Below are 68,446 nucleotides of genomic sequence, written 5' to 3' on the forward strand. Positions count from 1 at the left end.
CCTAAATATGCTCCTATCACTTAGAGAAGACTTGTGTTGAAATTTTTTTTTCTTGTTTTCGAGTTTCCTCTTCAATTTGGGTCCCCTTCAAGAGATCTTTGAGACTTATATTTTCTAACATATGCAAAATCTTTTTTCTATAATTGTTCCAACCAGGGGTAATTTTGACATGATAGCCCTTACTTGTAATACATCCGAAACAATTATTTTGACTTCACGAAGCTTTTTGACCAAAAGTAATAAATCTTGAACTTGGTCCACAATGGATTTGCCATCAATCATAGTGAATTCATACAACTTAAACATGATAAATTTATCGATACCTTTTTTCTCCAATGTATACTTCTCTTCAAGAGCATTCCAAATTTCCCTTCCAGATTGAGTTGTAGAAAATAAATTGTAGAGCCAATCCGACAAAGTATTCATGTTATATCCTCTGCACATCAATTCATCATCTTCACACTTCTTTCTATCAACATTAATTTGTTCAGTATATGCATCATTAGGTTTAGGAATTGGTTGCAAATTTGGATCAAGAACATAGGCAATTTTCAGGGCCGTCAACATCTAGCGTATTTTGTCCTTCCAACGTATGAAATTGGTTTCGTCAAACTTGTTGAGTTTCCAAAAATCATTGTTGTTCATTGCAGACAAAGCCATAGTTTTGAACTTCTTCTCCACTGCGAATATCACTTTAAGATTGTTAGGACAAGGTTGAGAATTTGACAGAAAAATGATTTTAAGGCACGTTAATACGTTTTCCTTAAAGTGATATTAGCCCCCCACTCTAATATAAGTTTGTTAGTGGTTTGCTTGCTAAACCCAAGTGCAGATGTCGCATAGCAGTATAAACTTGAAGTTCGAGTGTCGTATTCCTCAAAGAGCATTGAAAAAGAATGCAGAATTATCGAGACTGAAACAAAGAACAATATCGAATGAGATGTAACTTATAGAAGAAAAGTTCAACAATTAAAAACACTAAAGATACAACTATGCAATTTCACTGTTTTGATTCTTTTTTTATAACTCAACTGAGATACCAACAACAAGTGATCTCAACCCAAAAATGTAGCAATTAAGTTTTCCTCATATAAAACTCTTGAAAAATGATTTTCATTGTAGATATTTAGAACAAAACACCCATTCAATTTCTTATAGAAATAATCCCAAATATAATTTGTACCTACGGCAACAAAATATTAAGAAATTACTCCGTCAAAATTGTACCAATCTACTAATTTATTCAATTCACTAAAAGCATGAAGGTGAAACAAAACTATAGGAAAAATAGGATTAAACTTATGAATCATAACCAACATTCATCAATCCAAAAATAGAATAAATAAGAAATTCCATTGAAAATCCACAATGTAAAATTGACATTGAAACTCTGAAATAGAATCGAAATAATAAAGCTACGTAATCATAATATAGGTTTCCCCGCTAGCCTTAGCTACGGAGATTAGTTGTCCATAAACTAAATAGAAAAAGAGAAGTCGAAAAATTATGAAAGAGTCAGGGGCCCCCTGAAAACAATCAAATGGAGATTATATAAGCTGCTGCCACCACCAACCTCTCTTCATATTCTTCTTGAATAATGGTCATTCATCAACCCATTATTCATATGTTAATGCTAATCCCCATAACCCTCTAAATAATGGTCATTGATAAGCCTTAATGCCATAATGAAATGGTAATGGCTGGCCATTTCTTTTTCTTCTTCTTTGCCTTCTCTTTTCTTCATTTCTTTTCAGTAACTGGCATAGAATTAATCACCAATTTATTGTCCTGTGCCTCACCCTTTAATTGCCTTGCAACATTCTCATAGTCTTGCACATGAACATTAATATAACATCAGTAAAAAAAATTAAAACAAACTAGATATAAAACCTACTTGGCCAGTTATACATGATAAAGCACAAATTTGATAAATTACTAGAGAAAAATATGTGACGGGTATAATTAAAGCACATTAGACATGCACTTTTGAGCAATTATCAGGTCTAAAGCAAATCACTTACAGGATACAACAAAGTTTGGAAGAACTGAAATTCCCTTACAATCTTCTAAAAGGAAAATGTATGATTTAGATGGAGAGAAAGAGAATAAGAAACTGTTGCTTTGAAATGCATATTTGAATATGCAACCAACGTGGGCTATATATAGATTATATGGTAGACATTGAACTTATTTCAAAGTGTGCATATAAAAGGCTTTCAAGCCCTTTGTGTATTCAAGTTGTCATACAACTTGAGTTAATGGGATTGACATTAAAATCTCATTGGGCCTTGCGGCCCAAAACTAACCTGAGGTCTATAACGAACTTATTCGTTTGATTAATTAACATATTAATTAACCTAGCCATAAATAATTAAATCATTTAATTATCCTTACTTATCTCTGTTGTTTCTTCAATTTCTACCTTACATGGTATACGATCCATTAGGTTCCTTTTAGTGAGGCAGTGGGTGATTAGAACTCTTCAAATCAGTTGTGAATTGAAACATACTTTCAATTCTCCATGTAGTGATTATACACCTTTAGGGCTTCCACAAACCATGAGTGACACCTAGCAGTATGTCATGGCTACCCAAGCTAATCAGAAGAGGTGGAGAACCTATTCAGTTTAGGTTTACAATGCGATACGGTCTTTCTCTAATATAATACTCTTGACAACATTGTTTGGTTTGATAATTTATTCATGTCTACTATCCAATATGATTCTTATAACATATATGATTACCTTGAATGTGATTTAGAACAACTTCCTAAATCTCATTCATACTCTGGCCAAAGATTCTTAATCATATCATAGAGTATTCTCCCTCAAATGATTTGAAGGTTAGATATCACTTGTTGCGCATTCACTTGCCTCCATGTCTAAAGGGCTTAACCCCAACCATGCCATGGACACCCTCTAATGGAATGACTTTGACATAGTCAAAGATCAAGGATCTAACCACAAGACAACTATGATGCCTCAATTTAAAGGACTAATTTGCATTATCTCCACTATTAGTTCTCATGTGACATGAGTATGAGAACTCCTCGTTGATCATGTTTAGTGAACTTATTCTCTATTAAGCACCTACATGCTTGTCTTAGTGTCAATCATACTAATGACTTGAGACCAGTCACTCTCCCTAAGAGAAGACATAGCACGTACTGATCTTAATGGACTGTCAATGCCCAATTGGCAATCCTATGATCAGGAACGTTTAGGATATGTATACGAAAGAGAATGGTCTTATGAATCTAAATTTTTTAGATCACATTCTCCCAATTGCATATTCCTTGGACTTATCGTTTAAGCATATAACATTTATATGAGACGGCTAAAAACAATAATCTTTGCCCTTTATATTAAACTAGATTAGTTTAACATGTGAAATGTTCGTAAAGTATCATCATATGATTGGTTTTAGGGCACATTTCCAACAATTGCCCACTTGCACTAGAGTCAATCAGCTTGGTCATCATTGATGATAACTCTTCTGTATTCATTTCCAAAATGGCTGAGTAGTAGGCCTAGACAATGGATATTTATATGATATCCATAGAAGCAACCTTGAGAATAACGATGTCACCATTATACATGATTCTTAATCATGTGGTTCAGTCTCTCATTTGAGTTCAGATCTTGATGAGACCCTGATTCCCTGGTTTGAAGTATCGCCCCATTAGTGTCGTCGTATGGGTACACTAAAGACACTTTCTAGTTGGAACCGAATGGAGGTTCATAAATGAACTTTCCCATCCAAACAACATTGTTGTAAGCTTCTATATAGCAATATATTTTGCATGATGGAACACACTAAAGTCAATACTTATAATGTTTCCACCCAAATATCTCTTTAGTCATAATGAAGAGATATCTAATTATCTCTTCATTCAAAATGAAGAGACATCCAATGATGGATACGATATTAGATTCATAATCTAATACATTTACGCTTTAATTGTGTTAATCTAATTCTTCCTCATTCTTGAGGAATCTATCCTTTAGTATTTCTTAAATACTTAAGGACTTACTTGACAGTTGCCATAGTTCTGATCTTGGGCTTGCACTGATATCGTCTTGTACCGATCTTGGTACAACTCATATCAACATTTTTCATACAATATGAAATACGTAAATGACCTTTCTACGTATGCATAAAGGATTCTATTTACACTTTATGCCTCTTTGGGAGTCAAAACGGTAGATTCCCTTTTAGAAGAGCAACTCCTAGTTTGACTGGAATTATCCTTTTCTTTTGAAGTTTATCATTCGAGAAACTTCCCACATCTATCTTCTATCATTAGGGATTGAGATAATCCAATTATATCTTGAAATCTATCATTATAGATTTCCATCCTATGTATATAGACTATGTTTCCCATACACATTCTATCGTTTATATAATGTTTAAAGTCATAACTTTAACGAAGAAGAATTCCTTTCATTTCCAAAATTAATATATCATATATATGTTCAAATTTAGGAATATGATTAACTCCCACTAATCTTTTGTAAACCTAGTAAAACAAAAGATCCAATTACATCTTTATGAGAAATCAAACGATTCAATCTTTCTCTCATAAGATGCTTATGGCTTCCACTAGCTTGCTAAGATTCATGAAGGATGGATCTCTACAACTTACACGTCTTGTGATTCCTAGTCTTAGACATATATTACCAAGACTATCTTGATAACGGTTTCAGAAACCCCTATTATGTCCAGACATTGAATCACCGTTTAGTTGTAGTTAGGAATGTTCGAATTAACAAAAACCAAGACTATGTCAAAGATGGTTTCTTCCAAGTCAACCAATCTCATTGATTGTAGTCACCTTAAGCTACCAATTAGCTAGGAAGTTTTCATTATATCGGGTCAAATGGTACTATACCATTTCCTTGAGTATATATCGTATATACACTCAATGTAGTCATAAGGATTTTCATTCTTATTTCTTTCAAATTAAGAGGTATAACTCTATGACTTGGTCATAAAGTTCAAACCATTCAACTAAGATGGTTTATAGATCCTTCTCGACTATCTTGGAGCTATTGGTGTAGGAACTAGGTTGTTTATATTTATTGATTATTATCTTCTTTCTCAAAAAAAAAAAAAAAAATTAAAAATTAAAAAAAATTAAAAAAAAAGAAAGGCCCATTGTTCAAGTTCTATCTCTCGTTCATTTGCTCTATCTTAGGCAAATCTTATTGTAGGATTACAATGAACTACCCAACAAATAACATTTGTTAGTTGGTTAGAAGTGATATCCAAAGGTTAATTTAAGGATATCCCACAAGATTTTTCTCAAACAAATATTGCTTATTAGCACAAAACATCAAATCTTAACACAATTAAGACTTGTCTTTCTTTCCAACTACATCATATGGAATCATGAAAATTTTGGAAGATCTTCTAGTTGACAATCATATTGTCTTAGAAGTATATATCCTATATATGGGTAATTGATAACATCCAAAAGAATAAAGATTTGAAAATTTCACCTTTACACAGTTTTAACAAGAAGGCATTGGATCCGGATCTAACGATCCAAAGCATCCATCTATGACCAACTTGTAATTTATGTTTTTAGAGGTGTCACAACTCAGTTGGGATTAGTCACTACCTTGCAACCTTTTGGGTTTTAAGCATCGTTATATTCTAAATAGTTAACACTACCACATCATCTCTATTATAGAGACAAATAATCAGATTACAATAATCCAATCATTCATTAGTAAAGAACAATGTTTTGTCAAACAAAACATTCATCCATCTCTTATAGTGACGGAATTAAGTTCCTTATTCAAATTGGAATGTAAAGACAATCTTTGTTTTTCCAATTTCTTTGGTAGTTCATATGAGGAAATAAGTACTATCTGCTTTCGTAGAGATCTATATTTTATTCACGTTCCAAATGTGAAATACCTTTTCTTCTCTCATTAATCTTCTACTTCTTATTAGCCACACTTTTACAATGATTGTAAAACATAGTTACTAATACGGAATCAAGCATTCAAGTAGAAGAACCAACTATTTTCAATTATTCAAGAGCAATTTACAACACCTTCGAAAGCTGTGTTCTTGACACTTGCAAGACATTTCTTGCAAATACCCCTTCCAATGTCCATCGTTTCATAAAGAAAGTTTGTTCCCTTGGAGTTATTTCATCTTCTTCATTTGACTTCTCCATTGACTTCAATAGTCTTGGTCCCTCAACTGCCACTATCTTTCTTGAAACTAATTTCAATTGTGTTATACACATCAAATGATTTGGAGAGTGATAGGAGCATATTTAGGCGACAATAATTGCTTGTTTGCTTACATTTATGTTGTTAGTTCTTAGTTATTTTAGTATTTTAAAGCCATTTTCGTGTGTTTGTAGGTCTATAGGCCTTATGAAGCAATAAGGTGCATTTTGGAGCAGAATTGGGCTTGGAATGTATAGCATATGATTGGAGAAAAAGGAATGGACGAAATTGAAGATTTAAAGATGTTAGGATTCCTAATCAAAGAAGGTTTCCTACTTGAAGAAGGAAAGTTAAGCCAAGGTTTCATATTTTGGTTTGACCTTTCCTAATCTTAAAAGTCCCTAAGTTCAAGCAACATTGAAGGTTTCCTATGCATTCTAGGACATAACCAAAGGTTCCTTGCACCATTCTAGCCCTTGCCGTACCTACTTTCCCTTTCCTTATTCCTTGCCGCACAAAGTAGCCTAAATCCTTGCCTAATTTCAGCCTTAAAACACATTCCTATTCTATTCTAAGTCCTTGCCATGCAAGGGGATTGTTTCTTCCCTATTTTGTGTCCCAATATCACATTTCCTTTTAATCCTAGTCAATGCCGCACCCTACATTCTTTTTCTCTCCTATTTTCTGGCTTTAATCTTTCCTTCCCTTTTCTTGCTGCATGTCACATTCCTATTACCTTTAATTTCTGATCTTACTTACTTATTTTGATGAGATTCTGACCCTTAATTCTCTTAGACAAAATAGCTAAGTATCATTGATCTTCCCTAAGACTTTGGCTGCACCCATACACACATATATTCACTCACATACATAACCAGCCATCATTCATCTTTCAAGACATCATCTCGCAGCCCTCATCACCTTCCATACACCATTCCACACTCTTTCCTTCATCATATCTTCCTACCATACATCTATCCTTTACCTTAAAACCCTACAACCCACTTTTCACACCCTAAAACCTTTGTGCCGCAGCATAGCAAGGAAGAGGGAGAGGAGAAGAAGCCTTGGACGTTTGTGCATTCAAATTGGATTGTTGGAACGTTTGTAGGTGTAATCTGTCTTTTGTTTTCATTAATTTAAGTTTTCTTTGTTTTGCTATGACCATGAGAGGCTAAACCCGTTTTAGCTAGGGGAGGCTTTGAAACCATGATTATATTTGTGATATGAATTGATTAATTCTAGTTGTGATTTCATAAATTGTGAATGCAATTTACTTAACCGTTTGATTAAGAACTTATTCTTGTATGTTGATTAAGGAGGCCTACTTAGTTTGCATGCTTGAATTTGATGCTAGAATATAAAGGAGTTTCACATAATCATTACAAACTTATATTCAAAAGTAGTAAAGGTTGCTTGTCACAACCATGTTAAGTTAAATTCGTAGCATGAGTATCATGATATCATAGTTACGAATGCTTTGTCAATGCTTATGATTTTCACGAAACTTAATAATCTTTGCTTGTATCTCTATTATGCAGTTCATGTAAGGGACTTGGGAAGAATAATTTGGTTGCCGATGCGTTGTCCATCCAATTCAATGATTTAAGGAAAATCTGAGGGTTAATCAGTGATGTCACGGTTAATCTGGGGTGTTGAGATTCATAGTTTATTGAAAAAGCAACTGGAAATCAATTTGTGTTCAAATGTATCATGTGTGGAAAAGAATCCTCTAGCTAGCTTCTCACCCATAGTTTTCCCCAAATTCGTCCAAACTTTGTTTAAGTCTTTAAGTTACTTGTTTTTACTTTAAATTCGTCAAAAACCCAATCTCCTTTACTTTGTTGTGTCAAATTAGTTAGAATTTGTCTTATTGTGTGTTTTTAAGTGTTTTGAGTCAAAACTAATTCAATTTTCGTCCAAAGTTAGTCCTAAAGTCTAGTTTGAGTCTATTTGATTGTTTTGTGTTGTTTTGAGTCTTTTTAGTTTGTTTTGAATCATATAAGTTTAGTTAAGAGTCTTTGAGTTTATATAAGTGTTTTTAAGCCTAGTTTTGTATTCTTGAGTCAGTTTTTATTAGATTAGCAATCCCTCCTAATCCCCGGCCTAGAACGATCCCTACTTACATCTTTACTACAATTGTCAATAAGAGGGTTTAATTTGAGTGCTATTCTTTATCACATCAAATTTTTGGCGCCATTGCCGGGGATTAGCAACTTTGCTAATCCCCCATTGTTTCTTTTTGTTTCTTTTTCGTATGTTTTGTTTTAGTTGCTGACCTTGTTTTCTTTTCTTGTTTGTAGGTACTAGTTTATGACTCGTAGCTCTAAACCTGTTCGTGCAAACATCTTGGACTTTGACAACGATTTTGAGCGAACTTCGAGGAGGAGGAAGGAGCCAGAACTTAACCCACCAAGTTCTAGCTTAGAATTTGATTTTGAGGAGGAAGAAGAACCCACGGCAAGAGAGGAAGAAGAAGCACAAGTCATGGAAGCGGACAATCGAACAATCAAGGAGCTTTCCGCCTCGGGAAACGCCACACCTCTATGCATTCAATATCCTAAGGCAGCTTCAGAGAAGACCGATGAGTTTGAATTGAAGTCTAGTTTGCTGCACCACATTCCAAAGTTCCATGGGTTGTCTATTGAGGATCTAAACAAGCATTTAAAAGAGTTCGAGATGGTGTGTTCAAGCATGACTCCAATTAATATTGATAGCAATATTTTGAAGATGAAGGCCTTTCCGTTCTCTCTTTTGGAAAAGGCTAAAGATTGGTTATACGAATTAGCACCTGGGACCGTCACTTCTTGGGAGAGCATGAAGAGAGCGTTTCTAGAGAAATTCTTCCCCACTCAAGAGTCATTCTTTTGAGGAAGAAGATTAATGGAATCCAACAAAGCCAAGGAAAGTCTTTTCCAGTGTATTACGAGCATTTCAAGGCCCTTGTCACATCATGTCCTCAACACCAAAGGAAGGAGGAGCTTCTACTTCAATATTTCTATGAAGGTCTTCTTTCAATTGAAAGGCAAATGCTCGATGCTTCAGCGGAGCATATTCATGCGACTTAATTAGCTTGTTCTCATGCATTTATGTTGTGTTTACTTAGTTATTTTAGTGTTTAAGGCCACTTTTGTGTATTTTCAGATTATAAGGCCAAAGTGTGCAAGAAGATGCAAATTGGAGCCTTTTGGAGCAAAAGAGGAATGAATGAGTTGAAGACTTGAAGAAACGATGAATTCCTACTCAAACAAGGTTTCCTACTTGAATTAGGAAAGTTAACCCTAGGTTTCCCGTTTTGGTAACCTTTCCTAAACTTAAACGTCCGTATTTTCTAGCCACTTTGAAGGCTTTGTAAACACTTTAGGACACAAAACCAAGGCTCTAGCCCAATTACACAACCTTGCCGTGCCTTAACCCTAATTCCCTTCCCTTGCCGTGCAAGGGGGGGCACTTTTGTCCAATGTTGTGCAATTAAACCCTATTTCCCTCTCCTAACCTAACCCTAGCCGCACCCTTTAATTATTCCTTCTTTAATTTCTGATTTTATTTCCTAAATTCTAGCAGCCTTTAGATGAATTGTAGTTAATAAAAATAAATTAGGTTTTAAATTTCAGAAAACCCTACATTTTACAACTTAGCCGCAAGTTCCCATTAATCATTCACCTTAAAAGACAAAAAATTGAATCTTGCCGCAGCCACCATAGCCCATTATTCTAATCAGCCATTCACCTTAATAATCCCATTATTCTTATCAGCCGCACCTTATTCACTATTATTTATATATTATTTTTCATTCAGCCATTTTTACTTAGGATCATCCACCCTAGTTATCAATCTAAGCCGTGACTTCCCATTCATTCTTATTCTATCATTCACCCTAATATAAGCCGCAGCCACTATATTATTAGATTCTCCATTCTCCATTTGATATCAGGCAGCCACCTAAAAACCTAATTAATTCCCATTAGTGCCGCAGCCACCATCACCCAAAAACCACCCATTTCAGCCACTTTCCAACCTGTCCGCAGCCTTCCCACCATTGCAGCCACCATCCCACTCCATTCCACACCTCCATACACCATCCACCAACCTTGCCGCACCACCTTTCTTCCCTAAATCCATCCTAAACCCAAGGAGAAGAGGAAAGAGGAGCTTGGACACGCAGAAATTCAAGTGGATTCGTTGTGCGTTTTAGGTGTAATCCATCCTTTGTTCGTTATGTTTAAATTCAATTGTATTTCTCTTTTTGTGAACATGAGAGGCTAAACCCCTATTTAGCTAGGGGGTGATTCGAAACCATGTTTATGCTTGCAATATGATTTGATTACTTTTGGTTGGAATTTCATGAATGGTGAATTCAATTTGTTTAACTGCTTGATTGATAACTTATTTGTGTATGTTTATTGAGAGTGCACGCTTAATTTTCATGCGTGAATATGACGCTAGAATATAAGTGAATTTCACCTAATAGTTATGAACTTATATTCACAAGTAGTGAAGGTTGCTTATAAACAATTGCGTTAAACGAATTCTTGGCACTAGTTTCATGCTCATCATAGTAACGAATGCCTCGTCGACACTTATAGTTTTCATGATGCTTAATGATCTTTGATTGTCTCTTTATTGTGCTTTTCACGTAAAGGACTTTTGGAGAATGTTTTGAATTGCGTTGCGCTAACCCATCCAATTCATTAACTTAAGGAAAACTTGACGGTTAATTTAAGCGGACCTAATTAACCCGGGGTGTTGAGTTTCATAATTAATCGAAAGACCAATTGAAAATCAAATTGTATGCAAGTGTGACATGTGTGGAGAAGAACCTTCTAGCTAGCATTCATCCATATTTTCATCACATTCATATTTATATTCTGCCTTTTAATTACAATCTTTGCATTTAGTTAATTTCATCAAAACCTCAATCCCCCTTTACTTTAGTGTCTAATTTAGTTAGAAAGTGTCTTAGTTTGTGTTTATAAGTGTTTTGCATTCTTTGAGTCTAGTTTAGTGTTTTTAACGTTTGTTTTACGTTTTTGAGTCAGTTTCCAAGTGATTTAGTAATCCCTCCTAATCCCCGGTCTAGAACGATCCCTACTTGCATCTTTACTACAATTGTCAAAAGAGGGTTTTAATTTGTGTGCTTAATTAGTTCGCATCATGCATTGGTTGACAAAACTCCTATGGTAGCAAAGACACTAATTGAAAACCGCGTTTTGAATGCACAACAATACGAAGGAATTGGGCAAAGAGACCCCCCACGGCAGCAAATAAATGAGGTAAGTTCCACATCCGGCATTTAATCTCAATTAGCTAATCTCACTTCTATTGTGTCTCAGATGGCCGAAGGAATGAGGATGCAAGAACCAAGTGTATGTGGCATGTGTTCTATTCAAGGACACTCTTCTAAAAGTGCCCTCAATTGATTGAGAATGAAGGATGGGAAAGTGCAAATGCTATTGGATTTCCAAGCCAAAATCAACCATGGAATGATCCATATTCCAACACATACAATCCGAGTTGGAGAGATCACCCAAATTTCAAGTGGAAGGAGCCTCAACAACCCCAACAACAAGGAGGCTTTAGGCAGCAACCCCCGGGCTTCTATACAAAGCCATTCGCACCAAATCAACCCAAACACAACCTGCCCAAACCAATTCAAGTACGTCTTTGCATAATGATACGCTTATTAAGTTACTTACCAATTTATCTCAGGGGCAAGAAAGTCAAAACAAAGCAATGCAAAATCAAGACAAAAGGGTGGACTACTTGGAAAAGCAAATTGGGCAGATAATGGAGTTCGTAGGACAATTTAGAGACCAAGGCAAATTACCTAGCTCAACCATTGTCAACCCAAAGGGAGGATTCGAATATGTAAAAGCTATCACCTTAAGAAGTAGAAAAGAAGTTGGAGTTGACCTAAAACCATCCAAATCAAGTAAAAAAAAAGGATGGGAAGCTGCAATTGGAGGAAGAGGGACAAGGCCAAGCCACGGCAAGGGTAGAAACACCCTTGCCGCAACCATTTAGAGACCTCAATTCATCCAATTTAACCAATTCATCCAATATAGGTAAGTTGGGTTCAAATTCCATTAATTCTAACCCTATTCCACCCAATGTTCCTTTCCCTCGCAGATTTATGCAAGCAAAGAAAGAGGAGAATGACAAAGACATTCTTGAGACATTTAGGAAGGTACAAGTCAACATTCCACTCCTTGATGCAATCAAACAAGTTCCCAAGTATGCCAAATTCTTGAAGGAGCTTTGCACAACAAGGAAGAAGGTTTCGAATAAAGAAGTGGTGAGGGTAAGTGAAAATGTTTCCGCTATTTTACAAAGGAAATTACCTCCAAAATGCAAAGATCCAGGTAGTTCCACAATCCCTTGTATTATTGGCCAAACCAAGATTGAACATGCTATGTTAGACTTAGGAGCTTCAATTAACGTCATGCCATACTCTATTTATGCATCCATGAACCTGGGAGAGTTAAAAAATGATGGTGTGATTATTCAATTGGCCGATCGTTCTAATGCATATCTAAAGGGAGTTTTGGAAGATGTTTTGGTGTAGGTTAATAACTTGATCTTCCCGACTGATTTCTATGTGATTGAAATGGAAGAGACGACCCATTCCACATCTTTGCCGATCCTTCTTGGAAGACCATTCATGAAAACAGCCCGCACCAAGATCGATGTGTTCAAAGGGACTTTGACGATGGAATTTGATGGGGAAGTTATTGATTTTAAATTTCTGAAACTATAAGATATCCCAATGATGATCATTCATGTTTTTCTATTGATATTATTGATTCCTTGGCGCAGGCACATCTTGAACAATTACATGAGGATGCACTTGAAACGGTCATTACAAGTGGATTAGGATTGAAAAACCAAGTGGCAGCACCAATTCAACCCCACGACACCAATCTGGAATTCCATGCCGTGTACCCTTGTAATGATGTAATTGAAGTGGTGGCAGCCCTAGAGTCATTGCCACGGCACAATGGTAAGTCCCTACCCCCAATTTCAATTCCCGTTTCAACTAATAATTGCTTCCTTCCATAGTACAGCCACATTCCCTTGAGCTTAAACCATTACCAAACCACTTGAAGTATGTTTTCTTAGGCGAACAAGAGACCTTGCCCGTCATTGTGTCTTCCTCACTCATCGCACAAGAAAAAGAAAAGTTGGTGAGGGTGCTAAAGGAGTACAAAACAACCATAGGTTGGGCCTTGGCCGATATCAAGGGCATAAGCCGCCCTACTACATGCATACATCGTATACTCTTAGAGGAAGGGGCTAAACCATCTCGAGAAGCTCAATGCTGACTCAACCCTTCAATGATGGAAGTCGTGAAGAAGGAGATTATCAAACTCCTTGATTGTGGCGTGATCTATCCCATCTCTGATAGTTGTTGGGTTTCACCGATCCAAGTTGTTCCAAAGAAGTCCGGAGTCATAGTGGTGAAGAATGAAGAAAATGAGCTTGTTTAAAGAGCGTGCGGTTATTGTTCACTATATAGTTTACAATCAACTTAGTGAACCATTTGGATAGGGACTCAAAAAGTGAAGTCCTTGACTAGTTTCCGTCTCTTGAAGTGTTTCAATACTTCAACACTCAATGATTCAAAATCATCATAAGTCCATGTTGATGGACTATTTTTGTCAATCAACCATTATGTTCTAAACATAATTACAAACTTTCAAGAGTTGTTCAAGGCAACTCTCATTTCTTCATACAACAATTTGTAAATGAAGAATCATGGTACATAAAGTGTCCATGCCCTTGTGCTTACTTCTCAAGTTCCTTGTTCATTTAACAAAGCAACAAGCACTAGTGTTTGCGTTAACTAAAGGTTGTTCAAAGCAACTCTTATTTCTTCATACAACAATTTGTAATGGAAGAATTATCACACTAAAAGTGTTGTCCTCTTTATGATAAACTTATCTAACGTGTTCTTCCAACGATACATTATCAATAGGAAGATTGTGAGGATGAGACTACTTAGGTACATATACAATCCATTCAAGACAATCTATGGGATTGTGGTACCAAGTCCAGAAACTAAAGCCTTCGACTTTTCTTTGTCAAGTTTTGGATAACGTTTGCAAATATATCGGTAAATAAATACATAACGAGTATAAATTGATTGAGTTTAAGCTATTTGATCTGGGTCTTTAAATCAAATAGCACCACCCACTATTTTTGGCAAATTCCATATCCCTCATCCGAATTCAAGAGTTTTGGAGAAAACTCTTAGTCTATGGGAGGCTCACTACTACCAAGCCCACCTCATAAATATATGATGTTGGCTAGCATTAATAATAATGAGAGAGTACACTTACTCATTTACATCTCATGTAAGTACCCATCTAGTTTGCCTCTAGAGAATGATGCCTTAGAATTATATCATGTTGGCGTCACTACACTTAGTTAAGTCATTCCCACCATGCCAGTTCGTGTAAGGGTTCAAGCATAGCCTCAGAATTATATCATGTTGGCTAAACTCATTCCCTACCTCACTTCATCATGTATGTATATAGAACTCCTCCTGAGTGTAAGCACATACTTTGTACTCCCCCATTATAGGGTGAAGTCGGTGTATGAGTCACAAACGATTAGAGCCTACCATGGTGGAAAGCCACAAAAGAGTGTTCAAAGCACTCTCACGCTTGTCAACTTAATAACAGTTTGGTTGGGGTTTTTAGGTCTCATCACATATAAGCATGCATTTAATCTTATTAAAACAATTTGGTCCTATTACAACTATTGGTCCATGTGATTGATTTAGTAGTATATGATACTCCCACTATGCTTGTAAAATAGTTTTTAAAGCAAGAGTATATGGTACTACTAACATAAGCTTTGCATTCATTGATGGACTATATAGTTGCCTTAGGGCCTTAGGATAACTATGAACCTTTGATTCGATCCAACACGAGCCTAGTGTTGGATCTTGGTCTAGGGATGGTGATTGATTTTAGTTATGCGTTTAATCACATTAAGGCGTGTTTTCCTATTGGGCATTGGACCCTACTACTCCAATTTCATGCATATCAAATAAAACAAGAAAGGAATACTTCAAAGTAAAGAAGAGCTTATGCTCTTTTACAACACTTGAACAAATCAAAATACTTTAAAGTAAAGAAGAGCTTATGCTCTTTTACAACATTTGATCATATCAAATTACAACCAAAATCTAATCTACACATTCCCATGGTTCAAAAAAATTTGAGAGATGGCCTTTCACATAGCTCAATTATCGTAGGCTTAGGTTCATAATCACCCTTTAATTAATTAACACTTTAACTAATTAAACTTCAATGCAACATTGTCATTTGGTTTTTGTATCCATAGAATTGATTTAGATGGAGCTAAATCAAAATGAAAATCCAATTCTCATTTAATGATATAAAACTATTTGTTCTCTACTAACTTGGCCAAAATGCAATAACCTCAACTATTGGGCTTCATTGCAAATCAGAAACTTTTGAGGTCACTTTGTAAAAACACAAAAGTCCACTACTTCATGTAATTACAACTAGAACCCAAAAATTTCAACAGATGCAAAAACTTCATTAAAGGAGCAAAATAATTTGTCCTTTAGTGATTTTGGGCCTTTACATAAAAATGTAAACTTTCGGCTCAAAGTACAAATACACAAAAGTATCAAAACTTTATGTAATTGCATAAAAGGCCCAATAGTACCTTACTTGTAGGGTGGCCGGTTTTGGTGAGAGTAGTAAAGAGTGATGGGTTGGTTTTTGATGAAAATACAAAGTCAATAATGTTGAAAAATATAGGTATGGTGTTGAAATAAAAATAGGTATGGGTGTGTAAGAAAAGTACCAATCATGTACAAAATTTCAAACACACTTTCAACTTTTCAATCACTTTTTCAAAAAACAAATGTCTTGTTGATAGAAAAGTCACACCAACCATTACAAAACAAGATTTTATGTAAACAACCAAAAAATTTGAATCATAATTCCCAACCTTTTTGTTCTTGCCAATAACATAACAAGAACAATGAAGAACATCCATGAAAACCCATAAGAGTTCCATGACATTTTTCACACAAAGACACCCCAAAAACTCTCAAAGTTAAGGGAAATAACATATTACCATACTAGGGTATTTAGGGGTTCCAAAAGTCACTTTAAAACACTTTTAACAAGTCAAACAGGAACCTAAAAATCCACCCTTTGGATTTGGCCGAATTTCCCCATAAACATGGCACCAAATTTTAGTCTAAAATTCATGCTCATATGAACTACATCTACAACATTTGAGATGGCAAATTTTCTAACAAAATTTACAATCAAAGAAGCAAGAACAAAGCTTGTAACAATTACAACATTTAAATCAAAGACTATGAACTACAAAACCGAAAAGGATTCACCAACTACTAGACCTAGGCTCTGATACCACTTGAAGGGTATATTTGTGAAAACTAATTCATTTGAGCAACATCTATGCATGCAATTAACAATTAAAAGGCGGAATCATGCTTGTATGCACTCAAAAACAAAACTTTACCCATGAAATTCAAGGCCTAGTGAGTGTGGTGAACCAAGACTCAACTCAAGGACAAAGTGAGTTGAGAAATATTATACCTTTTTTTATTCCTCTTTGCATAAGCAAAGGCTAATCACCCAAGAGATAGGGCCTTCATTCCTTACTTCTTAGCTCCATGGATTTCTTGGATGAGGATGGTAGAATGGATTCTGCAAGTTCCCAAAATAGAGAACATTTAAGTCTCCACACCAAGGAGAGCATTGATGAAGAGATGAGTGACCTAGAGGAAGTAAAATTGCTAGCTAATTTCCTCTAGGGTGGCCGGCCTCTTAGAGAGAAAAGAGAGCTTTTTGTGTTCTCATCTTTTCTCCAAAAGAAACCCTAAATGAATTTTGGCTATAAAGTTCTTTAGATAGTCCCTTCACTTAAGTGACAAAAGAACCAAAACCCTTCATTCTCCAATGTGGCCGGCCTTAAGGGTTTATTCGGCTTTTAAGCCCTTTGTGTATTCAAGTTGTCATACAACTTGCGTTAATGGGCTTGACATTCAAATCCCATTGGGCCTTGCGGCCCAAAACTAACCCGAGGTCTACAACGAACTTATTTTTTTGATTAATTAACATATTAATTAATCCTAGCCATAAATAATTAAATCATTTAATTATCCTTACTCATCTCTGTTATTCTTCAATCTCTACCTTACACGGTGTACGATCCATTAGGTTCCTTTTAGCAAGGCAGTGGGTGATTAGAACTCTTCAAATCGATTGTGAATTGAAACACACTTTCAATTCTCCATTTAGTGATTATACACCTTTAGGGCTTCCACAATCCATGAGTGACACTTAGCAGTATGTCATGGCTACCCAAGCTAATCAGAAACCTATTTAGTTTAGGATTACAATGCAATACGGTCTTTCTCTAATACAATACTTTTGACCACATTGTTTGGTTTGATAGTTTATTCATGTCTACTATCCAATGTGATTCTTTTAACTTATATGATTACCCTGAATGTTATTTAGAACGACTTCCTAAATCTCATTCATATTCTAGCCAGAGATTCTTAATCATATTATAGAGTATTCTCCCTCAAACGGTTTGAAGGTTAAAGATCCTTTGTTGTGCCTTCACTTGCCTCCATGGCTAAGTGGCTTAACCCCAACTATGATGTGGACACCCTTTAACGGAGTGACTTTGACACAGTCAAAGATCAAGGACCTAACCACAAGATAACTATGATGCCTCAAGTCAAATGACTACTTTGCATTATCCCAACTATGAGTTCTCATGTGACATGAGTATAAGAACTCCTCGTTGATCGTGTGCAGTGGACTCATTCTCTATTAAGCACCTACATGCTTGTCTTGATGTCAATCACACCAATGACTCGAGACCAGTCACTCTTCCTAAGAAAAGACATAGCACGTACTGATCTTAATGGACTGTCAATACCCAATTGACAATACTATGATCAGGAACGTTTAGAATATGTATACAAAAGAGAATGGTCTCATCAATCTAACTTCTTTAGATCACATTCTCCCAATTGCATATTCCATGGACTTATCGTTTAAGCATATAACATTTATATGAGACGGCTTAAAACAATAATCTTTGCCTTTTATATTGAACTAGATTAGTTTAACATGTGAAGTGTCCATAAAGTATCATCGTATGATTGGTTTTAGGGCACATTTCCAACAATATATATATATATATATATATATATATATATATATATAATGAAATACACCAACATGTTTGGTTGGTTTTGCCGTTGTGTTGGCTATGCTGTTTATGGAAGCTTGTTAGGTCAGAAGCGTGATAGAGTCACCAGGATTAGTAATGCTCTAATGCCATCACAAAATATGAAACTGTATACTTCATTGATATGAATATTGAAAGACAAGAGAATAATTTATACAGAACCTACAACCTCTTTCAAGTAAACAAAAGCTACAATCAAGTTAATTATATTTACATCTACAATTCCCCTAGCCCAAGATTTGACCAATCACAAGATGCTAAAATTGCTCACAATCAAGTCGTGGGATTTTCTTTCCTTTTAACATTATCTGCTGAGGCAACTTTGAGGATGTTGACTTTCCCCTCAACAACATATTTTCTAATAATATTGAGTCAAATTGTACAGAAAATATAATTTGAATCTTGGATGCCAATTACAATGAGGCAAAGGGGTTTATATAGGTAGTCATGGAACAGAACCCCTTAGTTCAGAAGATATACATGCATTACGACTAGGCAAGTACTTATTGAATACTAACATGAACTAAATTAATTAACGTGAATGAGCTAACCCTACATGAATTGAAACATTTGAGCTTCAATAGAGCTTGGTCATGAACGAAAGCATGTAATGTTGTTCCTAAATACTGTACACGTCAATCATAGCTTCGAATAATTCAACCTTGATTATGACTCGTGAGTTAGAAACTCTAAGTACCAAGAAAAGAAATTGTTTGGGATAATATTTAAACATTGGGCTTTGTGATAAGGAGACTCAAGGATGCAAAAGCAAATAGGAACTTGCCTGAAGCCCAGTCAACAACCCTGAAGCAAAGTGAAGTTATTTCAGCCGCAGTGTAGGCCATGTACCTATGATTGAAGTGATGGGTGACATAGACCAATTCACCACCAGCCAAAAGCACCTTTTTCAAGGGCAAGAAAAGTAAATAAAGCAATGACTCACTACCCTCCGAGTAATCTCAGTTAAAGGCAAGGCAAGAAGGGTCGAGCCAAATTGCCTATAAAAGGAGAAAGAGACACCAGAGACAAAGACACTCAAAAAACCAATCAAAAGACATACGAACTCTGCTCTCAAGCCAGTTCATACCCAGAAAGCTGAAACTTGTCTAGATTTAGTCCTTTTAGCTATAATTCCCTTAGAAAAGCTATCTTTTTGTCTAGTGTAAAAGCATTGCTACCTTCCCTTAGTGTTGTAGTATCGATTCCCTCATGCAAAATCTATTTACTTTTCATCTCTTTCAACATACAATCTTTTGTAAACCCAAAGAAAAGTGGTTACAAGAAGTTCAACCTTGCCCGACAAGGTGAAATCTTGCCCGAGTCTCTTTGTTTGTACTTTCATTTAGTATATATGTCACTTAATGTACTTTCCAGCATGTATTCAAGTTATTTTAAGTTGTTTTCTACGTAAAAGTCCCATTTACATTCAAATCTGTTAAGTTAATAAACCCGGTTTCATTAAAAGCAAAATTATGATCGATGAAGTGGTTGAAAAGGGCTTGAACTCCCTTTGTTTTGGACATACAAGATTATGAACTAAAAGTCCTTGTTTACAAGGCAAGAAAAGAACTTAATACAGACTTAACCATCTATGACAATCTTCTGATAAAAAAGAAGTTAGAGAAACTTAGGGTGCAAGTAATCAACTTAACTCACACTCATTCGACAGTCTGTTATACTAAGATAACAGTGGCATGCTCAAATCCTTGTTAGTATTGATTGTGAGCCTCAAGGCCTAAACCAAATGCCCTATAAAGGTACCTTTCAAACTAACTACAAACTCTTCTTGTAGTGCACTAAGCAGCAAGAACTCGCCCCACAACCAACAAAGTGCCACCTCATTGAGGAGTTATGCGAGGGGAAATCTTGCCTGAACGAAAGTATTTGTTTTTGTACATAAACCTATAATAGGGGAAATCTTGCCCGAACAGAAGTATTTGTTTTTGTAAATCTTGCCCATTCAGAATAACGTATCAGAAACCCTACCCCGAGTACATTGATGAGCAGAATCCTTTTCCCCTTAACCTCAAGATGCCTGTGTTCCCAACCTTCAATGAGGAGGACTATAATGTGTCTCCCAGAGACCACATTTTCATGTTCTCCAACTATTGTGTAGCATTTGAAGACAATCCTAACTACAAGTTGAGGTTGTTTGGGTGTTCGTTGATTGGCTTAGCATCTCAGTAGTACTCTATTTTACCCTGTAACTTCATTGCCAATTGGGGGCAAATGGAGATGGCTTTCCACGAGCAGTTCTATAGGGTGGAACCTAAGATGACTATCAATGATTTAGTAGAAGTGAAACAGTACGGACATGAGTCTGTAGAAGACTTTATGATGAGGTTTAGGAGGACAATGATAAGGTGTCAGTTCTCGATCAACCATGCTCAACTCATAGTCATTGCCCAGAAGGATCTAAGGCTACCTTTGAGAAAAAATTTTATTATGTGCAATTTAATGAGCTTCAGGAGTTAGTAAATGCAGCTACCAAGTATGAGAAGTTGTTGATCGAGGAACAGCAAATGAAGCACTCGTCTAAAGTGCCTCAATTCTATAAGAACAAAGCCCCAATACACCAGTTAGAGTTTGAAGTCTTAGAGCCGGGAGAGAATGAAAGCAATATGGGAGAAGGTATTGAGTTATGTGCAGTTGAGATGACCACTCCTTTCAAACCTTTGATAGTGAAGGGATTGGTCCAACCTATCAAATACAGAAGATTATAATGAACGATGGAGGCTTTGTGCCTATGAAGCCCCCAAAATACCAGACTTATTCATTCGATTTGACCAAGGCTGTTGATATCTATGAAAAATTAGTGAAGGCTAAAGTGATTGTGCTCAACAGCACCAAAAATATGCCTAAACCAGAAAAGTTAATAAGGAAAAAGTACTGCAAGCTTCACTACACCTTTAATCACTATATAACTAAATGTATGCAGTTTAGAGATTGGGTCTAAGACCTCATAGTGAAAGGGAAGTTGTTGCTAGAAAAAACTCAGCCTAATATGATGATTGATATATATCCATTCCCAGAAACCCCGATCAACATGATCAGCCTTAACTGGGTTAAGAAAGGAAAAGTAAAGGCTACCTGGGAAGTGAAAGGATAAAGAAGGCAAGCTATTAAGCCCACGGAAGGACTTAGAAAGTTACTCGACAGACCCCAAGCAGTTGTGGCTAGAGGTGTGGTGTTGTACAATAAGTGCCAGCATCGGGCACAAGAGTATTCTTTGGGCAACTAATAGCTAGCCAAAAGAAGAGAAGTAGAAGAGCTAGAGACCCGTAAGAGTATTCTTTGGGAAACTAAGAAAAAAAACCTCCAATAAGGTGTTCTAAAGGTTAGAATGAGACTTAGAGCCCAAGGGCTTGTCTGAAGTATTCAGAAATTATGAAGCCTCTATAGAGATGGAAGATAAAGAAGCAAATATGCCAAGATGAATGGCTGTAAAACCTTCCCAACTGAGTTATAATGGCAGTATGAGGCAAGGGTGGATAGAAATAACAATGAACCTGATTCCCCCCGTCACTAAGAAAGATTTAGCCCGACTCGGTAAAAAATGGTATATAGTTGGGAATGATGGAAGACCTGTTAAAGAGATGGAGGCATCCATGATAAGGAGAGTTCAGAGGCGACACAAAACTCACATGAACTCACTAAAAATCCCTGACAAATCATAAGCCTTTAAAAATGTCAAGTTTAAGAAGGTTCCCCAAGAGGGAAGGAAACAACTTCAATAGAGGAGTAAGAAAGAAATAGAGAGAAATCATAGTAAAGCTAAGGGTGAAGGATATCATGTGCCTCAGAATCCCCATCCAGGGAAATACATAATCCTAAGAAGAGCTCAAGAGAGTGTAGTGATGATGCCTACACCAAGCTGGAATCCAAAACCTATTAGTTTTGGGACCATTTCACCCGAAAGGGGAATACCTTCACCTTTGTTGGTAGATACTCTGTGTGAAATCCCAAGGGAGTTACATGACTTTGCTGTAGCCAAAGAAGAAGAGGTGCCCAAATTGATGTTGACAAATTATGCACAAGTATGGATAGATCAATTTTTATGTCAGATAGGAGGAAAGAAAGAAGAAGAACTACCTAGACCCAGCAACTTCCACGTAAACATGGCTTATGCGTTATCAACCATGTTCTGTGCCGAACCGAATCAACCAGCCATAATAGAGGGTGATTATTTAGCACCAGAACCAATGATGGCACTTGCTAGTGTTGAGGAAGCTAGGAAAGAAAGATCAAGCATGGCAGACTTGCCCAAACTTGCACAAAATGAGCCTAAGAAGGTGTATTCTGACCAAATGGTGTTAAGTAGATCGAGCCTAGCCATGGTAAACCATCTCAAGCCTCTATACATAATAGCTCATCTGGAAGAAGTACCCTTCAAAAGGGTGTTAATAGATGGTGGAGCAGCGGTCAATGTGCTTCCACTTAAACAAATGAAGAGGCTGTGTAGAAGTGAGGAAGATCTTATTCCCACTGATCTAACAATTTCTATTTTTTCTGGAGCCATCACCAGAACACATGGGATATTGCCATTGAAAGTAGATTTGGGGTTCAAGCAAATCATGCTGGCATTCTTTATGGTGGATAATAGCTCTATTTATGGAGCATCGCTAGGCAGGGATTGGATTCATCAAAGTCTGTCAGTGCCCTCCACTTTACATCAACAAGTTGTGGTCCACCATGAGTCTAGAGCCGAGGAACTAGGATTTTGGGAGATAGTAGAGGCCGAGTCACGACCATTTCTCCCCACAACCAATGTTGTTGAAGCAAGTTTTTACAATCCTAGTGTTGGGATCTTGCAATGTTTAGGAACTGATAAGAACGACTGTTCGACTAAGGTGACGACCCAAAAACTTCTAAAACAAAGATTGTCTATCACTAAGGAAGAATGGGACATGCCTCACATTGTCCCCGCCCACCAACACCAATAATGTCAGAACAGATGAGGAATAACCAAGTGATTGCAGTCAGGTCCTTAATCAAGAGACTGCTGGTGTATGGGAGAGATTGAAAAGAAGTGTGAGAGATTAGTCAGGGAGAAGACAGAGAGGGAGAAAGAGGCTTCAAGCAATAAGAACAGAGATGAAGAAGAGTTTTTGGGAGAGGAAATAAAGGCATCCATTCACATGTCCGACAAGCTAGCACCAGAAGTAGGAAACCATTAATTTAGGGACTAACAAGGCCAATACAACTCAATGGCTTGTTGGAAATTACAGATCAAGCAAAGATAGTAGCCTTTTTGCATGAATTTAAAGACTGCTTTGGCATTATACAGAAATGCCTGGATTAAACCCTAGTTTAGTATAGCACAAAATGCCTATAAAGGAAGGGTACAAACCTGTGAAGTAAGAACCAAGGAAACTGTTGAAGGAGACAGAAAAAATGGTCAAAGAAGAGATCGAGAGGCTGGTGAAGGCAAGATTTATTAGGCCTGCCAAGTATGTTGAATGGTTGGCCAACATTGTGCCTGTATTAAAAGATGTAACTAATGTCATCTAATGTTGTGTTGACTATAGAAACATGAATAAAGCCACTCCTAAAGATGAATACCCCATGCCTATGGCTGATCTGAAGAACAACACTTAAAAGACCTCAGACAAGCCTTAGTAAGAATGAGAACCCATAAGTTGAAAATGCATCTGAAGAAATGTGCTTTTGGAGTCAGATCGGGCAACTTTTTTGGATTCCTTGGTCATCAAAGAAGTGTGGAGATAGACAAAAAACAAAGCTGGGGCTATAATAAAGTCACATTCCACCACCAACAAAGTGCAATTGCAAAAGTTATTGGGGAAAATCAACTTTTTGAGGATATTTATTGTTAATCTGGTAGGCAAAATCCAACCATTGACTCTTTTACTACGACTGAAGAATCAAGAAGAGTTTAAATTGGGCCTACAACACCAAGAGGCTTTTGACAAAGTGAAATCTTGCCTAGCTTCTCCACCAGTACTTATGCCCCCTCAGAAGAGGAAACCTTTGAAGGAGGAAATGAGCAAGCAATATACTACCTCAGTAGAATCCTTATTGAGGTAGAAAAAAGATATACCCCAATTGAGAAGCTATGTTTAGCTTTATACTTCACTACCTGCAAGTTAAGGCATTACTTGTTGCCTTGCCACATTCATATCATTGCCAAGACTGATGTGATCAAATACATGCTGTCTAAACCAATGCTAACTGGAAGAATTGGGAAGTGGATTCTAGCGCTATCAGAGTTCAACTTCCAGTATATACCCCAAAGGACAATAAAGGGGTAAGCAATTGTAGATTTCTTGATCGAGCACCAAGAATCACATGATGAATTGGTCAACATCCCAGGAACTCTGGAAGTGGCCCGTCTTTTGATCTTACCAAGCAAAGATCACTCGGGTAAGGAAAAGTGGATCCAGCAAGAAGTAAGAAGAATAACTAGCCTATGGATCACTCTTTGGAGGTTGTATTTTGATGGATCTTGTACTCAACATGATGCTGGAGCTGGGATTGTCATTACTGATGCAAAAAGAGTTCAACATTGTTATTCACTCCTTTTGGATTATCAAGATATTACCAACAACAGGGTAGAGTACGAGGCATTGATCATTGGCTTGTAAATCCTGATAGAGTTAGGGGCAACTAAAGTTGAGGTGTTTGGTGATTCAGAGTTGGTGATTAGTCAAGTGAATGGAGACTACAAGTGCAGACACATCAAAATGGAAGGTTATTATTTAGTAGCTACTCAGTTGTTAAGTTATTAGGGTACGAAAGTATCAATCACTCATGTTCCCAGAGAAGTAAATTTAATTGCCAATGAAATGGCACAATTGGCTTCTGGAGCACAGATTCAAGAAAAAAAAGTTCAAAGTGAATGTGAAGGTACAAAGAAGAAATCTCTCTTCTATCCTTGAGAGATGGTTCAACTTATATATAATGACCAAGGAACCTAAGCTGAAAGACTAGAGAACACCCATCACTCGGTACTTGAAAAACATTTCTTCTCCCACAAGTAAGAAGATTAGGCAGCAAACAACTAAGTTTATCATGTGAGACAAAACTTTACTGAGAAAGACTTCAGATAGACTCATGTTGAAATGCTTAGGCTTGGAAGAGTCAATGAGGGTAATGGTTGAAGAGCATGAAGGCATATGTGGAGCACATCAAGCTGGAACCAAGATGAGGTGGTTGCTGAGAAGGTATAACTAATTTTGACTCGACATGGAAAAAGATTGTAAAACTTATGCCAGAGGTTTTGAAGAATGTCAAAGGCATAGACATCTCCAACACATACCTTTAGTACCCTTGAATCCAAAAGTGAAGCCTTAGCCTTTCAGAGGATGGGTAATGAACTTTATCGGGCAAATTTACCCAGCTTCTAGCAAGAGCACACCTTTATAATTATGGCAACAGACTACTTTACCAAATGGGTAGAAGCTTTAGCTGTGAAGACTATCAGTTCAGTTGCTGTGAAGAAATTTATTGAAACCAAGCGTGCCCGAGACGATTGTTACAGACTGAGGGTCATCTTTTATTTTGAAAAAAGTAGAGGAATTTGCAAACAAGTTCAAGAGAATGATGATCCAGTCTAGTCCTTATTATCCCTAATCAAATGGTTAAGCAGAAGCTAGCAATAAGATCTTGGTAAACATTATTAAAAGAATGGTGGTAGATAGCCCAGAAAGATGGGACGAGAAGTTGGGAGATACTCTTTGGGCTTATAGAACTTCAAAGAGAGTAGGAACTGGGACCACCCCTTATGCCTTAACGTTTGGGCAAGATGTTGTGCTTCGTATGGAAATCAATGTAAGTTATGTGAGACTTCAGAACTAGTTTGGTCTGGATAATGAGGAATATATCTAGGCCATGTGGAAAGGGATTGAAAATCTGGATGTAACTTGAATTAAAGCTCTAAACAAGATCAAAAAGGGGAAGAGAGCTGTTGCTCTAGCTTAGAACAAGAAAGCAAAGTTGACAACCTTCAAAGAATGAGATTTGGTATGGAAGACAGTTCTATCTTTGGGAGCTTAAGTTAGAGGTTTTGGGAAATATAGAGATTGTTACATAGATGAAGTTTGAAAAGTGGCAGAAGTGTTGAAGCCTTTTTGTTTAAAACATGTAAAAGAAAATGGACAAGTCAAAGTGGAGCAAATGAGATTTTTTATTCATAATGGGAAAGGGTTACAAAAATTCTAGCCTAACAAGTTCACGTCCCTAGTTAATGCAGTTATCCTAGAGTGATAGGTCAGCATGATGGTAAAAATCCGGCCAGGTTCTTCAAGGGCAATGTTGCTATTGGCTAGTTGGGCCTCAAAGTCCTCCACTTCTTGGTTGACCCTCTTTACCTTTTCGATCTTCTAGTAAAGCTTGCCTGAAAGGGTCATCTACTCGGCCTTCAAAGAAGAGAGGTGCTTCTCCAGTTTTTGGATCTCAAAGGCAACCACCATAATGCGATCTTCCATAACTGAGCCCTCATCCACTAGCTGTTGCAGAGAAGTTGAAGTCCGAATGTGTTTCTCCCTATAACATTTCACCCGATTGGCTTGCCTTTCTGTCCGAATGTGCTGATCCCTTAGAGCCATCAATTATCAAAGAATGAGATAAAAGACTTGTGTGGAACCTTTGACATTTGCTGAGCTTGATACAACTCAGTAAGTGTTTTCTCTGCTTCTTGGAGAGCCTTGAGGCTGAATGAGGCAATGAAGTCCCTCTGCATCCATTCCCTGAAGACTTGGCACAAATCTTGGAGATATTGGGGTTTAGAAAGGCACTTTGGAGACCTCAACTTGATCCTAATTTGCCCAAACTCTCTAACTAGTTTTTGCAAAGATGCCGTGGCTAGAATAGAAGTAAAAGAATGGGGCATCACTTCAGCACCCTCAAAGGCAACAGCGGTAGAGGCAGCCTCAGTCCAAATAGAGAGGACAGACCCAGAAGTGGAGATGGTCGCAACAGTCTTCTTAGGCCTGGGGATGGAAATCCATATGACCTTAAAGGATTTGAGGGGCCTAGGAAGAACCACTTTATGCACTACGAACCGAGAAGACTTGCTTGAGCCCTCACCAGAAGTCTGTTTTGAACAAAGAAATAAGTGCTTATACTTAAACCAAAGTAAGTACAGAAGTGGGAATACTTGTGTACCTGAGCTGGACCTTGAGCTTCTAGGGGAGGAATATTTTTTGTCACAACTGTCTTGGGAGAGGCAAGTGAGCTGGCCCGAGAAGCAAGTTAAAGAGCATTCGGGCTAGTCACTTCTGAGTCCACGGGTATCTCAAGGACCATAGGCTCCCCAAAAGCTAGTAGTGGCTGGTTTGTGGCCTCAAGTACTTGAGAAAGAAGGAAACTTACTGAAGTGCTGTCATCCTCCACAAAGTGCAGCAACTCCCAGTTGTTGGATTAAACTGAGAAATGGGTTTGCCTAAAAAATAGTAAAGGTGGTTATTAGCTTTGAAACTGGGGAAATCACAAACTTAACCTAGATTGAGGTAGAAGTATACATGTAAGGGCTTAGCCCTAAAAGGGGAAAGATGCACTGATTGGGCTGGAGGAGATTAAGGCTCGGGCTGGGAAATCCCTTCAACTTTGGTATCCTATTTCAAGCACACAAACAGCAATAGAGAATTAGTTAAAATGATTAAGGGAAGAAAAGTTCAAAATTGACTTAATGCTCAAGGTTAGGAGAATTTATACCTTCAACTCCTCAAAAATCTTGGCAAGGACTTTCTTATCCTCTTGCTAGACTTCTGCGCCCAACTGTCCTTCTTTGGGAGTGGGGGTAGGTTTCTTAGAGACTGAAGGCCCTAATTACAAAGAAAGAAGTATGTTAGCTCAAAACTCAGAAAGGTGAAATTTGAAAACAAGAGAATTGAGACTAAGTTACTTATTGGCAGTTTTCTGCTTCTTCCTACCTGCATCAACTAGAATAGCAGAGGAAGGTTTAGAGGCCTGAAAGGTCTATGACGTGGTCCTCTTCTTGGTGTGAGTTGCCCTCGGGCTAGGCAAAGTAAGCTGAGCTTGGGGTCTTTCCTCAAGCTCAGAATCTGAAGACTTCGTAATGGTAGCCATTGCCCAACAAGGAGCCCTTGTCTCCACTTCAACCCTAGCCTCAGCCTTTGAATCCCCCAAGAGCTCGGAGATGTCTCCAGCATCTCTAGCAGCTTGGTTGGACCTTACTATTTGCCTTGCTGCCTTAGCAGTGACCTCTTGGAGAACCAGAGCATCTACAACTTCTTCTTCTTATAGCCCGACATCCACTTCTTCAGTGTTGCTTTGGGCTACAAGACCAAAATAAGACTTAGCGAATGACAGATTATGGAAGCATCACAAAGAGAAGCAAAACATAAGTAATAGGGTATACCTATAAGAAGAAGCGGTTCTTTTGGTTGATCATCTCTTTCCAGTTCTTAAACTCTTCATTCTTGGGAAGAGAGTTGAAGAAAACCTGCCCAAACACTACTACAATATTAGCTTTAAGTGGCGGATGATGGTGGCGGATATTAGAAAAATCCTATCGAATAAATTATATCTGACACATCATTTAATTAGTGGCGGATATTAGAAAAATCATGTCGGTTATATCTGACATAAAGTCCTGTCGGATATTTAGTGGCGGATATCAAAAAAATCCTATCGGTTATGACCGACAATATTTTTCAATCCTTTTTCTAATATTTTTTTTAACAGATTCTGGCAGTTTTTAAGTTAATAGTGGCGGTTATAATCGACAGAAATTGACTATTTTATTAGTTTACTTTCTGGCGGTTATTATTTTAATATTCTAGCAGTTATAACCGACAAAAATGAAAATTTTATTATTTTAAAATGTTATATTGATTAAAAATAAATAAATAAACACATATTTTAAATATTTTTTTTCCACTCTTGACCCTAAAGTCTAGTGAACCCAATTCCCACGAGCCATAAATTTTCTGAGAAAATAATAACAACAGACTACAATGTGAAGCTCTATCATTTTTGTAATAAGGATTATGCTCCCTCATAGGCAAGCAACATGATACAAAGAAATTCAAACAATTTTTCTCATTACGTCACAAAAGCACATAGTCTGGCACATAAACACACATAAACATCTGGTGTACTCTAACATGTCTAATTTTATTATTTTAAAATGTTATATTGATTTAAAATAAATAAATAAACACATGTTTTAAATTTTTTTTGTTCACTGACGGCCCAGTCAGATATAACCGACACGAACAAAGCAAAATTTTGGACGGCCACCAAAATAATCTCTGAATGCTTTTTTTTTAGCGATTTTTTACACATGCTATCTCGGAGTATATACAAACATATTTGACGATTGGATCGTTGAAACTAGTTTCATAGAATGCATATCCTATCAAATTGATAGATTTAACAAATACTCAAGAGTTAATGTTATACTTCCATAAAGTATAAAATAAGATTTATCCACTAGTGTAGATATTTTAAATTGAAGATTGAATTCATTCATTGCATTCTTATAGGATCGAGGAGTGTAGCTACAAAAAATCATCAAAATTAGAGCTAAAATAACCATTAAATTGTGATTTTTCGTTTATAACCATCGAAAACTTTTGTTCCGTTACATAATCTCTGAATGTTTGTTTTTTGCGATTTTTTACGTATGCGATCTTGGAGTGCGTACAAACAAGTTTGATGGTTGAATCGTTGAAAAACGCTTCGTAGAATGCGTGTCGCATCAAAATGGTAGATTAAACCAACACTTAGAGTTAATGTTATACTTCCCCATCAAGTATAAAATAAGATTTTGTGGTATCCACTAGTGTAAATATTTTAAATTGAAGATCGAATTTGGTCAATGCATTCTCATAGGGTCGAGGAGTGTAGGTATAAAAAATCATCAAAATCGAAGCTAAAATAACCGTTGAAAACTTTTGTTCTGTTACATAATCTCTGAATGTTTGTTTTTTACGACTGTTTACATATGAAATCTCAGAGTGTGTACAAATAAGTTTGACGGTTGGATCATTGAAAAAAGTTTCGTAGAATGCATATCGTGTCAAAACGGTAGATTAAACAAACACATAGAGTTAATATTATACTTTCATTAAGTATAAAATAAGATTTTGTGGTATCCGCTAGTGTAAATATTTTAAATTGAAGATCGAATCCGTTCATTGCATTTTTATAGGGTCGAGGAGTGTAGCTGTAAAAAAATCATCAAAACCGGAGCTAAAATAACCTTTAAATTGTAATTTTTTGTTTATAACCATTGAAAACTTTTGTTCCGTTACCTAATCTCTGAACGTTAATTTTTTTTGCGATTTTTTACGTGTGCAATCTTGTAGTATCTACAAACAAGTTTGACAGTTAAATCATTGAAACTAGTTTCGTAGAATGCACATCTCCGTTAAATTTGCCTAAATTTTGAAGTGGGAAAAGTAATTTGTGCTAAATTTTTATTTATGTTTTTCAAGTATTGATTAGACAATATTTAGTCTATGTGATGACATTTTCATTGTACAATTATCTTTTTGTTTCTTTATTGCATATTTTACATGGGTTATTATCTATTAAACCAAACTAGTATTTATTTATTTATTAAACCAAATAATTATTATTTTATTTTTTTGAAATCGTAACAAAATTTTTTGGGGGGGGGGGCGGGGAATTTAAAATTTTGGGAGCAAAATTTTGGGAGGGAATTTTGGGGGCATTTTTGCGGCCATTTTTTTTTTTGTTTTTGTCGGTTATAACCGACAGTAATGAAAATTTTCCAAAATAAAACTCCTCCATCTCTTCCTTGTGCCGGTGCCTTCTCCCTTCTGCATTCCTCCCCCATTTTCTCTTCTCCTCATTTCCTTCTCCTTCTCTTCTCTCCTCATTTACTTCCAGTTCAACACCCACACCCACAAAAATAGGACAAATCACTTCCTTGCCTATGCCCCATCTACCTCTTTCTCCTTAAATTGAGAGAGAAAGACTTTGGTCCCCTTTGTTTCTGCTTCTTCGTTTGAGAGTTGGCTCTGGTGGGATATTTGCTCCTCAATTGCCCATTTGCTTTGCATATGAGAAAGTGTTTTTCACAGTTTTGAAATTTGCAGCAATGAAATACATTAGAACAAACAGCCTGAAAAGGCTATTCTCCCTCAAATAGAGGAGCCTAGAGGAAGCCACTAGCCCGAATGGCTCCAAAGACGTAGAAAACAATGAAATCCTAAAGAATGTTGAATCAAAAAAGCTTTCTCCAAGACCCACTTGAAAATGCTTCTCCAACGAAGAGATTTCTGATACCACAAATGCTTTTAGCTTAGGTAGGTTTTTGTTTGTTTTCCTTCAAAAACTGTTTGATCTTTTCGGGGTTTTTTTGGGGGATTAAAATTTATATAGTATTCATATTTTGTGATATGGGTTTTGGCAAAAAATCTGGTTGGGAAATGAGGGTATGCAGAAGTTTATAGAGGAGTTCTGAAAAATGGTAAGGAAATTGAGGTGAAGAGGCTCACAAAAGCTGTGACTAATGAGAGGAAAAATAAGGAGTTCTTGAATGAGATTGGGACCATTAGCCATGTTGAGTCATTCAAATTCTCAACTCCATTCTTCTACAGAAGTTTCCTTTCACTGTTACTCAACATAGCTTAAGTGCACCACAGCTCAAGTGCACGTTCAGTCGTTCAAATTCTCAACTCCAATCTTTTGCAGCTCAACCTTGAGAGACTTCAAGTACAATCCCTCTCAGCGCCCTCACCATCTTCTTCATTTTCTGGCATTTCCTTTCACTGTTGCAGATGCTGCTACAACCAATGCCAAATGACTTTTCAAGTGAAGAACGCAACCTCTTTTTATTTTTTATTATTAATATATTTTCTGTCGGTTTTATCTGACAAGAATGCTTTTATTTATTCATTATTAATAAATTTTCTGTCAGTTATATCCGACACAAGTCTTATTTATTAATTATTAATATATTCTCTGTCGGTTATATTTGAAACAATGTATGTCGGTTTTAGAGTGTTTTCTGTCGGAAAATTCATTTCCTGACGCTAGCAATTTTGTTGCTTATTATATCCGCCACTGCATGCATTTTCTGTCGGATTTTGCTTAAAATCTGACAGTAATATACATTTCTTGTCGGTTATCATAGCGACACTAATAAATGGTTTCATAGTAGTGGAAGAGACAATCGTGGGCCTTTCTGATGTCCCCATCACACTTCTTCGACCATTTGGCCTCCTACCAAGTGGCAAAGGAATTCAAAGCCACGGGCTTGTGTGCAATTCTGCTCATTACTTCCAAGCTGCACCGAGCTACTCGAAATGTCACGTCGACGGGAGAATGGAGGTGATAGGAGGTTCCATAATGCATAGAGTCAAAGTAAGGCACTGGGATCACCTACCTAAATCCTAGTTGCTTACCACAAAAATTGGGGTGGTAGACTTCTAGCATATGCTCATAGCCCATGCGGTCACTACTCACTCCCCAAGCCAGGTCTCTCTATTGGATACAGCTTATGAATTTCTCCTTACAATGGCCGATAGCATCCTCTCCAAAGGCATCTTGGAAAATCTGGTCCGAGAACCGTTGGTACCTCATGAGCAAAGAGGTACCCGACTCTAAGTCTGCCCGAGTTCGACAGACTCTGAAGAAATAAAGGCAAACAAGGGTGAAGTGGTTCATGACAAAAGCCTCTACCAGGATGCGGGCTAGAGCCACTTCTTCATAGAACTCCAAGTTAGGCACCCAAAATTCAAGGAAGTACCACTAAAGCCAGAGTTGAACCATCCAGGTAGGCCCATTGAAGTTGGTCTTGAAAAGCTCACCCTTGGTCATCTCGTAGAAAAGATGGTAGAGGTGTGCTAGAAGGAAAGGCCTCGTGGCTACATCATCGAAGAAATGTAGGGCCTCCACCAAAGGGACCCATTCTAGCTTCACTCCCTTCGACTTGTTTGGAAACACATGTTTGTTCAACCAATAAAGGAGGAAGTACATGTGTTCCTGAGCCCTATCTGCACTGGAAGAGGGCGGGCTAAATGTTTTCTTTGCAAATGGGATGAAGCTTGCGAAGGACGTCCTATAACTCTTGAAGGTGGAGGAGTTATATCTAGACGAGTAATGGACTCAGAAGCCTCTGAACCTTCAGCAATTGGGCAAGAAGGCGAGGACCAATCATGTGTGATGTCCACACATCTGCCAGAGGGCCTTAAGCCGAAAACTTGAGCCATATCAATGACCGTGGGAAACATAAGACCCATTCTAAAGTCGAATGTGTTGGTCCCATTATTCCAGAAAAGGAGAGTTGTGGTCAAAAGCTTGGGCTTGGCTATAACTGTAACCTTGAAGAGCATGATGAGCTCGTAGATTTCATTGGCCACCCATTACGACCAGGCCTCATCCTTCATTAGTGGAAAACCTTTTCTAAAATTGGACCATTTCGAGGCTGAGATGTTAGCCTTGGTGGAGTAAGGGCTAGGGCAGTCTAAGTAGGCCCCAGTGAGTGTACCCCTCATTTTTCGAAAAAAATCGACAGGTTCAGATCAGCCTGAGGACAATGAAAGCCGTTGAGACGGTGGTGCATAGTAATAATCCCCTCACCAAACTCACATGCAGGGTGAAGTTTAGGTGCCATGATTGATTTTTGGAAGAGAAGTGAAGAACATTGAAGGTAGAAAGCAAGAAAGAGTTGCGACGGCAAGAGGGTTCAAGAATTCTGGAAATTCTGGAAATTCAGAGGATAAAGATGGCTGGAAGTGCTGGCCGAGGAAATTTAAATGGAGGTTATATAACAGGCAGTTATTTAACGTTGGAGATCATGGGTTAGTGCAAAGGTTTATTCGAAAATGGATGTTTAGGTGGTGCAAGTCCTGAGTTAAAGCATGCAGTTAGTGTTTAATCACCATTAATGTCTCGGTTGGCAAACTTAACAATGATTAAAAAGGGCACTGTTTGGGTTAATATTTAAACATTGGGCTTTGTGATAAGGAGGCCCAAGGATACTAAAGCAAATGGGAACTTGCTCGAAGCCCAGTCGATAAGCCTAAAGCTAAGTGAAGCTGCTTCAGCCGCATCATAGGCTATGTACCTATGATTGAAGTGATGGGTAACAGAGACCAACTCACCACCAGCCAAAAGCACATTTTCAATGGCAAGAAAAGTAAATAAAGCAATAACTCACTGCCCTCTAAGTAATCTAAGTTAAAGGCAAGGCAAGAAGGGTCGGCCCAAATTGCCTATAATAGGACAAAGAGACACCAGAGACAAGGACACTCAACCAACCAATCAAAAGACATACAAACTCTGGTCTCAAGCTAGTTCGTACCCAAAAAGTTGATACTTGTCCAGTTTAAGTCCTTTTAGCTATAATTCCCTTAGAAAATCCATCTTTTTGTCTAGTGTAAAAGCTCTGCTACCTTCCCTTAGTGTTGTAGTATCGATTCCCTCATGTAAAACCTATTTACTTTCCATCCATTTCAACATACAATCTTCTGTAAACCTAAAGAGAAGTGGTTGCACAAAGTTCAACCTTGCTCGACAAGGTGATATCTTGCCCGAGTCTCTTTGTTTGTACTTTCATTTAGTAGATCTGTTGCTTAATGTACTTTGCAACATGTATTCAAATTATTTTAAACTGTTTTCTACTTAAGAGTCCCATTTGCATTCGAATCTGGTTAAGTTAATAAACCTGGTTTCATTAAAAGCAAATTATGATCAAGAAACTAGTTGAAAGGGGCTTGAACTCCCTTTGTTTTGGACATACAAGATTGTGAACTAAAAGTCCTTGTTTACAAGGTAAGAAAAGAGAACTTAATACAAACTTAACCCATCTGTGAAAATCCTTTGATAAACAAGAAGTTGGAGAAACTTGGGGCGCAAGTAATCAACTTAACTCACACTTATTCGACAGTCTGTTATACTAAGATAATAGTGGCATGCTCAAATCCTTGTTAGTATTGATTTTGAGCCTCAAGGCCTAAACCAAAGGCCCTACAAAGGCACCTTTCAAACTAACTACAAACTCTTCTTGCAGTGCACCAAGCAGCAAGAACTCACCCAACAACCAACAAAGTGCCACCTCCTCGGGGAGCTGTGCGAGGGGAAATCTTGCCCAAATAGAGGTATTTGTTTTTGTAAATAAACCTATAGTAGTTCGGCACACATTGAGAAATCTATATTTTTTCCTAGTACCTGGTTCAAAGATTTGGGGAAATTCTGTTCCAAAGATCCACAATTTGTATGATTGAACATGTAACGTTCTTGAAAGAAGAAAAATGTGTCAATTTTTGAATGGGTTTAAAGAAGAAACAATTTCTTACGTGTAAAATGTAAAGAACCAAATATTTTGTAAATGTTGTAAGGAATCTTAACTTTTGCGCAAGCGGTTGAAATTCCCAACTCATTTTGCCCTTAGGGTTGCCCGCGTGTCAATTTTTTTTCAAGAACAATACTTAATCCCAACTGATTAATTTAACCTAAATGTTCTATTTCGTCTAGTGGAATAAAAAAGAGCCAAACATTTTGCCATGTCACCAAAACAACACGAAAAGTGAGTTCTCTAAAACATTAATCATGGATAAGAAATGATTTTTTTTCGTCATGAGAAATGACATTTCTAGCTGTTACACTTGAAAAAAAATGCGACTAGAGTGATGAGAACGTCCTTTTACAAATTTTATGTTTTTAAAAACAAGTAGGAGCGCTTACCTCCACCAAAAATATTTATCACTATTAAGGAAAAATAAGAAGTTAATTCACTTAGAAAAAAAACTAAGAAGCATTTTCTTTGTGCCCATGGTACTCATAATAATTACAGGAGGGCAAATCACACCAGAGGTTGAAGTACCACCCACTGCAACTGTTCTTCAAGCGAAGGAGAGGATCGAGGAGTGTTTGAATATCGAAGTTCATAGGCAGAGCCTTTGGGCTGATAACATAGAGCTGCAGAATCATGAGACTGTTGAAAATCACGTTGGCGAACGATATGGTATGCTGAGGCTCAGTGTCACACCCTCTGGTCTGCCAAAATGCAATATTTTGCTCAAGTTTTCAAACCAAAGTATCGGCTATGTACGAATAAATGAAACATGTACTGTGGACGATTTGAGAAGCAAAATCGGTAGGCGCTGGGGGGTTGTGACGAGTGATCGCATTACTCTTTTCCATCGTTCTACAGAAATGCTTAGCGACCGTCCTCTTTCTGCATACTATATAACCGATGATTCTGAAGTTGCGGTTAAGATTGAGACTGAAGCTCGTTAGTTGGTTGTTATGACGATAGTTTAAAAAGGAAGTTTGATCATGTATTATCTTGTTTTCGTGATTACACCATCGAGTCTACCCGCCGAGTCTTATTAATTAAGAGTATAATTAAGCTTTTGTTTCCTGATTTTTACGTTTGGGTTATGAATCATCAACTAATAAACTCTACCTAAATAATGGATGATCATCTAATGGTAGAATATATTCAGTGTTGTCAATTGTAATGGACTTATATGCAACCAAAAAAAAAATGGAGACTTTATATGAATGACTTTTATTGACACTCCTCACTTAATTCTAGTGTTATGTGATGTACTCAACTTAACTCGAGTCCTTCATGTTTTGGGATTAGAGTCTTTCATGGTGAAGTGAAAAAAAAAAGTTTAGGATTCATTTGATAATCATTTCAGTTTTTAGTTTTTTTTTTTTTTTTTTTTAATTGAAAACTAAATCTTAAAGACACAAGCCCATTCGGTAACTACTTTTACTTTTCACTTTGGATACTTAAGAAATGAGGAAAGTACATGGGAGAAAGATGGTAAAGAAAATTGGTCAAAGAGGAAGAAATAAGGATGAATGAATAATAACAAAATCTTAAAAATAATTAGACGCAACATGAATTAGTATTACAGTCTACCACATCTCTTAGCATTCAAAGTGAGAGATTTTATATTTAACTCTCAAAAATAACAAATTGGATACTAATTTATATTCATGTTCAGTGTAAATATATTGTAGTAATTTTTTTCTTTGCTTTTTGAATTTTAATTTATACCTATCTAGAAAAAATATTATTAATTTCTACCCGCTAAAATTGACTTCCCTTCTTTCCAAAACCTGAAGACTTAAAACCTCGTCTCTTGTCCCTGTTTGCTTTGACAAACAATGTCTTCTCGTAAAGCCTTCAAAACGTTGAAGAAAGTCTTCCCCGCAGAGCCCACGTTCATATCGAACCAAGAAACCGCCGAGAAGATTGTCAAAACCCTAATCAAATCAGGCATTCAACCCCTCAAATCAACCTCATCATCTCTGCTCTCCAGTCTCAATCCCCACATAACAAACCTTGTCCTCTCAAACCCACTAGTCCTACCACATTCTTGCGTAAAATTATTCAACTTTCTCCAGAAAAATCCATCCCACAAACCCAATCTTAAATCCCACGTTACCCTCCTTTGCAGGCTTTATCAAGCTAGAAAATTTGCCCAGATGAAGATTGTACTGAATGTTATTGTCACGAATGATAATCTTCGATGCCCGGTTTCCGAAATTGCGTCTCTGATTGAGGAGGGGCCTAATGGGATGAAATTTGCTGGGACATTGTGCGATATGCTGTTCCGGGTTTATGCAGAAAACAAAATGGTTGAGGAGGCTATTGGGGTTTTTGATTATGTGGGCAGGAATGGGATTGAGATTAGAGAAAGGTCGTGCATTGTGCTTTTGCTTGCATTGAGGAAATGTGGTCGAGTGGATTCATGTTGGAGGTTCTTCAATCGAATGGTCAAAAACGGTGTTCGAATTACGGTTCTTACATATAACACAATTTTGAAAGCATACGTTGGAAGGAAGGATTTTGAGGGCGTTAGTGAGGTTCTGAGGTTGATGGAGAAGGATGGTGTGGGTTATAATGTGGTGACATCCACGCTTTTGATAGATTTGTTTGGTAGTTCTGAGAGGATTGAGGATGCTCAAAAGGTATTTGAGGAAATGCCTGAGAGAGGGATAGAACCAGATTTGTATGTTTATACCTCGATTATTAATTGCTATTGTAAAGCGGGAAACATGGAGAGAGCGTTGTTTCTGCTCGGTGAATGTAATCAAAGGGGGTTTGTACCAAATGAGCATACTTACGGGGCATTGATTAATGGTGCGTGCAAGGCAGGGCAGATGGAGATGGCGGACATCTTGGTGAATGAGATGCAGAGTAAAGGCATTGACGTAAACCAAGTGGTGTTTCATACACTAATGGACGGGTACTGCAAAAAGGGGATGATGGATGAAGCTCTGAAGCTGCGGGATGTCATGGAAAAGAAAGGGTTTCAATTTGATGTGTTTACGTACAGCACTATAGCTAGCGGATTGTATAAATTGAATAGAAATGAGGAGGCAAAGGCTTTGTTGTTCACAGTGGAAGAAAGAGGCGTGACTCCAAATGCTGTGTGTTTCACTATTCTGATAGACATATTCTGCAAGGAAGGAAACTTAGAAGAAGCAAAACGAGTATTCAATGATATGAAAAGGAAGGGAGAGAGACCTAACACTGTCACATACAATGCTCTAATTGACGGGTATAGCAAGAACGGTAACATGAACAAAGCTCGTAAGCTAAAGAAGGAGATGGAAGACAAAGGCTTGATGCCTAATACACGTACGTTGAATACACTCATACATGGCGAATGTGTTGACGGCAAGGTGGATGAGGCACTGAAATTATTTCGTGAAATGCCTCGGAGGAATTTAACTCGCAATGTTGTCACATATACAACTATGATTTCAGGTTTGTCGAAGAATGGGAGAACACACGAAGCTCTTAAATTGTATGATGAGATGGAAAAAGCAGGTCTTACACCTGATAAAAGACTATATCGACTATACCGTTCGCTTGTGGACTTAGTTGGCGTGCCGAAAGAGAAGAATTAAGCTGAAGAACACCGTCTTCAATTGTACAAGAACAAAGAGAAATCGAGAGTAGGGTAGTGACAAGTATTTAAAGGAAGTAGAGAAATTGTAGATAAATATTAGAAGCACAGCTGATTATACTGTAAGCTGAGAGGAATACGGATAGAGATTTTTTGTGTTGCAGAATCAAGCCCATGTAACCCTCATTCGCAGGCTTTACAATGCTAGAAGATTTGCCCAAATAAAGATTGTACTGAATGGTATCCTCACGAACGATGATCTTCGATGCCCGGTTTCCGAAATTGTGTCTCTGATTGAGGATCAGCCTGATGGGGTGAAATTTGTAGGGACATTGTGTGATTTGATGTTCCGAGTTATGCGGATAACAAGATGTTCGAGGAGGCAATTGGGGTTTTTGTGTATGTGGGCAAGAATGGGTTGGAGATTGAAGAAAGGTCATGCTTTGCGCTCTTGCTTGCGTTGAAGAAACGCGGTCGGGTGGATTTGTGCTTGAGGTTTTTCGATCAAATGGTTGAAAAGGGTGCTCGAATAACGGTTTATTCGTTGACGCTTGTGTTGAATGAGCTTTGTAAGATGGGAGAGGTTGAAAGGGCCAAGGCTTTGATGGGGGAAATGGCTGATCGAGGGACTAAGCCTAATGTTTTTACTTTTAACACGCTTTTGAAACCGTACATTGAGAGGAAGGGTTTCGAGGGTGTCAATGAGGTTTTGAGGTTGATGGAGAAGGATGGTGTGGGTTATAATGTGGCAGCATGCACACTTTGGATTGATTGGTTCGGTAGTTCTGAGAAGATCGAGGATGCCGAGAAGATGTTCGAGGAAATGCGTGAGAGGGGGATAGAACCGGATTTGAATGTTTATACCTCAATTATTAACTGGAATTGTAAAGTGGGAAATATGAAGAGGGCGCTGTTTCTGTTCGATGAATGTACTCAAAGGGGATATGTACCGAATGTTCACACTTACAGGGCATTGATTAACAGAGCGTGCAAGGCAGGGCAGTTGGAGATGGCTGACATTTTGGTGAGTGAGATGCAAGGTAAAGGCATTGACGTAAGCCAAGTTGTGTTTAATACGCTGATGGATGGGTACTGCAGAAGAGGGATTATGGGTGAAGCTCTGAAGCTGCAGGATGTCATGGAAAATAAAGGGTTTCAGCTTGATGTGTTTAGTTACAGCATTATAGCTAGTGGGTTGTGTAAATTGAACAGGAATGAGGAGGCGAAGAGTTTGTTGTTCACAATGGCGGAAAGAGGCGTGGCTCCGAACATAGTGTGTTTCACTATTCTGATTGACATTTTCTGCAAGAAACTTCGTTGAAGCAAAGCGGGTATTTCAAGACATGGAAAGGAAGGGAGAGAGGCCTAACACTGTAACATACAATGCTCTAATTGATGGGTATATTAAAAAAGGCAAGATGAAGGAAGCTCATAAGCTAATGAAGGAAGCTCATAAGCTATAGAAGGAGATGGAAGACGAGGGGTTCATGCCAGATAAATATACATATTCATCGCTTATAAACAGCGAATGCATTGATGGCAAGGTGGATAAGGCACTGAGATTGTTTAACGAAATGTCTGGGAGGGATATAACCCATAATGTTGTGACATATACAGCAATGATTTCAGGTTTGTCTAAGGATGGGAGAACAGACGAAGCTTTCAAATTGTATGATGAGATGAAAAATGCAGGCCTCACGCCTGACAGCAGGGTATATCGTTCGCTTGTAGGCAGCCTTCATATAGTCAAGTATTAGCTCTACGACTAAAAGTACGTTATCTTCTTCATTAGAAAATGGAAATGGATCAATTACTGGAATTTGAAAGAAGGGTTTTGAGTCACTAAACCACTTTATATAAGCTGGTTTCTGTCTGTTTGGATGGATAATTAATATTGGGCTCAATTCAATTAAGGCGGTGTGCAAAAAGCTCCTTTGTTTTGGGCTGGTGAAGGCAACAACTCAGGGTGGATTTAAATATTTGTTAGGGTCATATTTATTATTTGGCAACTAATAGGCATCAAGCCTATAATGGAAGTGATAAGGAGCAAAGGGCAACTAACCTTCAGTGAAAAAGTACTTTTCCATGGGAGGGGTAGGTAAATAATGAAAAACAAATAGTGACTCACCCCGTTCCAAAAGCAATCATCGAGAGAGAAGTGCGCTAGAAAGACAAAACTTGGACACTTGGGCTAAGAAGTCTATAAAACCAACAAGGAAAGTAAGTAGAAGACTCTCAACACACCCAATACTCTGAACTTAACAGCAAAAAACTAAATAGCTCTGTTTTTGTCTACCCTCTTTCTAGTTATAATTCGACCATAGAAAAGCTTTCTTTTGTTAGTTTTAGAAGTTCTGCTACATATTCCCTTTTGTAGACCTTTGTTGTTATTCTATTCAAATAGGAGTGCCTGTTTTTGTAAAAACACAAGAACAAGTGGTCTGGGAGGAGACAAACCTTGCCCGCCAAGGTTGTAACCTTGGCTGAATCTCCTTTATTTGCATTTGTGTAAAGTAGATCTAACTTTTATGCATCTTATTTAGTCCCAATGTTTCCATTGCTTACCTTAAGGTTTTTCTGTATGTTTAATCCTGTCAAACTAATTACCCTTATTTCCTTGTTGGCAATCCAAGTTGGCCACTAAGGAAAACACTTAAATGAACATGAACTTTCCTATACCTGGATGTATGATATTCAACAAAAGTCCTTGCTTACAAGGCAAGAAAAAGAACTTGATACAGACTTAACCCATCTGTAAACAATCCGATCGAACTAAGAAGTCTAAGTGACATGTGGTGCAAGTAATCAATATATCTAATAATTAAAAGGACAATCTGTTAAACAAAGTTAATAGTGACACGCTCAAATCTCTATTAGTCTTGATTGTGAACCTGAAGACCTAACAAAGGCCTCGCAAAGGCGCCTTTCAGACTAATTTCAAACTTATGTTGCGGTAAACCAAAGCAGCAAATGTCGCCCTACAGGCAAGACAAGGGGACTTGTGTGAGGGACCAGCTAGCCCGAACACTGTCGAAATGTTGAAAAAAAAACAGCCACCCCTCAACTAGGAGTGCTAGCTTTTGAATAAAAGATAAATATACAAGAAGTTGCAGTAAAGAGTTTCACCTCTTCTCCAGAAAAAAGCAAAGAAGGCCAATATTACGACTTTGAAGCGTTGAAACCTAGCCTGCTCGCACAAGTTTTTGACCCTCGAAGCTAAGTTCATTTCGGACGTTCTCCATATTCCAAGCCACAGCTTGCTGTACATTCACCTCCAAAAGCTTGGAGCCGACTGCTGAACTCCAGATTTTGTTAAAAGATACCAGAAATCTGAGCTGACGGAGTAGATACCATAGCCAGGTGCTGCATTTCTAAACAAGCAAAGGACCATAAGCCCCGAGGCCTTGGGTACCAAAGGACTGCTTGAGCTTCAAGAACGCTCGGCTCTCCAGCTGCCTCACCTGCTCCTGGCACAATCCAAACACGTTGCCAAGCTCTGATAATGATCTCTGCTTGCCATCTTCAATGCCGTATCTTAGCCTGATTATCTGCCCCCTCTCTTAAGTTGAGGATGCTTAGAAGGTGGCGTACATGTTGCCTCATAAGCTGCCTTTCTACACTCACATGTGGGATCTCAGTCCCAGTGCCGGCAGTAATCTCCTGCAATTATACAAAAAAAGACGTCTGGTTCTTTAACTGTTGGAGGATCTATGCTCAATATAGCCCAACAAATTGCAGCATATTCAAAACTTCACTTGCCTACAGCAATATCATTGAGACAAATGCGAGAAGCAAATCGAGAAAACGAGAATCTTTACCTGGAAAGTGGTGTCTTGGTCTGCCCAGACAGGTTGTTGCATTGAAAGCGGCATTCTTGTAGAAAATAGCAACTTCTGCAACTTTTCAACAGTAATTCCAACCCGTCTCGCAAGTTCTTTGTTTGGGTTGTGATTTCCTTCCTGAATACATGATTTCGTTGCCTCTAGTACTTTGCCGAGGAGGGTGTACACATTTTCCTGTGAATAATTTCTGGCTCACTGTCATACTCAATACAGTCCTTTTTGCTTTGCACACAGTGTGACATTGTTAACTTTTCGGTACTCAGACATGGGCTAATCGGTAGTATATTAACAAGGTAATTCCATGATTTTCATGGAGATAATCTAATTTTTTAGAACAGCATACAAGTAGTTGACGCAAAAGATGATACTTTGAAGAACCTCATGGAAAATTATGAATTAGAGACATGGTAATATTTTCATTACCGGCAAGCGGATAGTCCTGGAATGTTGAAATATCGCCTTCCTAACCGTTTGCCTTATCCACCAATACGCATAAGTAGCAAACCGGCAACCAGCTTGAGGTTTAAACTTTTCGACACTCTTCATTAGTCCCATACTTCCCTCCTACAAAAGCATCGCAGAAAAATAAAAATACGACGACAACCATTAGGTAGAGAATAGGTATAATATTTTTCGTATTAGAAATTGCTGACAGCGGCAACAAAAATACGATGACAGCCATTAGGATGATCACAAACGATACCAACTTGTAAAATAGTCGATCTGTACAGAATACAGATGCACTAAAACATGTTCCAATGAAGTTACCCGCATTAAGTCCTGAAGGCCAAGACCTCGTCCTTGATACTGTTTAGCAATGTGAACAACCATACGTAAGTTAGCATAAATAAGCTTTTCACGGCTGCTAGTACCGGAGCGAAGCTGTGATTTCAACATATGACAACTAATTCCAATAGCTTCAGCCCATTCAACCGAAGTTGGTCCGCGACCAAACTGTGATTGAAGTCTACTCTTCACTTCTTCTAACTTGAACAAATCCTGTTACACAAATTGACACATCAATGCCAATAAGACCCCTCAAAACCAGTAATGCTGAAATTAGCACTTAGCAGACAAAGATGAGTTAGATGAACTTACATCCTTCATTTATCTTTTTCCGCACGTCTGAACTTGTAGGACTGTTAGTCTCATGAATTAGAACTTTTGATTTGGAGAACCTCTTCTTCTTCAGTCGCTTGAGCCGCCTTTCTAGAAATCAGGTTGACCTTACAGTTTTCTCGTCCTCAATTAGCCCGTTGTCCAAACTACAAAACTTTTGGCTTCAGTCGCAAAGCAATTTGATAACAGTAATAAAAATCAAACAAGTAAACAGAACTGACCCCATAGAAAGAGAGTCATCAAAATCATCTCCCATGGATTTGGAGTCTTCAGCAAGTGAGACAGCTTCTTTTGAGGCTGACAATGCAGCACGAGAAGCTCAGCTCTTTGCTCTGTGAGACTATTTCACACCTCAAAATTATTTTATTGATTTTTCCGCTGGTGGATCAGGTTGGGGTTTAGATTAAAGGGCTTGACCCAGAATGTTTGACGGACCTTAGCCCAAAGCTGGCTCATTATTCTTTATCTGGCCCGATAATGTTATTCATCATTGCGTCCTCATATCGAATATTTTTGTTGGGTTCAAATTTGTTCAGAATGATTCTTCAGGAATCTATGAATCGATCATGTTCCTTAAACATCTCAAGAGGTCAAGGGCATGTGAGGGGTGCGACGAGATACAAGAAGCCTCTCAAGAAGAGTGGAAGGAATAAAACTAGGAAACCAAAAGGCAACTCTAATCCTTTTGGTGTTATTGGGGCAGCTAGGCGACATACCTCTACCTAGCAAAAGGTCTTTGATTAGTTGGATATAGCTTCCCAAGATATTGAGGAATCATATTCGGCTGCTTCCCTTGCTTGCCGGCTCTGCAAATTCGTGTTTCCCAAAGATGACACTAGTCTCATCCGCCCTGGGGTGTTTAAAGTTGGTAGCAAAATGGCCATGGGTGACCTTATTAGTGTGAATGGTCGCTGGTTGGCGATCTGTGGTAGGATCTTGTTCTTGAGTCCGTGTCTAAAGTCGCTGACAATAAGCCCTCATGTGAACTCTTCCATGTGAAAGAACCCTGCTCGTCATTTTGAGACGTCCTCTCACGTGCTGCAACAACATATGCTTCGGATTCCCCAGCGAGGCTAGGCTGATGGCAGCCTTACGCCTCTAACGCTCCCCATGCTCCTTTAGCAGCACCAACTTAGAAGTGGCGTGTTGTATGGCCATCGCCTTTGCTTTGCTTCGAGTTGTGAAGCCGACAAATTCTCCACATGCAACGGAGGTGTTGACGCTCCTTCCCTTGGTTGCCAAAGCAGCTTGTCTCTTCTTTGAAGCCATTAATTTTTTTGTGTTTGGATTTTGAACGGAGAAAGTGAGAGGTACAGTTACTCCCACTGAGCATGCCAAATTTGTAAAAGAAAAATTCATGTGACAAATCAAATAAGAACGCATGTACAAAGTAATATTTTTGTATTATAGTAGAATTAGGGTTACAATCTCTGTTACAAATTTGATCCTCTGATTCGATCTCTGGGCTTTTAAAGTGTGTGTAGTAGTGTTGATCCAAGGGTCACGATGACTTAATCTTGGATGAATGGATGCTTCAAGGTTTTTGGCTCTTGGAAATGAAGGAACTAGCACGTGTAGTAAGGGTGCTTGGTGGTTCTTCACGGGAGTGAGGAAGAATACAAAGAGCTTTTTGAGTCTTTTGAGTGTTTGAGGGTGTTTGGGGCTTAAGAGTTTGAGTGTCTACATGTGTGGATGAATTTTTTATTTTTTTATTTATTGGAGTCTCGTATTTATAAGCTCTCGAAGTCTTGTCTACGGCTAGATTTGGCCTTGATTGTGAACTTGATTGATTGACGAAAAAAATCAAGACTTGATTTATGGCTTGACTCCATCAATTAATATTTGAATTTTGATTTAAGCAAATAAATCAATCTTCTCAAATCATTTGTTTTAAACTTGAATTAATTAATTTGTCAATTAAATTAAAATCAAATAATTGTTTAATTATTGTCCCTCTTGATGACTTGTCTGATTTGTGAGACACATGGCGCATGCCATGTTAACCTTAACACATCTTAGGAGATGTGGAAAACACCATTTTACCATTAACGAGACCGATGTGGGGAACAATATCCAAGGGGGTATCTTGTTGGAGTTTTGAGCTCCTTTAGTCCCATATCGAGGAACTCAAGGGAACTTGAGGTCCTTATATTAAGTTAGTCACCTTTATTAGTGATTAGGTGTTGGACCATTTGGAATGAGGATTGAGGTTTGGGACACTAATTGTGTGGTTTAGGCTTGATGATTATACCATAATATTAATATAAATTAACATTAATTAATCAACACAAGGGCCTTGGGGCACTGGGGGCTTAAGAAGTTAAAATTAATCAGATTTATTAATTTTAATTTCGAATTAAGTTTTTAATTAAATTAATTAAAAACGTTTTGATGAATAGACACAATTGTTAGCAAAGAGTTGTGTAGTTTTAGATACTTCCAAAAGGAATTTGAAGAGGTATGAAAGAGATTATACCATAATATTAATATAAATTAACATTAATTAATCAACACAAGGGCCTTGGGGCACTGGGGGCTTAAGAAGTTAAAATTAATCAGATTTATTAATTTTAATTTCGAATTAAGTTTTTAATTAAATTAATTAAAAACGTTTTGATGAATAGACACAATTGTTAGCAAAGAGTTGTGTAGTTTTAGATACTTCCAAAAGGAATTTGAAGAGGTATGAAAGAGCCTATATAACTGAAGTCTCAGTTCCATCGTATCTCATTTTTTCTTTTTCCCATCTCTCCTATACAAAACCTTACAAAGAGTAAACACACAAAGCAATTCGCCAGAATTCTATAATCTAGTGTGGATTGTAGAATTAGATAGTTGTATTCTAGTCGAGCAGATGTCGTAGAACCACAAGCACAAAAGTGGGACGGAAATACTGTTCGAAAGACATAGAGCTTTTGCGCTAGCCTCTATCTGTGATTTGATCAAGTTAGTATCAATTTAAATTCCTGTTTTTATTTCTGTTATTTCATTCTGTATTGCAAGTATATTTTGTTTATTTTTTGAATTGTTCTCCAACAATCTTCGAACAGTATGGAACAGTCAGGAACTAAACCTCATTCTGAAAAGCCTGAGAAATTGAAGGGTAGAGACTTCAAAAGATGGCTAATGTTATGCTGTTTTATTTGACAACTCTGAATCTAGCTAATGTTATGCATGAGACTGTGCCTAATGCAGAAAGAGTTGATATTCATGCGGAAACTTTGAGGGCTATAGATGCCTAGAATCATAATGACCTCCTCCGCAAAAATTATATTCTCAATGCATTAGATGATTCGTTGTATGATGTCTATGTGGTATGCAAGACAGGCTTTTGCTAGTCCTCGAGCAATGTTAGTTACTAACCACAAGGATAGGTATGCATTAGATGATTCGTTGTATGATGTCTATGTGGTATGCAAGACAGGCGTTATGTTAGTTATTAACCACAAGGACAGGTATTAAAACGAGCAGGAACTCGGGCAGAGGTAATCTGGCCACGGCAGCTCTGGACACTCGACTACTTATGGAGGAGGGTCCATGGTCGGAGTTGGATCCTCCGATCCTATTGTCATCTTCAATCTCAAGAAAATTGTGTTCACCAACCGTTCTGTTCGATTAAATCATTTCAATGACAAAACGAAACATATTGAAACGAAAAGCAGAAAAACAAAAGTTCATATTCTTCTGATGTTGCTAATACTACTGCATCATTACTCACGGAAATGTATAAATACTTCAATATGACTAAGAAACTATGATACCCATGATTAAGTGTCGCCGTCTGCCAAAGAACAAGAAGCAAAGAGTCGATATATCTTCTAAACTTGTGTTTCTAACTACTAATCTGCACCAGAAGCAAACTCTGCATTCAATCTTATATTTCACCAACAGCAAAGAAGCACATAGATTGAGTACCCACGAAAAAATGACCTAAACAATGGCGGAGTTGTCCATTTTAGTTGAAAAACTCACCGGCTGCATAGTTTGTCATATCGACGCAGATACTGGCCAGAACTTTTTCCATTTCAGTTGGAACTTGGAACCCACCGGCTGCAAATTTGTCATATTCGTGCAAATACACGCGCTTATACAACACCTTGCATGAAACTGGAAACCATGAAGGTAAGAACTAAACACATACATTTGTTGCAATTCATTAAAGATTGTCGCATTAATCTTACGTTCAAAAACAGGGAAACTAAGTGGTGAAACAGTATAAAAACGGTTTGATTATGAATAAGCAGTCTCAGTATACAAAATATCGTAAACCTGACATTGGCAATAGACTGAATTCCAATAAATCCCACTTCTGCTACGGTAAGAAAAACATTCAGAAAATAATCCATACAAAGAAAAGTTATTCATCAACCAGTTTCACGGGTACAACATAAAACAGATCAACGGTACAAGATAAATGACTGAAGCTTATCAAAACCTTATTTCCCGCCACAATGTCCAACAAAAATCCTGAACTTAACCATCTTCTAGATACTCAAGTAACTCCTCTCCATCTCTCTATATGTCTATAGACAGCATCGCATTTTTCCGCAATATAATCCTGCTTTCCATTTCATGATACCTGCCAATTATGCACGATTATTGCATATGCCGTGACGCGTACATTTTACTTGTGTTCATTTAAAGCATAGAATATTTTCCTTGACACCGACATTCATTTCGAGTATCCTTTATTCTTTTCCTTTTCCAGAGATAATTTATTTCAGGTATTTAACATATCTTTGTACACTCCAAATCTAACGGACCAACCAAGTTGCTGGTGAAGAAAACAATAAGCAAAAAGCTCACAAAGATTCAACAAAACCATTTTAAATTTGTTTTCCGAAATGTATAAATTCATTATTGTATTGTAACTGGTTTGCTCCAAAAATATTGTACTAGCATGCGACAACAAAAATCACACAAGCAAGCAACCATAATTATAGTAATTTTGGAAAAGGAAAAAAAAATGGGCAAAGAAACTAACTTACTCTTACGATGAGATAATTCAGCCTGGATGGACATTGTAAGAGCAAAAATATAAGTATGTGAGGTCCTGAACCAAGGACTACAGGATTTAAACAGCAGCAGCATCAACAATATGAGGGAGACATGTGCTGAATGCCATAAATGCCATCCAAACATTCCTAATGTTTATTCCCAAATATCCGCCATTTTTTCTTTTTTCTGTTCTCATATGAGGTTGTGCCTGAAATAAAACCAAAACTGTAAGTCATGCATTACTTTTACAGAGATATGTAAAACCCAAGGCATGCATGCAGGCACTACTGTCAGACAACCAAAGAGCCTTTTTGGAAAATCAGATAAAGAGCTATTACCGCGTTGTGTTTTAATTTCTCACTCCCCATCGCACAGTTGTTATTATACACACAGATCCCAAAAGAAAAAGAGACTAAGTATTATCATTCAAAAACTGTTGGGTAATGATGCAACATTATTGCTCGAACTGGTTGCATTCAGCTGAACGAGTGATCCCAATGCCAGGTTTTGTTTTACTCCATAACACTTTGTACTCTACATATGAGCATAAGAGAGAAAAAGTTACCTCCTTGAGGATAAATTGAGTTGTAATGCACCTCTGCCCAGAAACTCAAATAAATAACTGCACAAGACATAATAGCATCTGTAAAGCTTAATGGAGGACGACAAACTAATATTTAGGATATCACAACTAATAGCTTAACCATTAAGCAAAGTTCTATGAAATCTATTTTTAATTAGTACAATGATGAGACTAACATTGAACCAGGAGATTGTAATAGAAGAAAATCATAATTAGGTGATAAATTTGTTCATCATAAGAGAAGTGAAATGAAAGAAAAGGACAGCAACATATAGAATATGGAAACTGTAGTCAAATTTCAGCATACAGATAATTAAATACTTAAAACAATCGATTGTCTCTGCCCACAACAAAAACCAAGAGCTTAACAAGCTTACCTTGTTTTGAAGTTTGAATATTAGGAAGAATCTCTATGCAACAGTTATCCTTAAAAGAAGTCAGGACAAAAATTTTCACTCCGTACTGCAACAAATTATTCACACAAGTATCAGCTACTATATAAATTACTGTCCAAATGTTGGAAAAATCCAGATGTGCATGCTTCAATGTAAAAGATCTTTCATACCAAATCAGCAGCTGCCTGTAATGAGACATGGTCACCCCACTCACCATCCCTGGTTTCATTCAGATTGATAAGTATTAATTAAGGCCAAAATTAATTGACAGGAAAACAAGAAAAACTATGAGTTTTAGTCATACTTGGACATCTTCTCCGAATAGTCTTCATATGCCATAGGAACATATCCCTCGTAAATCTCCGGATGAGACTTAAGCTGATGGTAGTAAACCATCAGAAGGATAAACCAGAATCCATGGAAGATAGTTGATAATACACAAAACTTCATGGTGATAAAGTTCAGTATAACACATAGGTATTTCCAGGAGAGCAAACCTGATTTACAACTTGCTTTCTCACATACTCGTGGCTGTCAGGTGATTGATACAATTGGTCTGATAAAGCATGGAACTGGAAAAATAAAGCAAAGCATGAGATTAACTTGTCTAATTTGAAAAATTCTACCATCAATATCCAGTCATAAATAGAAAACTGATACATCAATATCTAGTCATCAACAACAGAAACAAGACATAGCTACAAAAGGACTAACCTGGCAGTTGCCATCTCCTGCTACCTTATGTTCAACGAAGCCATATAATTGAAGCCTAAATGAAAAAGGCAAGAAATACTTTTACAAACCCAAATCCAATATCAGACCCCAAGTCAAAAAACACGTAAAGATGGATTCTGCTAGCTAGGCAAATTATTGAATTACAGACTGATGTTACTTCACTCCTAGAAAGGAAATGGGCAGGTCGTACCTGTCAACTAGCCTTTGATGGTCTGAAGTCGCTTCATCAATTGAAGGAATTTCTCCATTGATTCTAGGAATGTGCTAGACCATATAAAGGGAACAAAGTTAATGCCTGACAATGCAAATCATGTCATGTGTAGCAATCCAAATACAAATACACTAGTCACAAATTTGTAAACTGTGGATTTTAAATTATTTTTAGAGGGGGGAGGGTGGGAATTCACATGAATAATCAAAATCCTGTTGACATGTCTATTTGAGTTTCCAATCTACATTCCTAGTCTCAACATCAGATTATTACCTAATGTGTATTATACAATGTGCTAATAAATTTTCAAAAGTCAATTATGACAACTCCTTCACACTGTTTAATAACAAAAACATGACAAAACATTTGAGGTTGCAACATGGTGAAAACACTAAACAATGTGAGAAACCAACTTTGAACAACATAAACTTACAGGAACAGGATTCCAGCCCCAGCCTACTTCCCCATCAAGAGAACATTCAACAGTTAGCTCCAAATGATCATCAGGGCTATAACATAAGCTAGAAGGCACCACAATAGCAGCTTCTTCCTGCCTGTAATCATGGTCTGCATGGTGCACAAAAAATGCCTATCAAGATAATTAAATGATATAGGTTAATTTAACTTCTATAAAAAGAAGGTGCAAACAGCAATTTTTCAGATGCCTGAGCAAAAATCTCTTGTAGATTGACCATGCCACACATCTGCATGAAACGAAGCTTGTGGCTGTGCTTCTTCTGCATGCGAGTATTCATAGGCTTCTGTTACAGATAGTTGCGCATATTCTTCTTGAAGAGTATGTGCAATGATTTCATCATTTTCTACATTGTTTGACTCTGTATCATAATGACTCCTGATATACTCATCATGGTAGATATCATTAGCATCTTGTTGTATCATGTCACTGCCGTAGTAGTATGAAGAATTATAAACTGGATCCCCATCAAGAAGACGAAGACCCCACTGAACAATATCTGAATCATACTCACTGGAAGCCATCTCCTTAAAAATGCATATGTGGAATTAGAATGCTCAAGATGCTTCCAAGATCAATGATGGAATCCCTCAGAAGTTCAGGGAATAGTAATACCTGCGAAAAAGCAACTAATAAAGTTTAAAAAAACCTTCAAAGCTTTGACATGCTTTAACCCCGACTATAATTTGCACAAGAATGTTCAGCTGCCAAAACTAAACTGAATCCCAGCATGAAAAAATAGGGAAAAAACAGATATTTGTAAGTCTAGAATGACCGCCCGCAGACTTTAATTATCCTAATAACATTATGAAGTGACAAACCTGTTAACCAAACAACGTGTGCTTACGCATTCCCAGTATGTCTAAATAAAATATCACGAAGACGATAACGACCTTAAACCAGCCCGCCTTCTTTTGCAATTTTAAACTAGATCATTGCTAATAAACAAGTAACTCCTATAAAAAAAATTGAAGGATCAACAATAACGTGGAGAGCTAAATATTCTTAACAGTTAAACCTTTTACCTCACATGCCTAGTGAAAAAATCCAAGAAATTAAGTAACCTTAACCCAAAAAAGTTAATCTTCACTATAACAAATCAAAATTTCATATGACCTTTACTATATATACCAAAGATAATGAATCAGTTCGAACTCACATCCCCCTTAGATTAAAGTAGTTTAGAATATCGTCTTGTCAAAAGAAAAACAACACAACTGCTACATGCATATCCATGATCAAACCCATAAACTACCAACAATCAAACAGAACCCCGAAAAGCTTAAGATTTTGCAATAACATCTCAATCAGCAGTAAAATCTCAACAATAATACAAACAAAAAACAAACCCAAATTTCTTCAGCAATCAATAGAACAAACCAACAAAGTAAACAGATTTAAAACCGTAGAAATCAAGAGATTAAGAACTCACCCAATCAGCTTCTCCTCAGAGCCAATAGAAAAACAAAAGCTTTGAAAGCTATAGTTTTCGCAAGAGGAAAACTTAGGGTGAAAGTTAGAGAGAGAGAGAGAGAGAGAGAGAGTTGGGAGCAAAACACTGTGTGTGTTGTAATACGACGATACGAATTGCGTTGGATGACGACCGAAGCACTGAAAAAATTGACCAGAAAATGCAACAAATTGGGGTCCACTTTCACCCCCATTATATACGATTTGCCTGGGACCTTAAAGGTCGAGCAAGTTATACATCGTACGGACCCAATGGACGGTTGAGATTTATTTGTCATTCCTTGAACGGCTTCTTATTCAATATTTCAATTAATTAATTAATTGACTAGTTTATGATTTTATATTTTTATTCCTTCTAGTAGTTTTATTTTTTAATTTTCTAATAAAATGCAATATTATTATTTTAAGCTTCATTATATAAAGGATTGAATATGAACAATTGAAGAAGAAATCATAATTATCAAGTCAATCCACCATTGCAATCTTATTTCATAATTTATATTTGTAGCTTAACAATTTTTCCAAATAGTATAATTTCATTCAATTTTATTAACCTAATAAGCAAATGAGAGGTATGTGCGTCAGTGTGTGTACATTGAGTTTTAGATGTGTAAATGACTTTCACTTGGTGCTAATCCTGTCAAAAAAATTTGGTAACGTTAGCTGAAGGTACTGAAATTGTAACAATTGGTAAACTATAAAGGTTGATTATATATCGATCCTTAAATTTATCGGTTTTTAAATATATTCGAAGCATAGTATACACGAGAATTAAAAATTATGAAAAAAGTTTACCTAATAAAAAAATATGTGTCATTGTTTAAAAAATCTCTGCCTAGCGTTACTTACGCTCCGATTAGTTCCTACACGTTTGAAAATTAAAAAGTGCGCCTAGACCCGCTTAAGCATCCGTGTAGCCCTCTTGAAACCATCTAGACCACCTAGGTTGCAACTCTCACTTAGATAAAAAATTGATAACTTTCATTTTTGCGTTTTAATTTTTCAATAAAATGTAAGAAATTTGTTGATACTTGGATGAACACTAGTTGTTCCCCATATTTTCAGTATGTCCTAAACTTTATAATTTTTACATCATTTTATTTTGCAATTTATGCATCACAATATAATTATGTGGGTTTTTTTTTAAAGTATAAATATGCACTTATTTTTACAATATATGATAAATTTACTTAAATACGCATGGGCCCCCGCCTAGACGTTAGTCTGCAACTCACAGCCTGATTAGCGTTTAACGTCTTGTAGAACCTTTATACACCTTATATACTCTCACAAAATTATAACTGGGCCAACTTTTGGCATGGATTTGAAGGAATCCCTTCCCAAGAGGGATCCCCATTTAAAATATATATGGGATCCCCTCTTGACCGTTAGATTTGGCTTTAATGAAATTCTATGGTTGAGATTCTATGGCCTATGATTTAATCTCAACCACAGAATTTCATTAAAGTCAAATCTAACGATCAAGAGGATATTCCCATTTTTTTTAAATGGGGATCCCTCTTGGAAAGGGGCCCGTGGATTTGAAAGAGATTGATAGGAACGAAGATCTAACGGTGTAGGTAGGTTCTGATGAGAATATGAGAAATGGAAGGTTGAGATTGGTTTGAACTGAGGTTTCGGGAATCGAACGGTTGTTAATGAAGAGATTTGGTACCTTTGTTTTTTTTTTTTTTTTTTTTAAACAGATTTGGTACCTATGGCTAATGTCGTCTGAAAGCTAAAAAAAGTCCAATGCGAGGCCAGTGGGACGTGTCACTCACTTGTAAATCCTACTATTTTATAATGGATAACATTTGGATACTCAATAGAGAGTATCTAAGGTCATCTTCAATCGAATGAGGGCCAGATGGCTCTCTTTAGCTCTATAGCTCTCCAAGAAATTAATATTTCAATGAACAATATCATGCCATATTTCTTAACATCTCCAACCAAGGGGCTAAAGGGTCATAGGCCAAACATAGCCTTGTGACAAAAAATCATCTTCAACTGAGAGGCCAAAGGGTCATAGTTCAAACATAATTTATTATTTTAATTGAATTAAGATGGTTACTTAAATTCAACTTCCTCTATAATTTTTCGATATGTAATCTCAATAATTTTTCGAATAGGATTTCGAATGACACGTGTCGATATGTGAGTAACTTTGCAGATTTCTTGTCGATATGGAATCTCAATAATTTTACGTCTTGGATTTCGAGTGCCACATGTTGATATGTGTCCAACTTTGCAGATTTCTTGTCAATATGGAATTTCAATAATTTTACGTCTCGGATTTCTAGTGACACGTGTAGATATGTGAGTAACTCTTCAGATTTCATGTTGATATGTAATCTCAATAATTTTTCGAATAGGATTTCGAGTGCCATATGTCGAGATGTAATTGGTTGTGGGAATTTTAGATAGGATTTTTATCTGTGTAGCACTTCTTATCTTCAACTTCCAATGTCCATAAATAGGGTGGATATTGGGCTATAATTCACACACATTCTGCTTTGCCCTCTCCAATATCTCTTTCAATTCATGTTTGTAATGAATTCCAACTTTGGATCCTCTTTGGACTCCAACTGGGGATCCTCATCCAATTCCGAATTGGAAGAAAAATGGGCGCATATGAGACGAGAAGATGAGGAGTCCGATGAAAAAAAATGAAGCATGGCGCAACATATCATATATGGCAACCATGGATGGGGTCATGGCGTGTGAGCCAACTGAAGAACAACCTCAATGGGGTGGCTGTGTTGCTGGTCACTTTTACAATCCATGAAATAAAGAGATGGCGCATGAGAATCTGATGAACAACTACATCAACCCCAACTCAGTGTACACAGAAGAGGATTTCAGACGTCGCTTCTGAATGAGGCGTCATGTCTTTAAGCGTTTACTTCATGATGTCCAACATGTCAATCCATACTTTCGACAGAAGCTGGACAGAGCAGCCTGCCCTGGTTTCTCAGCTCATCAGAATGTTACTATTACACTCCGAATGCTGGCCTATGCCTTTCCAGCTGATGCGATGGATGATACATATGGTATGTCTGAGTCTATATGCCTTCATAATCTTGTTGAATTCTATCACACAATTGTTTAGCTTTACAAAGAGGAGTACCTCCGTGAACCAAATCAAGCAAATCTAGATCGGCTCATTCTCAAAGCTGAAGATTGTGGCTTTCCGAGCATGAAAGGGTCATTAGATTGCTTTCTTTGGAGTCCCAAGATTCCAAAATGACATTACAGTTGTTAGGTGTTCACCCTTCTTCAATAACCTGACGGAGGGTCAATCACCACAACTTGACTACTACATCAACAACCGTCAGTATAATATGAAGTATTACTTGGCAAATGGCATTTACCTAAAGTGGGCGACACTTGTCCAAGCAATTCCAAACCCTGTGGATGACATCCAAAGGTGGTTTACCTTACACCAAGAGGCATACCTGAAAAATGTTGAGAGAGTTTTCGGTATTCTACAAGCATAGTGGAAGATCATCAAGGAACCGACAAGAAGGTAGAGTCGAGTAAATTGAACGCCATCATGATGTCATGCATCATATTACACAACATGATTGTGGAGGATAAGCGCGATGGCTATATTGATGGAGAATCTGATGACGACCAAGATGATCCAAATAGGTTAAGGAGGGCTCGTACAAAAATATATGATGGACCTAATTTGCCATTCTATCCAAGAACTGGTAATATTTCGTTAAATGAGTACATGAGGTGTAATAGGATGATATATTTACGTGCCATAAATAAGTACCTACAACAGGATCTTGTTGCACATCTTTGGGCCAAAAGAAGCATGGAGTAGGCGTTTAAGCTTTATGTTGTTAAATGTTTTTTTTAATGTTGTTTAAGTTTGTGTTCTTTAATGTTGTTTAAGTTTGTGTTATTTAATGTTGTTTAAGTTTAATGTTATTTAATGTTGTTTAATATTGATTAATGGTTTAGGCAGTTATAGAAGTAAAAAAATTAGAATTTTTATTTTAAAAAAAAATTGTAAAAAAAAATAAAAAATTCAAATCCAACGGCGACCTGGCATCAGCTAGCCATTGCTAGCTGGCATCATGCTGACGCCAGGTAGCCATTGGCTTGAATTGCTGGACCAGCCGGGGGCTGGCTGGTTCGAGCCAGTCGGTTGGCCTAATTGTACAATTGTGGCCCAATAGGGCCCATAAGCCATTTAGCCTAGCCTTCGATCCTATGGCCCTCTGGCCGAATCGGTTGAAGATGGCCTAAGTTTCTAACCATCTAATATGGACTGTTGAATTTAAAACAGCTGTCAAATAAAACTCTCCCCAAACTCCTACTATCTTTCTAACCAAACACACGATTTTTTTTCTCTTTTACTAGTTTCCAAACATCTCTCGCTAAGAACACAGCTGCCATACCTCTACCAATCGCCTCTCTCCTCTTTATCCCGAAGCCATGGCAGCTCTACCCCAAAAATTTCACCGCCCCATGATAGAACATATCCATCTTACTAATATTATGAAGGAAATTTCACCCAGGAGAAAAATTACGAAGGAGGTTGTTATTTAGGGTAATGCTAAGGAGACTAAATTTGCAAACTATCACCAATGAGCACATTTATCAACGCTTAAGTAATAAACCGATAATCAACTTTCATGTCCTTTAGTTTCCAACATTTAGCTTACAAATTTAGTCTTTATAGCATTACCCTTTTAGTTGGGGAACTTTGGGCTTTTGTATTGCCATGAATTCCATGACAGAGAAGTTCGACGACGACAATGGAATGGTGCCATGGCTTCCACGATAAAGAACAAGAGGATTTTAGGGCGGGGTAGACAAAGAAAGGTTGGAGGATAAGTGATTGGCACTGATGGAGGGAACGAGGTTATCGGAAACGTTGGGGAGGACAAGGTTTCTGGCTCTGAGACCATCGCAGAAGCAAGGAGGAGTGAGGCTGGAAGAGGGAAGCGTTGAGGAAGAAAGGGGATGTTTGGATGTAAGGTTAGTATTGTGTTTGGTTACAGGTTTATAAATTAAAGTTGTAACATGTGTTTTGTTCTTATTGGGCCACTTCATGTGGTTAGTATTCTGGGTATTGACTATTTAGTACCCAAGTATTGTCCTTTTATAATTGCATTCTCATGACTGCAAACACATATCATACTCTTGCAAATAACGTATTTACACTATACAAATGTATAATCAAAACTATTCAACTTCTTAATATCAATTGAAGACCATCCTTATAGAAAATCCTCCCAATTGAAAATTGCTTAGTCCTCTAAATGCATAAAATAAAATGAACATATCATCTTGGAGTGTCACTTTGTACTCACACCGTCTATTTGTTTAATGCATTTAAATAATTTTTTATTTGAATGATTTTTTTGTAGGAATAACATCCAAATGAAGATTAAAGAATTAAATTGTTCTTTTATTAGATTTATATGTTGAAGATATGTTATGTGTAACAAAGTGAAATATATGCATTCTTCATGCAAGGATGCAAGTATCATGCTTTACATTATGAGTTTAGAGATTTAGACTAAGTCGCGCAATAACAAGCCATTGTGTCTAACTTACTTTTTATGAAAGTCAAACTTAAAGCCTCTCATTTATAAAAGTACAGAACGTCGCTTGACAACAACGAGCATAAATACGTTAATATTATCAAAATCCATGTAATACTAGTGAAAAGGATAACAATGACACGTCCATTGCACAAAGGATTCTCTCATTTAATTGTTGAACAAATTTGCCAAGCTACTGTTCCTTCCTCATGCATGTGCAAGCTCCAAGTAATTTTATATAATAAGGGATCCGATTAATTTAAAGAATGATGTCATTGAAAGTAAAATTTGGCTAAATTTAAGATCAATTAACTTATATTAAGCATTCAACAATTAAAGAGTAGAAGCATGTGCTTAAAACACATTTTAACCAAGAAATTTAAAGCTAGTATTGTAGTGAACCAAGACTTAATTCAAATCACGAGTAAGAGTTAAGAATTCATTATACCTTTGTAGATTTCTCTTTGCTTGGGAAAAGGTCACCTAAGAAACGGCCTTCATTCATTTGCTTCTTTCTCCATGAATTCTTTGACTTCTTAGGTTTGATGGATGAATAGAAGTCTCCAAAGCTTCTAATAAGTCTCCACACCAAGGTAGGATGGTTGAAGAGAGGATGAATGACCAAGAGAGAGGAAAATGCTAGTGTTCTTCTCCCTTGGTAGCTGGCCTCCAAGAAAGAAAAGAAAGAGTTGTTCTCTCATTTTCCCTCATAAAAGCCCTAAATGAGGATGAAGTTATAATGCCTCTTTTAGTCTCTCAAGTGAGTGACTTAAAGAAAACCTTGACTCATCCTTTCTATATGTATAGTTGGCCTCTTAAAGTCATTGGGATTTTGAGCCCTTTAATTTTTAAGTTGTCATACAACTTAAGTTAATGGGTTTGATGGTTTGAAGCTCATTAGGCCTAGAGGCCCAATACTAACTCAAGATCTAACATGAATTTATTCATTTGAATAATCAATCCTAGTTATAAATAGTTAAACTATTTAATTGTCCTTATTAATCTTCAATCTTATCTTACATGGTGTATGATCCATTAGGTTCTAGTTAGCGGGACAGTGGGTAATTAGAACTCTTACTAATCAATTGTGAATTGAAACTATCTTTCAATTATCCCTTTTATGAAGATTAGTGATTGCAAACTTTCAAGGCTTTCCCAAGCTATGAGTGACACCTAGTAATATGTCATGACTACCCAAGCTAAGTTGATGATGTGGAGAACCTATATCTATATTAATACTCTTGATCACATGGTTTGGTTCATAGTTTATTCATGTCTACCATTCAATGTGACTCTCTTGTCTAAATGATTATTGTGAATGTGATATGAAACGTACTTCCTAAATCACATCCATGTGCTCTGGCAAGAGGCTCTTAAATCATATTATAGAGTATTTTCCTTCAACGGTTCGAAGGTTAGAGAACCTTTGGTGTACACTCACATACCTCCGTGGATAAATTAGCGATCCCAACAATACATAGAGCAAACAATGAGGTTAACGCATCGTCAAATGATCAAAAACATATTCACAAGACAATTGTATTATCCCGACTAGTGAGTTCTCAAATGTCATAAGTACGAGAACTTATGTTTAGTCGCGTTCAATGAACTCACTATCACGCCTCAATCCAGAGATATGCTCAGAATCGAACCTGACGATAGGACAGTAGCAGTACAACATATAATATATAGAGTCATTAAGACTCATCCATATAATATACATCAGAGCTTTAGTGGAAACAGTTTATAATAAAGAGTAACAATCCCTACTCTCGAGTGCACTGCACACATCAGCTACACCTATACCACTTGAAATTCTCTTATTTAACCGTTACCTATTACTCTGCAAAACAATCCTGCGTCGTGGGAATGGCATACCAGGCAAAGCCAAACTTGGGTAAGATATGAAGCTCGTATGAGTAATAGTAATGTGACATATGGAACTATAAGCAAAATCATAGTTTTAAAACACAATTACGTTTTTCCCAACACCTTTTTCATAAAGTATAAAGTATAATATAAAAGGCCAATTATGCCTACACAAGGTTTTTCTTTGAATACTTGCTCAATCTGTTGATCTGATCAGCATCATTATCATTCCATCATTCTTCTTCGGATTGTGACCCACCACTTGCCTTTCATCTTCAATCAGTTCAGTTTTTTGTCAAAACCGAAACCAAACCTAATTTTCAATTTGGTTCAAATTTTTTTGCTTTTTGTTTGGTTCGGTTTAATTTCAGTTCGATTTTTTTTTTGGTCCAGTTTCAATTCGGTTTCGATTTTTTGTTTTCAACAATACAAATCCTTTAAATTTTATGTCCATAGGTTCATGTAGAAAACCTGCATGCTCACTGGACATGTAACATCCCACATCGCCCAGGGGAGTGGATCCTGTAAGCCTTATATGTATATTCCCATCTCTACCTAGCACGAGGCCTTTTAGGAGCTCATTGGCTTCGGAGTTCATTGGAACTCCGAAGTTAAGCGAGTTCGCGCGAGAGCACTCCCAAGATGAGTGACCTACTAGGAAGTTCTACTCGCATAAGTTCCCAGAAACAAAACCGTGAGGGCGTGGTCGGGGCCCAAAGTGGACAATATCGTGTTACTGTGGAGTCGAGCCCGGGATATGGTGGGGACCCCGGTCAGGATGTGATAATTTGGTATCAAAGCTAATCCCTGGGCAGAAGTGAGCCAACGAGAACGTCGAGCCCTTAAGGAGGGTGGATTGTAACATCCCACATCGCCCAGGAGAGTGGATCATGTAAGCTTTATATGTATATTCTCATCTCTACCTAGCACAAGGCCATTTGGGAGCTTACTAGCTTAGAACTCCAAAGTTAAGTGAGTTTGCGCGAGAGCATTCCCAGAATGGGTAACCCACTGGGAAGTTCTGCTAGCGTGAGTTCCCAGAAACAAAACCGTGAGGGCGTGGTCAGGGCCCATAGCGGACAATATTGTGCTATAGTGGAGTCAAGCCTAGGATGTGGTGGGGATCGGAGTTGGGATGTGACAGGACACCCCTCATTGCAGTTTAGCAGATAAGAGCAACTTAAAAGCTTTACTACGCAGTGAACTTAAGTTGGCTTATAATATGCCTTAGTATATACATAGAGGAATTGTCTCTCTATTCTAGATATTTTGAATCTCACAATGTCTTTCGGGATAACAAATAATCATCACACAACTCAAAGTTGTGTAGGAATGACACGTTATCTATATTACATTCACGTGCAGGAATGAGATCGGTATCTATTTCATCATTGCATCTTTTTTGTATCGAGTAGGAATGATTCACATCTGAATCTGTTCACTTTAGATACATTGTCATGTATACTATTTGATTCAATCGTTTCTTTTTAGATTGAGTCACACAAGCTTTCAATCTCTTTTTTTTACACATAATAGGGCTATAAACAGACACAGTTCGTCTAAAGACTATAATAGGTAACCGAATAGGAAGTGGAAGTGGTCCCCCTACGCAAATTAACTAGGTAGAACCACTTTTAAAAATATTGGTAGATAGTAATCGCCCATTGTGGATTAACCAAGTATGTTTACCCCTAAAGTACATATACCCATACCTAAGTAATAAGGTCGCCCATAACGTATGAACCAAGCACGATCCCATAGTTGCGCAATGCGGATGAAGCAAGCATAACTTTTTAATAGTATGGTCCATCAATGCATATTAACCGAGCAGAACCATCCGTGCACCACACTGCTACACAGTGGCAACTCGATGCCACGCGATCCCATGACATTGGTTAGCGGTCTTCTATTAGCCATCTGATTACACAATCATTTGAAACATAAAATAGGTATATAGTAGCACAAATTTCTATAAAATCATTTGTAAATGCATTTTGCATCTACACAGTATATAACACAGTTGTTTTCATGGGTAATAACCGTATCACATAATGTTGAAGTCATGCACTATAGTCGTACTCTTTTAGATTCACAAACACTGCTCTTAGGAACCTAATACATTACACAATACCCCTCTTAGGAACTTAGTAAGACCAACATGCAAAACAAGATCAAATGCCACTTGCATGTGAATTGAGTGCATGCCAGCCAAAATGATGCATTCATAAAGACAAGTTCACTACACTTCTCCAATCGCAACATATGACAAATTTACAATGGTCCAACGATTGGATCTTTTCCAATCATACGAGTGAGTGGCGGTTTAATTTGATCACCATACAAAACAATTGAATCTTGAAAAACTGAGCTAGACATAGGTTCACAAGATCACTAGAAGGTCTTTGGTACTTAGGAAAACTCATGATTGACTGCACACACCTTAAGTGGCAGCTGTGGTTGTGGGTTTTAAGAAACCCAAATTTCAACCTTATCCAAATGACCTCAAATTCATGGGGTAGCTAGAGCTTAACAAGGGAAACACTTTTCATCGCTAGGCCGATGACTAGTTGTAACCAGAAATTGGCCAGATTATCAGAGAAAATCAAATTTCTAGGGTTCTAAACACTTAACTTTCAAATAATTACCAATATACGAATAAACCATACCAACTTGAAGATTATGAAGAGTAGATGAAGTTTTATACCTTATTCGATGTAAATGGTTGTTGAAATCAATGCAAAAAAAAGAGGAGAAAACTGCCAAAAAACCCTTGGGACTTTGAGTTCGTTAAAAGCATTCCATAAACATCAAACGGAGGTAGGATGGAGGAGAAATGACCTGGTCAAATTAAGTGGGCCGCAAGTCGAAATTGTCCCCAAAATAAGTCTGAAACCAAACTTTCCTATTTCGGAAAGTTTTTAGAATTTTCTGAAAGTTCGCCTCTATATAGATTTTTGGAAAATTACAAAAATATTGCTAATTTTACTTTTCTCAAAATCGGAGAATTTAAAGAACCAACATCAAATAAAATCTCCACAATATCAGCGTCCGCTGAAATGCAAAGGTACATAGGCCATTTCTCTGATACCACTAAAAGTTGTGCAACCCAATCTAGGATACGCCTCGAATCGACACCTAACAGTAGGACTGTAGTAGTACAACATATTTAATACATCGAGTCACTGAGACTTATACATACAATATACACCAAAGTTTCAACGAAAACAATGTCCAATAAAGGGTAACAATCTCTATTTTTGAGTGCACTACCCACATCATCGACACCACTTGAAATTCTTTTCTCTAATCGCTACCTGTTATTCTGCAAAACAATTGTGCACTATAGGAGTGGCACACCGGACAAAGGAAAATCTAGACAAGTTGTGAAGCTCATATGAGTGACAATAATACGACATATGTGGTTATAAGTAAAATCATAGTTTTAAGTACAATCACAAATATTCCAACACCTTTATAACAAGGATAAAGTATAATATAAAAGTACTAGTTGTGCTCACACAAGGCTTTTCTTTGAATACTTTGTCAATCTATTGATCCAATCACCATCATTATCATTCAATCATCATTCTTCAAGTTGTGACCCACCACTCACTTTTCATCTCTTCCAAATGATCACAAAGATCTTGTTGTTACTTATTTATATTACTTAACCACTATAAGCCTCCGTAAATACATATAGGAATGGCTCCTCTATTCTGGATATCCTTAAACTCACCACACGTCTTTTGAAAAAATAATCAATCACCACAAAAGTCAAAGTTGTATAGGAATAACGCGCCATCAATATTACATCCACGTGTAAGAATGAGATCAACATCTTTTTCATCATTGCATCTCTTTTTGTATCGAGTAGAAATGAGTCACATCTGAATACATACACTTTAGATACACTATCATGTAAACCATTTAATTCAATCATCTCTTTCTATATTGACCCACACATGCCTTCAATCTATTCTTTATATCTGTAACAACATACTACGGTTATACACAGACGCAGTTTAGTCGAAGCCAATAATAGGTAATCGAATAGGAAAAAGTCCCCCAATGTAGATTAACCAAGCAAAACCACTCCAAAGAAAACTAGTAGGCAATGATCACCCAATGCAGATTAACCAAGCATGATCACTCGTGAAGTACGTATGACCGTATCTAAGTAATGAAGATCATTCATCACCGATTAACCAAGCACAATCATAGGGTTGCCAATGCGGATTAACCAAGCAGGACCATCCATGTACCACACTGCTACATGGTGCAAACCTAATGCTGCATAACCCCATGACATTGGTTAGAGGTCCTCTACTTGCCCTCTTATTTCACAAACATTTGAAACATAATTTTGGTATATAGTAGCACAAATTTCTATAAAACCAGATGTAAATCCATGTTATATCCACATAATATATAACAAGGGAATTTTCACGAGTAATACCATATCACATAATATTATAGTCACCAGTCACTCACATGAGTTCTTTGCCTTTCCAAATTCACCAACACCGCTACAAAGAACCTAATACATTGCATAATACCCCACTTGGGAAACTTAGTAATACCAATATGCAAAATGAGACCAAACTTAGTAATACCTTAGCTGGAATGTCACATCTATAAAGGTAAGTCCACTATGCTCTCTCAACTATCAAACTATAACATATAACAAGTTGACAACGGTTCGACAATTGAATCTCCGCCAATTATAAAAATGAGTGACCGTCCAATTTGATCAGCACACCAAATAATTGAATATGAAAATTTAATTAGATACAGGTTCCTAAGATCGCTAGAAGGTCTCTGCTACTTAAGGAAACTTATGATTGGCTGCACTCATCGACACGTGTGATGATAGTTGTGTTGATAGGGTTTGAGAACACGGGCGATGGCAGCCGTGTTGATTGAATTTCTAGGGTTATCAACACCCAACTCTAAAACAACTACAAATGCACGAGTAAATCATACAAACTCAAAGATCATGAAGAGTAGATGAAGTTTCATACCTTACTCGATAGAAATAGTTGCTGGAAATTAAAAAAAAAAAAAACCAGAAAACCTTAGGGACTTTGCGGCTTCAATTTGGAAATATAGGGAAATCGAGAAATCTAACGCCACTAGGACGTTCAATTTGTGAAGAGCTTACCATAGACACCAAGATCACCCCAAATAGAGGTCAGACGAAGAAGAAACAACCGTGTCAAATTAACCTAGTTACTGGTCCCTTTCGCCCCTGAAACAGGTTTGGAACCAGACTTTCCTGTTTCGAAAAGTTTATGGAAATTTCTAGAAATCTGTGATAGAAGTATATTTATGCAACTTTGTTAACCTATTTCCTTGCATTTACTTAGTTAGTTTCTATTTATTATAGTGATTTAAGCTATTTTCGTGTGTTTATAGGTCCAAATGGTTAAAGTGGCAAGAAAGTGCATTTTTGTGCATTTTGGAGCAGTTTTGGGCTTGGAATGGATAGCACATGCATGGAGTAAGGTGGATGGATGAAATTGAAGACCAAAGGAGGCTAGGAATCTGCTAAAAAGATGGAAGAAATTAATTCAAGACTTGGAAGAAAAGGAATCAGCTACAAAGAAGGAAACATGAGTCAAACTTCCTTATTTTGACTTAGTCAATCCTGATCTTTTCCTATGTAATTCCCAGCTGTTAAGGGGGATTCCTAAATATATTGGGACACTTAAATATATGTTCTAGAAGCCTAAATCACATTCCTACCTTGGTGCCGCACCTTTCTCTTTCTTCTCCTTCTTTCCTTGTTGTGCAAGTTCCTTTCCCTTTCCCTTTGGATGCTACCGCAAATCCCTTCCCTTTTCCTCTTGGGATTATGATTTGTTACTCTTTTCTTGGAGGATTTGGAGTCTTTAATCTTTCCCAAATTAATTAATTATTGCCTTGCCCTTTCTCTTTTTATTTTGACACAATCTACCGCACGAAAAAAAAAAAAAAGCCTTTTATCATACATTCATACAACCATTCAGCCATCATTCTTCCCTTGCACATCCGCACTGTGACATCCCGTCCCGGAAATATTAAAACACACGTGCGAAATTACATTATTACCCTTAGTTCGTTTTTGTCACGTTATGGGTTGTTTTGTGTGGTGTGGCATGTGTTGGACCACACACACACACTCACACACACAGTTACTTTCCCTTTCCCTCTGTCTCTTTCCTGTCTCTCTTTCCCCCCGAGCTCCATTTCTTCCTCTTCTCTCTGTAACGTACGGACAAACCCCAAAACCCCTCAAACCTTAGCAGATCGAGGGAACCAAGTACACCATCAAGCTCGTGAGGCTGAGAGGAGTCCAGTGGTGCCATTTTCAGGTAAGAACTTCGACGTTTTCACGTCGATATCGCCATGTCCGTTTTAGTTATTGTTCATGCAAGATTAATTTAGTGAGTTTTTGGGCATTTGAAGCTTATAGTTGTGTTTGTGAGGTTCCCAGGAGCTTGGGAGTAGCTCGTTGGGTGAATTTGGACGTCAGGATCGTTGGATGTGGAGTTGGCCGAGTTTTGAAGATTTGGACAGGTATAATCTCGTAATTTTAGGCCTTAAAACTTGTTGGGACATGTTCTACTAGCTCTAGGGTTGATTTTGGTGCAAGAAACGTGGAAAAAGGTGGAAAAACGAGCGAGAAATCGTGATTTGCAGGTTTTCCGGCGACGGCGCCGGCGTCGGGGATTGATTGGAGAAGGAGACGGGATATTCCGTCAAAGTTGACGGAATATTCCTGACGCCATTAACAACATCTGGTTAGGTTTAACGGAATATTCCGTTAGTTCAACGGAATATTCCTGACGGCGTCAGTTGACACCGTCAGTGTGCATGGCACGTGGCCGCGCGTAGGGGGCGCGTAGGTCCGTGCCTTGGCCGGCGCGTGGGGGCGCGTGCGGCGGAGGAAAATTATTTTAAAAATATGGTTGTGATCCTGAGGTTGTGTAGAGCACGTTGGTATATTCATTTGTCCATTTTGAGCAATGTATGAGAAGTTATTACGAGAAGTTGGTTATGTGCTTTATAGTTAACGTTTTTATAGTTATTTCGCATTTAGGTGACACGTACCCCGAGGACGAGCGTGCACACGCGAGGCAGGGGGGCTACGACCCTTCTACATACCAGTGAGTGGGCTTTTGTTTTCCGTATATACCTATATACATTTATATTCCCAGAAATTGATTAAAAAGGGGTTATGTATGTTATGCCATGCACTTTATTATTATCGTTTATGCATCATTGCACGCATTAGTAGTGGCATACATATATATGCATATTGGGTGCTGTGGACGCACAGGTAAGTGCCAAGTAAGTGGTATTCATATTTACTTTCAGCAGTAGTTTGAGAGACTTAGAGAGCTCATAACCTGCACCCCCGGTGTTAGTGCTCCCGCCCAGAGTAGGGCACAGTCCTTCACATGATGTTCACCTCCCGCACCACACGCTCAGCTTGGATCCAAGTTAGGTGCATAGGCCCGTCGTACATACCACTTTAGGTGGTTCCGACTCGTAGGTGACCCGCGATTATTCGCACAGCCTTCACGTGATCGTAGCACTAGAGCGTATATATATGTTACACCCAGGCCTGTCGTACAGACCACTTTGAGTGGTTCCGACTCGTGGGCAGGTTCAGTTATTGAGTTGAGATTTGAGCTCTAGATGCAGCCGTACAGGTCACGTTAGGTGACTCCGGCTGCCAGATGTTACGATATTGATATGATTTATACCTGGGCACTTACATTCATTATGAGGCTTTGGCATGGCATATCTTGAGCATGATTGGCATACACTTGAGCATGATTGGCATATTTATACATACGTTTATATGTTTATTTTCTGGGAAGTATACAGGTTTTAC

The 68,446-nt window shown here is 37.5% G+C and overlaps 2 protein-coding genes and 2 pseudogenes across 9 annotated transcripts; 2 read left to right on the forward strand and 2 right to left on the reverse strand.

The window, feature by feature from the left end:
• The first annotated feature begins 37,552 nt into the window (after nt 1-37,552).
• Nucleotides 37,553-39,399, forward strand: LOC137723663 (pentatricopeptide repeat-containing protein At2g32630-like). Its single transcript, XM_068462862.1, has one exon. It carries the CDS (start codon nt 37,553-37,555, stop codon nt 39,302-39,304), a length of 1,752 nt encoding a protein of 583 aa, XP_068318963.1. The 3' UTR covers nt 39,305-39,399.
• Nucleotides 39,400-39,455: 56 nt separating this feature from the next.
• On the forward strand, nt 39,456-41,396 carry LOC137721978 (pentatricopeptide repeat-containing protein At2g32630-like; annotated as a pseudogene).
• Nucleotides 41,397-41,854: 458 nt separating this feature from the next.
• Nucleotides 41,855-43,701, reverse strand: LOC137721659 (RNA polymerase sigma factor sigF, chloroplastic-like; annotated as a pseudogene).
• Nucleotides 43,702-47,924: 4,223 nt separating this feature from the next.
• On the reverse strand, nt 47,925-53,249 carry LOC137723359 (OVARIAN TUMOR DOMAIN-containing deubiquitinating enzyme 12-like). Of its 8 annotated transcripts, none has more exons than XM_068462534.1 (14): nt 53,094-53,249; nt 51,852-52,276; nt 51,620-51,753; nt 51,166-51,239; nt 50,955-51,009; nt 50,738-50,812; nt 50,545-50,618; nt 50,411-50,459; nt 50,223-50,307; nt 49,828-49,884; nt 49,249-49,470; nt 48,700-48,843; nt 48,237-48,360; nt 47,925-48,108 (listed from the first exon to the last, which is right to left on the reverse strand). In XM_068462534.1, the coding sequence occupies exons 2-11, from the start codon at nt 52,183-52,185 to the stop codon at nt 49,409-49,411; spliced, it is 999 nt and encodes a 332-aa protein (XP_068318635.1). In that variant the 5' UTR covers nt 52,186-52,276; nt 53,094-53,249; the 3' UTR covers nt 47,925-48,108; nt 48,237-48,360; nt 48,700-48,843; nt 49,249-49,408. The 8 variants fall into 8 exon arrangements, with proteins under 8 accessions (XP_068318635.1, XP_068318633.1, XP_068318640.1 ...); XM_068462532.1 differs by having other exon boundaries at nt 48,237-48,371; XM_068462539.1 differs by lacking the exon at nt 48,700-48,843 and having other exon boundaries at nt 48,237-48,371; nt 49,259-49,470.
• Nucleotides 53,250-68,446: the final 15,197 nt, after the last annotated feature.

This window comes from Pyrus communis, chromosome 17 (genome assembly GCF_963583255.1).
Source record: "Pyrus communis chromosome 17, drPyrComm1.1, whole genome shotgun sequence".
Taxonomy (NCBI): domain Eukaryota; kingdom Viridiplantae; phylum Streptophyta; class Magnoliopsida; order Rosales; family Rosaceae; genus Pyrus; species Pyrus communis.

What these genes read in the sequence shown, in the direction of transcription:
- LOC137723359 (XM_068462539.1), bottom strand. Translation starts at nt 52,185, where the DNA reads ATGGCTTCCAGTGAGTATGATTCAGATATTGTTCAGTGGGGTCTTCGT. An exon ending in TACAAGAGATTTTTGCTCAG is followed by an intron (nt 51,754 to 51,851) that starts GCATCTGAAAAA and finishes TGCACCATGCAG; the next exon opens with ACCATGATTACAGGCAGGAA. An exon ending in CAGGAGATGGCAACTGCCAG is followed by an intron (nt 50,813 to 50,954) that starts GTTAGTCCTTTT and finishes TTATTTTTCCAG; the next exon opens with TTCCATGCTTTATCAGACCA.
- LOC137723663 (XM_068462862.1), top strand. Translation starts at nt 37,553, where the DNA reads ATGTCTTCTCGTAAAGCCTTCAAAACGTTGAAGAAAGTCTTCCCCGCA.